The 72,089-nt window shown below is 45.6% G+C and overlaps 1 protein-coding gene across 1 annotated transcript; it reads right to left on the bottom strand.

Moving 5' to 3' along the window:
* Positions 1-13,275: 13,275 nt before the first annotated feature.
* Positions 13,276-45,826, bottom strand: LOC143766419 (uncharacterized). The gene is made up of 11 exons (XM_077254094.1): positions 45,802-45,826; positions 40,614-40,762; positions 40,305-40,484; positions 40,097-40,220; positions 39,916-40,013; positions 26,073-26,222; positions 25,764-25,943; positions 25,557-25,680; positions 25,380-25,477; positions 25,089-25,179; positions 13,276-21,190 (listed from the first exon to the last, which is right to left on the bottom strand). Exons 2-11 carry the CDS (start codon positions 40,689-40,691, stop codon positions 18,990-18,992), a joined length of 3,324 nt encoding a protein of 1,107 aa, XP_077110209.1. The 5' UTR covers positions 40,692-40,762; positions 45,802-45,826; the 3' UTR covers positions 13,276-18,989.
* Between the last annotated feature and the right edge of the window lie 26,263 nt (positions 45,827-72,089).

Raw genomic sequence — 72,089 nt, 5'->3', positions numbered from 1 at the left:
CGGCGCCCTTGGTCTTCGGTAAGGCTGGTTTCACATTTGCGGTTGTGTCCGCAGCGTTTCTACCGCATATATCCGCATGCGTTGTGTATTCCCATATTTAACATTAGGGACGCATGCGTTTTTGATTGTTCGCGTTTTGCCGCGTTTGACGACGCATGCGTCGTTTGCAGCTTGGCGCGGAAATGCAACATGTAGTAATTTTTAGAGGCGTCAATTTGCCGCCTGGAAACGCATGCGGTCGATTGCGCAAGGTTTGCGGCTAAAAAAACGCATTGCTGTCTATATGAACCCATGCGTTCACAAGCACATGCGTTTGCTTGCGTTCGTGAACGCATGCGTTTCAAAAGAGAAAAACATGTCTAGACACTGATAAGCCACCCCCACATACAAGGTGATAAAGGGAGGGAGTGGACATTTGCAGGTCACTACTCAGCAGACACTGAAGCAGACGAGACACAGGCTACATCTTGGAGGAAAACAAGACACTGAACAATGTGAGTATATCCTAGCCAATGCCTTTATTTTCTATTTTCTGTCTCTACATGTCCTAATTTCTTGCATTTCTTTTTTTCTACATGCATCAGAATGTCTTCTTCTGATGAGGAGTTTCGTCCTGGGCCGTCGGACGTCGAGCATGTCAGTGAGGTCAGTACTTGCCTCGTCAGATTGGCAAGTATTCACTGTCACATCTACAAGTGACAATTTGAATTTTTCATTTTTTTAGAGCTCTTCTTCAACTGCGGCAGAGACAGGGCAGGAGCAGCGGACTCAAGGTCGGGTGGAAAGACGGCAGCGGGTACGTATACAAGGCTGACTGTTTACTGTATCCTCAGTGTAATATTCTTGAATCTTCTTTTCTTTTCATTCCTATTTCTTAATTTTTTTATTTTGGAATCCTTTTGTATGTTGACTTTCCTATTCATGCCATTTCTCAGCCTCTCATCCCCTTTTTTCTTTATGTTAATTCACTAAACTTTAATGACTTTATTTAATTTTTAGGTTTCACAACGGGAGGATGACTTAATTGAAAATGACCTCCTCATCTCCCTGGTCCAGGAGTGAGTCTCGTTGTGGGACACCCGGGATCCACTGCACTCAAACAACGTCACATTCCGGCGCCTATGGAATGAGGTGACCAGAGATGTGGGATGGCTGGGACAACGCCCCGACTCGGGTCCGAAATGCATTTGGTAAGTATTGCACTGCAGTGTGAAGCAGCAGAGACCTTGGCCGTGCTCACTCGACTGTGTGTGATGAAAGAAACTCTCAGGAGTTTCTGTCATCACACACAGTTGTGTGAGCACGGCCAAAAGTCCTTTTTCTGACCATAATTTTTTTTTTTTTTTAACAGTGGCCAAAGTCAAAACACGTTGGCGTTCGATGAAGGAATGCTTCAACAAGGACCTGCATCAAGAGAGCAGTGTTCCCAGTGGTTCAGGAGCAAGGATCAGAAGATACAAATACTATCGAGTTCTGGCATTTTTAAGACCGGTCCTTGCCCAGAGAACGTAAGTATTTATCACGTGCATTAGTTTGTATTATATTGCCATAATCTGTATTTTCCTATTCCACAGGATTTTGCGTCTGGTTAATTTTTGGTATTAATTTTCTTTTTCCTTTTTTCACAGCACATGGAGCACAACTGTTGGCCCAGGTTCTGGAGCGGTCCTTCATCTGACAGCCACGGACCCATCCCAGCCATCCAGCAGCGCTACAGCAAGTGGGCCTTCCACACTAACTGGAGACCAGGGAACTGGTCCATCAGGTCTTCCTCTTTCGCAGTCCTCTTCCACTGCCCCTTTTTTTTGGGCTCCTCCCGACAGCGGCAGAGGGCATCGGACAGGTCACACATGCCTGAGTTTTTGCACTTGAGCTCGGTTTTACATGAAGCAATCAAGGCTTTGGGTGACCGAATGGATATTTCACATAACCTCTTGAATGCACGTATCCAGCTCGTCACCAAAAGCCTTGACCAAGTGAAAGCCGACCTCCAGAGGCCAGCACATCATCTTTTTAACCAAATTGAGCAGGGCATGTCGGAACACCTTACTCCTGATCCCCAGCTGAGTGTCATGTAGGCCTGCAATGCTGCTTACGTGCAGGCTATGCAGCAGAGTCGGTATTTCCAGCAGACAGTGTCGACATATCCACCTGTGCCTTCACTGTCACGATTAACCTCAATGCCGACCTCTGCTGCATACCACTGCACGGCCACCTCAATTCCTAGCACTGCCGGACACCACTACAGCACCACCACCATACCGAGTGCAGTTGGACATCCCACCGCCACCACCATGACAACCGCTGCTCCTGCTTGGACCTCCTCCACTGACACCACGATGCAGCAGGACCCTGGCATGGCCTTTAGTACCGCCGCCACCACCACCACCACGATGCAGCAGGACCCTGGCATGGCCTTGCGTACCGCCACCACCACGATGCAGCAGGACCCTGGCATGGCCTTCCGTACCGCCACGATGCAGAAGGACCCTGGCATGGCCTTCCGTACCGCCACCACCACGATGCAGCAGGACCCTGGCATGGCCTTCCGTACCGCCATGATGCAGAAGGACCCTGGCATGGCCTTCCGTACCGCCACCACCACGATGCAGCAGGACCCTGGCATGGCCTTCCGTACTGCCACCACCACGATGCAGCAGGACCCTGGCATGGCCTTACGCTCTACAAGCACTATGGACTCTAGCATGGCTGCAAGTTCTATGAGCACTATGGACTCTGGCATGGCTGCACGCTATACGAGCACTATGGACTCTGGCATGGCTGCACACTCTACGAGCACTATGGACTCTAGCATGGCTTTATGCTCTACGAGCACTATGGACTCTGGCATGGCTGCACGCTCTACGAGCACTATGGACTCTGGCATGGCTGCATACTTTATGAGCACTATGGACTCTGGCATGGCTGCACGCTCTACGAGCACTATGGACTGTCATGGTGCAGCCGGACCCTGACAGGTCACCCACCACTACGCCACGCCATATGAACCCACTAAGGCTTCCCATAACCCGGCAAACCCCCCCAAAAAAACAAACAAAAAAAACCAGAGGACTCTAAGGGTATGTTTCCACGTTCAGGAAACGCTGCTTGTTTGACGCTGCGCAGCGCTGCAGCATCAAACAAGCAGCGTCCAGATGTTCCAGCATAGTGGAGAGGATTTGACAAAATCCCGTCTCCACTATGCGTGGAAACCCGCACGCGGCGGCCCTGCGACTACGGACATGCTGCGCGTCTTTTCAGATCGCAGCATGCCCGTACACCTTGCGGGGACGCAGCGTCCCCGCAAGGCATATCACAGGGCCCTATGGGAGAGCACGATCATCCCGGATGTGAAGAGTTAACACATCCGGTATGATCGCGTCCCATTAAGGGGGCGGGGCTTCGCCGCTGCGGCGATACCGCCGCCCATCCGTACCGTGGAGTCATACCCTTAGGGTATGTGTCCACGTTCAGGATTGCATCAGGATTTGGTCAGGATTTTCCATCAGTATTTGTAAGCCAAAACCAGGAGTGGAACAATTAGAGGAAAAGTATAATAGAAACACGTGCACCAATTCTGCATTTATCACCCACTCCTGGTTTTGGCTTACAAATACTGACGTAAATCCTGACCAAATCCTGATGCAATCCTGAACGTGGACACATACCCTTAGTATTCCACCCCTTTCACCTCCCAATGTGTCTGTAATGTCAGGTTTGTCTCACCCTTCCAGTGCGTCTCAAGCCTCTCATGTGTCAAGCCCCATCCCCGAACTTCCAGACCCTACTAGTTTCATTGCCCCTTCTCCTGCCACCTCTGCGTCGTCCACGGTTAGCCAGGCCTCAGTGCTTCACACCCCCCGTTTACATCACTCTACCCCAAGCCGGCGCAGTTAAATACATTTTTTGGTTGTTAAAAAATTAAAAAAAAATTGATTTGCCCCAATTATGTTTGGTTTATAGTGTCTTCCGCAACCGGCAACACACACCGTGCGCCGAATAAGAAACTTCGCCACACACTTAATTTTTTGGCCACATCATATCTCCAGTAGTTATATAAAAAAAAAAAGACTGTGTGTCTTAAGTATAGAGATATAAAGTGGGCCAAAAATGTATACTTGTATTATCTCCATAATCTCTTCTTTCTGCTTTGTCTGTGACTAGTGTTGCAGTCAGAAGAGAAAATGGCGGACATACAGTGCAGAACTCTACTGAACAGGTCAGGTGTCAAAAAACTCATTAGTTAGGACACCTGACCTGGTGAGTAGAGAACTGCCTTGTATAACCTCCATTTTCTCTTCTGTGTACATAATCTATTACACACAAAGGGACGATGGTGATAACACACGGCATATCTATGCTCACCTGCACAGGTAGATATATCTCAAGGCACGGTGCATATAGTAATTGTACATAGGGGGAAAAAATATATAACTATATCTATAACCACCAATGTGCACCAATGGAAGGTATATCGGACAATCGGAAACCATATAGAAAAAACAAAGAAAAAAAATGAAACAAAGTCCAAAATATAATATAAATTACAATATTTATTAAAATATATATAATATGATGTAACAGTGGGAAAAATACCATGAAAGGCACATCATCAGGGACATATAGATGGCAGCACTAAAATTAAATAAGTATATAACCTATTGTGAGGATAACATATACATGCATGCCTGTGTCAATAGGCCATAGAATATATAGCAGACAGATAGAAAATAAATAATGAATAATAATGATAATAAAGTGCATGTGCTTTAATCAATTCGTGGCTAAGAAAAGGACCACATAAAAATCCTAATGATACATATTAGTATTATTATCTTGGCGGTATATAATATGATAGTCATAGTGATATAGTCATAGTGACCATTGAGCCATAAATTGCCCAGCAAGAAGACAAAAATGGTACCCCAAGAAACAAAGAATAATTATCAAAGTGAAGGTCAAAAGGAAGCCACCTGGTATTACCTGCTGCTGAACCAAATAGACGGGATAAGTGTTCCTAGGATGTGCCAAGCCCCGACACGCGTTTCGGCGTCTGCCTTCGTCAGGGGGTCATTTTTGTCTTCTTGCTGGGCAATTTATGGCTCAATGGTCACTATGACTATATCACTATGATTATCATATTATATACCGCCAAGATCCAGTGTTAATAGTTTTCACCAATATGTATCATTAGGATTTATTATTCATTATTTATTTTCTATCTGTCTGCTATATATTCTATGGCCTATTGACACAGGCATGCATGTATATGTTATCCTCACATTAGGTTATATACTTATTTAATTTTAGTGCTGCCATCTATATGTCCCTGATGATGTGCCTTTCATGGTATTTTTCCCACTGTTACATCATATTATATATATTTTCTTTGTTTTTTTCACCTGCACAGGTGTCAGAAATAGTGAATTCATGAAGCTGTTAAATGTGCATCATGAATTTATTATTTCTGACACCTGACTTGATGAGTATAGATTTCTTTAGTGTGACAGTCATTGTCTCTTCAGTCTGTGTCCAATGGATACAGCAGAACAGAATCAGGACGCAATGACGTCAACAAGCTTACCAATAAAGCAACATGGCTGCTATACCACTAGCAGTATGTGGCCAGTGTTTTATATCAGTATTTGTAAGCCAAAACAAGGAGTGGAACAATTAGAGGTAAATTATGATATTAACATAATAACTAGCACCTCTGCCTTTATCACCCACTCCTGGTTTTGGATTACAAATACTGATATTAAATACAGACCAAATACTGCTAGTTGTAGGACAGCCTTGGTTTGTAGTGGAAAAACATAGGAGACACAGTCAACACAACCAAAACTAAAGTTTATTAATGAGAAATATTATCATTGCAGAAAATTACTGGTACAGATCGAATTACAACAGGACATTTACACAACATTGTCCTGTCATGACACACGTCTAAAATCTGAATCAAAAAAGGCAGCAAATTGGTCCCGCATGTGACCAACTGCTGCAGTTGACCGCAGCGGGTGATGCTGGAAATCGGGCAGTGGGTATGAAACTGCTTCATCCAGTTCAATGTTGGGTTGCTCCTTAGCCATTATATAATTGTGCAGAACCATACAGGCTTTGACCACCTCTTCGACTGTTTCCACTTTTAGATTTATGGCTGATGCAAGAATGCGCCATTTAGAGACCAGAATGCCAAAGGAACACTCTACTGTTCTTCGGGCCCTGGTCAGTCTGTAGTTAAAAATCCTTCTAGTGTGGTTCAAGTCCCGACTGGAATAGGGCTTCAGTAGGTTTTCACACATCTGAAAGGCCTCATCCCCAACCATAACAAATGGCATTGGTGGACCTTGAGTGTTGGGGAGAGGTTGTGGCGGGGGAAAATGTAAAATTTTTGCCATACCCAAGGCGGCCCATATCCGAGTTCTTGAAAGTCTGGGAATCGTTGCCACGGCCAAAAGCTCCAATGTCCACGTTGATGAAGCGACAGTTCACATCAGCTATTGCCATGAGCACAACAGAAAAATATTTTTTATAGTTAAAATACTCCGATCCTGTTCTGGCAGGTTTGATAATGCAGATGTGCTTTCCATCCACCGCTCCTAAACAGTTGGGGAAATCACACACACTCGGAGTACATTCCACAAAGCCCGACAGGTGTCCGCAACTATTCCAGACAGCGTGGATATTCCAAGCCGGTATTGGAAGTGGAGGGATGATAAACTCTCTCCGGTTGCCAGAAATCTGTAAGAAAAAGAAACCCCCCCAAAAATTACAAACTATTCTATTTATGGTGTGGTTACGCTAAAGAAAGGAAAATACCCAAAACATACATGTCAGAAAACACAAAATTTGGACTGTCATTGGTTTAGATTTGGAACGTACCTTAATGTAACCAGCAGACGTTCCTCCAGGGGAATCGCTCTACGGAGCTGGGTGTCCTGTCGCCGTATGGCTCCTTGGACATGAGCAAGCAAATCCTGGAACGAGTCTTGCGACATCCTTGTGTATTCCTAGAATTTCTCCGGGTTGGCATTAAGCTCGGCATACAGCGTGTGATAGGCTCCACGGCTCTACAGTAGTTCGATAATGGGGTGTCTCCAAAAACGCCTACGTTGTCTCCTTCTCCATCCCATAATACACGCCCTCTGTAGTCCCATTGACGGTGTCTGGTTATCTTGATTTTTCTCTTGTGAAATTTCTCATCATGCGCACCAAAAACGCAAACGCAGGAAAAAACACATATAAACGCGTACAAACGCGGCGTCTTTTTAACCGCATGCGTTACCGCATGCGTCTAAAAAAAGCCGCGTTTGTACGCGTTTATATGCGTTTTTTCCACCACTTGCGGATGCGGATTAAACGCTGCGGATTTAAATGCAAATGTGAAACTAGCCTTAGATGGACGCTGACAGTGCGCACATGCGCCTTGGACCTATTAGGTTTCCGGCTCCCAAGCGGTTATCAGTAATAGCCGTGTGCGCATGTCACATTGATGTCAATCGGTGGAATTCCGCCTCATGCGCGCATGGCTGTGACGGCCTAGGGGGAGGTGGTGCCTTGGTCCCGGGGGCGCGTGCGCCGACAGTCAACTATACTTCCGGTATGGGCACCAGTTAAAGCACACGAGATTGGTTAGTAATTAACCCCTTTTGAGAAAGCTAGACCGCGAAATGGGGTTGCTGGGTGAGTCAGGAGAACCATCTGTTTGGACATGGGTAAGCACCTGGGATTTACTATCTGAGTAGGAGTATCTATGGGGTATTGTACCTATATACCTATGTATGTTTCCTGGCTCTATTTGTAGCGTGGGATTGTTCAGTTTTTTGTTATTTATTTTACTTGTTTACTGTTTTTGCTCTGGATGTATCTTGTTTCCCCTGCATAACCCAGCATACCTACATGTCTCCTCTATTTGCTCTCTGCAAGTCCCATATGAGTATTTTATGGTGTAATTTAGTTGCAATATAATAAAACTTATTCTAATTATTACTATGATTCATTGGATGCTTATACTCCATCTTTTTGGTCTCTATATTCTCTGGAGTTGTCCTGTTGGTCCAGTGTGTCTGAACATTAATGTTGGGGGAATGACATTGATCCACTCTCAGCCACATTTCTGCTATATGCTTGATGATTTTTGTTTTGAACCAGAGTTGAGGCCAGAGACAAAATGTGAAGTGGTAGGCTGACGAAACAAGGTGTGGCCACGCTGCCGAAGTAACGAGGCACAAGGCAGAAGGTCTAAGCCAGAGGCAAAAAGCCACAATGCCAGAGGTACTATGAAGTACAGAGGCGCCACGATGCGCTATGAAGCAATATGATTCACAGAGGCACTATGAAGCACTATGATGCATAGAGGCACTATGAGGAACAGACAGACTATGGCCATTCTTGAAGGTATCAAACAAGAGACCAGGCCCAGTGTTACGGCTAGTGGAACGCACCGAGTAAATATAGCGGTTTATTATAATTGGTGCGTTTGCAGCCCGGGGTCCACCGTGCAGGAGGAACCTGCTGCTAGTGAATGGTGGCACTGTTTGGCGGTATAGACTAGCTCTGTTACTTCACAGAGTAGGCGTGAGAGGAAAGCACTGTGCCCTGTTAGCCTCACAGGAGCACAAGCTTGCTGCCAAACTGATAGCAGTCAGTGGTTATGCACACACGCACTCTCCTCACCGGAGGTGCCGGAATTCTAGGGGCTTATTTTAGCCAGGTCCCTGAATACGTTCATACAATCTCCTCACCGGAGGTGCCGGTATTCTAGGGGCTTATTTCAGCCGGGTCCCTGAATCCATTCATACATAACCACACTGGCGCAAAGCACATATTTGGATTGATACTAGCGCATGGCCATGCGAGCCTTTTATAGCTGCAGCAAGTACAAGACCTTCCTAGAAGGACCAATGAGAGGCTGCCACAGAGCCTGAGCACCTTCAGGACCTTCCTGGAGAACCAATGGACTTTGCTGCAGTATCCAAGCATGTGACCCTCGATCTCCAATGAGAGATCTTACCCTGGGCATGCTCAGAAGGAGAAAAGCAGGACTTAGTCCCAAAAGTGTCTGCTCGCTGCTGCCCAGCACTGGCTTCAATGGCAAAAGCTGGAAAAGCAGCAGTAACCCTTTGTACAGTCAGACTGAGCGAGACGCTGGGACCGACGTCTCCACTGAGCAGACTCCACTGTGGCAGGAGACAAATGGGAGACCGCAGTGGAGATGGCCCGAGATTCCCCCTGTGCAGAGGCGGGAACTCAACCCCTAACACCCAGTTACATTCTAGAGAGCAATCTATCAGAATTCAGGATAATCCTCCACTTGTCAGACTGGCCCCACCTGAAGGAGCTAAATAATGAGCTGCAGCTGGAGGGCAGTCTTCATGGAGACAATGTGCTGCATTAACACCATGTGTTCTGCTATGACTGGAGTAGTTATGTTTGAAAGAACAATGAAACACTTGTTTATTAAGCCAAAAATGGGAACCATGCTTTACAAAAGTCACTCTAAAGCCTGATCATAATGCCTTGTGCAGACATGACATGCAACTAACTGAAGTCAAATCATGAGATGTAGCCCGGACATATGGCCTTACGATAACCTAGAGGTCCAAGGCTTATCTGCATATATGTGAAATCAAATCTCAGCACATGAGGCTATAGGCCCAGCTTTGGCACAAAGGCATGAGACCAGCATTAGCCCAGAGGCTTAGGCCGTCAACACAACATTCCACTGTGCACTTATCAGTGCTGGCTCCGCACCCGCTAGAAAAACAGGGGGAGCTGATAGTGCCGAGAATCCACCATGGAGGGAAGCTGTGTCACATCAGGAATACTGCATTACTGCCAATGATGCACAGGCTGGCTGTTGGCTGAGGGACTTCTCTCAGAGATGTGTCGGCCACAGACCGCTTGACAGGGGGAAGGGAAGGACGAGACCCTATGATCCCCCCTCCCCCCGAGTCTATACTGGCACAGCTACTGATGGCTGAGGGACCTCCATTCAAAGAGGTGTCAGCCACGGACTGCTTGACAGGGGTAAGGAAGGCCGAGATCCCCATTAGCCTGTGGACGTTGTATGGACTATCTTCCCTCTATAGGCCCCGTCTCACATAGCGATTTACCAACGATCACGACCAGCGATACGACCTGGCCGTGATCGTTGGTAAGTCGCTGTGTGGTCGCTGGGGAGCTGTCACACAGACAGCTCTCTCCAGCGACCAACGATCAGGGGAACGACTTCGGCATCGTTGAAACTGTCTTCAACGATGCCGAAGTCCCCCTGCAGCACCCGGGTAACCAGGGTAAACATCGGGTTACTAAGCGCAGGGCCGCGCTTAGTAACCCGATGTTTACCCTGGTTACCAGCGTAAATGTAAAAAAAACAAACACTACATACTGACCATCTGATGTCCGTCAGGTCCCTTGCCGTCTGCTTCCTGCTCTGACTGAGCCGCCGTACAGCGAGAGCGCAGCGGTGACGTCACTGCTGTGCTGCGCTCTCGCTGTACGGCCGGATCTCAGTCAGAGCAGGAAGCAGACGGCAAGGGACCTGACGGACATCAGATGGTCAGTATGTAGTGTTTGTTTTTTTTTTACATTTACGCTGGTAACCACGGTAAACATCGGGTTACTAAGCGCGGCCCTGCGCTTAGTAACCCGATGTTTACCCTGGTTACCAGTGAAGACATCGCTGGATCGGTGTCACACACACCGATTCAGCGATGTCAGCGGGACCTCAGCGACCAAAAAAAGGTCCAGGCCATTCCGACACGACCAGCGATCTCACAGCAGGGGCCTGATCGCTGGTACGTGTCACACATAGCGAGATCGCTACTGAGGTCGCTGTTGCGTCACAAAACTTGTGACTCAGCAGCGATATCGCTAGCGATCTCGCTATGTGAGACGGGGGCTTAAGAGCAACCTCTCTCATACAACCACCCCCTGTAGGGACAGGGAAAACCACTGGAGGGTGAAGGGAGGGGCCTTTTAACCTCTGTGCAATCCTGTCCCGCTACAGGTCAAGGAAGGACATCTATGGTGCTGTCTGGAGGGACATAATGGAAAAGTGTGTCGTATAGTCCAAGAAATATTGTATGCTGTAATTTCCCTTTCTCAATCAATAAGGCTAGGTTCACATTGCGTTAAGTGCAGTCCATTCAACGCATACGTTAAAGGGACTGCGCCACACAAGTGCCTTTTAAAGATCGCGTTATGCAATCGCGCTAGCGCAGATGCTCCATCTGTGCTAGGGGTGACGGACCCCGAAAACGCTGTAGACCGCGTCCGAGGGTCCGTCACAGAATGACGGCACATCACTAACGCATGCCGATTTTTACATGCGTTAGCGGTGCGCTACATAATAGCAGTCAATGGGTGCGCTAACGCATCCGTTACATAGCGTTAATGCCGCTATGTAACGGATGCCGTCAGCGGATTGCCATTAACGCAATGTGAACCTATTCTAATACATCTGGCTGTTCTGTTTTTGTACAATTTTTCAATAAGGAATATTGTTTCTCCAAGTTACTTTTAATGGTCAACAAAATACAATTTTTCCAGTAATTCATATTTCACACTCTAGGTATTATAATGTCTTCTCCTCTGTGTGGGATTTTTACTTCTAATTCCTCATGTTTGGTCCTGTTAAAATAAAAAAACTTGTATAAACCTCCCATGCTGGCGCGGATCCAGCAGTGTTAGCACTTGCGTTTTGGGGGCTCAGGTTATTATGTCACGCAAGCCCTGCGTACAATTAGCGCTGGCTTCACTGTTCTCACCTTCAGACAAAATCGAACAATACGAGGAAGTCAAAGAGAAGTCGCAGACCTGGCTTCCAGTTGATGTTCAATACGTCTCAGGGCAGGGACAGTGAAGCTGGGGCTGATTGGGCACAGGGCTTGTGCTATGTAACAACCTCATAGAGCCCCAGGAACATGATTGCCGATTCCACTGGAAGAGCACTGACATGGAAGGTGAATATGATTTTTTTTATATTTTAACAAGGCCAAACATGATAACAACCCATTTAAGAAAATACCATTTCAGTTTAAAAGATTTTCCACATTAAGAACATACAAAAGCTTCTCCCCTGTGTGAATTCTCTGGCATTTAAGCAAATCTGATTTATGGTTAAAACATTTCCCACATTCTGAACAGGAAAAAGGCGTCTCCCTTCTGTGAGTTCTCTGGTGGCTATCCAGATGCGTTTTACGGTTAAAACATTTCCCACATTCGGAACAGGAAAAAGGCTTCTCCCCTGTGTGAGTTCTGTAGTGTATAACAAAATATGATTTCTGGCGAAAACATTTCCCACATTCTGAACAGGAAAAAGGCTTCTCCCCTGTGTGAGTTCTCTGGTGGTAATCAAGATCAGCTTTCTGGTTAAAACATTTCCCACATTCTGAACAGGAAAAAGGCTTCTCCCCTGTGTTAATTCTCTGGTGGCTAGCCAGGTTCGTTTTACGGTTAAAACATTTCCCACATTCTGAACAAGAAAAAGGCTTCTCCCCTGTTTGAATTCTCTGGTGCTTACACAAATCTGATTTCTGGTTAAAACATTTCCCACAGTCGGAACAGGAAAAAGACTACTCCCCTGTGTGAGTTCTGTAGTGTATAACAAAATCTGATTTCAGGTTAAAACATTTCCCACATTCTGAACAGGAAAAAGGCTTCTCCCCTGTGTGAGTTCTCTGGTGCTTACACAAACCTGATTTCTGGTTAAAACATTTCCCATAGTCGGAACAGGAAAAAGGCTTCTCCCCTGTGTGAGTTCTGTAGTGTATAACAAAATCTGATTTCTGGTTAAAACATTTCCCATAGTCGGAACAGGAAAAAGGCTTCTCCCCTGTGTGGGTTCTCTGGTGGTAATCAAGATCAGCTTTCTGGTTAAAACATTTCCCACATTCTGAACAAGAAAAAGGCTTCTCCCCTGTGTGAATTCTCTGGTGCTTACACAAACCTGATTTCTGGTTAAAACATTTCCCACATTCAGAACAGGAAAAATGATAATTACTTACGGGTAATTTGATTTTCCAGATCCATGACAGCACCGGTACGAGAGATGGTCCCGCCCCCAAGAACAGGAAACCTGCATAGGAGATAAAAGATGGGGGCGGCACCTCTCTCCTCAGTTTGTTTACAAAGAAAGTAAGGTAACCGCTATGTCAGTCTTAGCCATATATACATTATATTACAGTCTAAAGACTATATATTAAGTGGTTATTTTCCCATCTTATGTATATTATTTATTTATATATATATATATATATATATATATATATATTATTTATCGTGAGTCACACAACCATCACCAAGATAGGGCGGGAATTAGAGCGGTGCTGTCATGGATCTGGAAAATCAAATTACCCGTAAGTAATTATCATTTTTTCCCTTCCCCATGACAGCACCGGTACATGAGAGGAAGAAATAGAAAGAACCTCTAGGGTGGGATAACTGCAGATAGCACTTTTCTCCCAAAAGGCGAGATTTGATAGCCCCAGATTTAATCTATAATGTCGGAAGAAAGTAGAGGGTGAAGACCATACTGCTGCATTACAGATTTACTCTATGGACGCATTTGCCCTCTCTGCCCAACATGTGGAAATAGCCCTAGTTGAGTGGGCCGTAACCCCAGGTGGAGGGACCTGCCCCGAAGAGCAATAGGAAAGTGATATAGCCATACGGAGCCACCATGCAATGGTTGATTTTGAGGCCTTTTTTCCCCGTTTGCCCCCTGGAAGGAGACAAAAAGGGCTGAAGACTGTCGCCATGGATTTGTCACTTCTATATATTGAAGCAGGCAACGTCTGACGTCCAAGCAATGGAAGGTTTCTTCTCCCTGGGATTTTGGGTTAGCACAAAATGAGGGCAAAATAATCTCCTGGTCCCTGTGGAATTTTGAGTTGACCTTCGGTAAGAAGGCTGGATCAGACTTTATAATTACTCTGTCCTCCAGAAATATAGTGTAAGGAGGGTTAATAGATATAGCCTGGAGCTCACTAATGCGTCTGGCTGAGGTAAGGGCAATCAGGAGAACAGTCTTTAAAGTTAGTGCTTTTACCGATATGGAGGAAAGAGGCTCAAAGGGAGAGGCGGTTAAAGCATTTAAAAACTAAATTTAGATCCCAGGGAGTGACCTTTGGACGAGGTTTGAATGGTCTGACTGTAAAGGAGGCTCGAATGAACCTACACACCCAGGGGTGATCAGCCAACTTTTGGTCAAACAGGGCGCTAAGCGCCGAGATATGCACTTTTAGGGTGCTGGTAGATAATCCTCTCTCCAGACCCTTTTGGAGAAATTCCAAGATTTCTGATATAGGGACTTTTTGAACAGTATCTGTTATAACACGGCCCGAAAATTCTAAAAATTTTCCCCATACTTTTTGATATTTATCAGCTGTGATCTTCTTTCTACAGGACAGCAGAGTAGTAACTAACGGATCCTTTGCTAGCAGAAGTCCCCTCTCAAGTTCCAAGCAGTGAGGTGTAAACTGTGTACTTGAGGATGTGTCACTGGACCCTGGTGCAGAAGGTTTGGAACATCTGGAAGTATCCATGTGTCCGAGATGGACATACGTCTGAGCCAAGTGAACCAGGCTCTCTTTGGCCAGAAGGGTGCGATTAAGATTATGCACGCTTTCTCCTCCCGGATCTTTTTCAGGACCGTAGGGATTAATGGAATTGGGGGAAACGCGTAGGCTAGTTGGAATTTCCATTTGTGTAGCAACGCATCTACTCCCTCCGGGTTCTCTTTCGGGTTCAGAGAGTAGAATCTTTCCACCTTCCGATTGTTTTGTGGAAAAAAGATCCACTTGAGGAAGCCCCCAGATGGCACAGATTTCTCCAAAAAATGTTTGATTTAGAGACCACTCGCCCTGGTGCAGCACGTGACGACTGAGAAAGTCTGCAAGATGGTTGTCCGACCCCTTTAAGTGTGTACTTGTAAGAGATAAGAGATGATTTTCAGCCCAACGAAATAGCCTTCTTGCTTCTTCCATCAGGGGACTTGTGTTATGACCCCAATGGCAGAGGGTCTCAGAGGTTATTACCAAGTCTGCACACACAAAAAACCAGCTCATAGGGCAGTGGTAACTGGGCTAACCGTATACCTAATCCTAGCACAACAAATAGCACTAGCCGGGGAACGTACCTACGTTGGTTCTAGACGTCTCGCGCCAGCCGGAGAACTAACTAACCCTAGAAGGGAAACAATAGACCTTTCTTGCCTCCAGAGAAAAGACCCCAAAAGTTGGATACAAGCCCCCAACAAATAATAACGGTGAGGTAAGAAGAAAAGACAAACGTAAGAATGAACTAGGTTTTAGCAAAGAGAGGCCCACTGACTAATAGCAGAATATAGGAAGATGACTTATACGGTCAGCAAAAACACTATCAAAATTTCCACGCTGAATATTCAAGAACCCCCGAACCGTCTAACGGCACGGGGGGAGAATATCAGCCCCCTAGAGCTTCCAGCAATATCAGGAATCACATTTAGTACAAGCTGGACAAAAATAAGAGCAATGCAGATAACCAAAAAATAAGGAAGCAGGACTTAGCTTATTTTGCAAAGAACCAGGACCAGCAGACAGGAGCAAACAGAAAGGAACTGATTACAATGATGCCAGGCACCAGACTGAGAATCCAGGGAGTTTAAATAGCAACACCCCTGGACTAACGAACCAGGTGGGTACCAAGCTGGGGAAAGAAAATCAAAGTGTCATGTCGCTAGTGACCACAAGAGGGAGCCAAAAAGTTTAATTCACAACAGACTTGATCTTGTTCCACCCTGTCGATTTATATATACCGTCGTGCTGTTGTCGGACAGTACTACCAGATGTCTTCCTTTGATGTTCTCTTCTGTTTGAAGAATCGCTTGCCCTACTGCCGCTAGTTCCTTCAGGTTTGAGGCGGCTAATTGCATCTGTGGATCCCATAGACCCTGTAGGATCCGACCTGATAGGTGTGCCCCCCAACCTAACAGGCTCGCATCTGTGGTCAGTACCACCGGGTTTTGGATTGACCATGGGACCCCTTTCCTTAAATTTTCGGAATTTAGCCACCAGTCTAGAGTCCTGTACCTGTTGTAACAATACGATCTTTCGATTTAAGTTGTAGGGTTTTTCCCTTTGTTCTGACAGGATCTGCCACTGTAGGTCCCTTGAATGCAGTTGTGCCCACTGGACTGCCGGAATTGTTGCTGTTAGCATACCCAAGAGGGACATGGCTTCCCTCACCGAGATGGATTGGACCGCTTGTATTTGTTTTACTCGTTGTTTTATGGCCTCGATCTTCCTGTCTGGTAGGACACAGTCTTGTCTGATTGAATTTAACTGAATCCCCAGGAACTCCTGTATCTGGACCGGAATAATTTTTGATTTCTTTAAGTTTATTATCCACCCCAGCCTGGTCAGTAACTCTCGTACCTTCGTAACTGCTCTTGTGCAATCTTCTTGATTGTCTGCTATAAGGAGGAAATCGTCTAAATAGGGTATTAGTAGAATATTTTCTCTCCTTACGAAGGATGCTATTTCTGAAATTATTTTTGTAAAGATACGAGGGGCCACCGATACCCCGAAGGGGAGACATTGGTATTGTAGATGGGTGTAGACCTGTCCCAGCTGCACTACTAACCTTAGATATTGTTGATGCTCTATGCTGATTGGTACATGATAGTACGCATCCGTAAGGTCTAACACTGCCATGTAACATCCTGGATACAGTAATTTTACCGCAGTTTTCACAGTTTCCATCTTGAATTTTTCTACTCGGATGAACTTGTTTACCTCTTTTAGGTTGAAAATTGTTCTTAACGACCCATCCGGTTTTGGTGTGAAGAATAGGGTGCTGTAAAATCCCTTCCCTATTTCTTGAGGAGGCACTTTTACCAGGACTTTTTTGTCTAGAAGGAGATGAACTTCTTTTTCGAGTATGGTTTGGTTCTTTTTGGCTACACGAGTAACTTTTATTCGGTGAGGAGGCAGGGAGATAAAGTTTAATCGTAGGCCGTCGGATAACAGGTTGATTATCCATTGAGACGGCTGTAAGCTTACCCACTGATGGACAAAGAACCGAAGCCTCCCTCCCACCTGGAATATGGCGTCATTGTTTAGGATCTGGTTTTGGATGTTTATTGAAAAGGAATCCCCTCTCCCTTCTTTCGCCCCAGGTTTTCCCCTCGAGTGGCCCTATCCATTGGACGGCCTCGGCCTCCTTTACCTGATCCCCGAAAGGACCGACGATTGTCATACCAACGGCGTTTAAAGAAGGGAGGTGGGGGGAAGTGTTTTTTCCTATCCGCAGCCTTTTCTAAAATTTCATCCAAATGCCTTCCCAAATAAATATTGCCCCTCACAGGGTACAGCACAGAGCTTCACTTTTGATTGAAAATCAGCATTCCAGTTTTTTAACCATAATGCTCGTCTGCCCGAATTAGAGAGGGCACTTGCCCGGGCAGCAAACCGTACCGAATCAATGGCTGCGTCCGCCAGGAACCCTGCTGCATTTTGTAGTGAAGGGATAACTTCTAGAAGTCTGTCTCTTGGACACTTGTTTTTTATCTGGTTACTTAGTTCATCTAACCATGGCACGGGCAGTGCAGGTAGCCGCTACCCCTGATTTGAACACCCATGTTGAAGCTTCCCAGGCTGATTTTAGAAAGGCATCCGCTTTTTTATCTAGGGGGTCCTTTAGGGCACCCATATCCTCGAAAGGAAGCGCTATGCCCCTGGAGGTACTAGCGATAGCTGCATCCAACTTAGGTGCCTTTTCCCATTTCTCACAAATTTCGTCATCAAAGGGATATTTACGTTTTAGGGCCTGGGGAACCGAAATCTTTTTATTCGTTTTTTTCCATTCCTTTTTGATAAGATTTAATATATTATCATGAAACGGAAAAACTTTCCGCTTTTTCCCTTCCAGATTGCTGAACATGGAGTCCTGAACCGTTTTTCTTTTGGTGTCTCCACCCCCAATGTGGATGTGACCAGTTTTAGCAACTTCCCCACATCTTCTGACAACACATATGGGCGACCACACTCTTCATCCGAAGAGTCCAGGTCCGAGACTTCCTCAGCCGGAAGCTCTCCTGGCTCACCCTCAGATTCTATATCAGATGTTTGGGCAGGCGCAGAAGGCGGCTTTACGGAGCTCTGCAACTCATGATGCTTTAATTGCTCCTTTACTGTGCTCTGCACTTCGTTTCTTACAATAGCTTTTATATTCTGAAGAAATGATGATGACTCTTCAGTTATCGTTTTCTTTATACATGAGCGGCACATACGCTTCTCATATGTCTTGGGAAGGCTTTTATCACAGAGTGCACATACTTTATTCTTTTGTTTAGAGGTAACTTTCCTTCCCTGCATATACACACAGAAATACAGTGTTACTGATATGTTTTTTGCCTTACAAAAGGCACTCACCCACCGGACCCTCAGTACTACAACAGGCTGTGGTGTCTCTGCAGGGATCGCTGAATCCACAGGATCTGCCATCTTTGTAGGAGGCTGTTACCAGCGTCTCCTTGCCGCCATGCAGTTTAAATAAGTGTGGGCAGGAGACGGTGTGTGCGCCCCTGAACATCTTCCCCCCCGGGGAGTGTCAGCACACCGCTCCTTCGGAGTCTAGCGTCACTTCCGGTATACAAACCGGAAGTCCTCCCATTCACTTGGCGCCAGCGTCGTGATGGGTACGCTCTCTCTTCTTCCCCCCCGGCCCAGCCTCCGGCCAGGAGCGGACGCCGAGGAGTCCGTAGTGGGGAAGGACGCACATGCAGCCAGGTATGTGTGTGACGCGCGCACGCTGCCACCGCTGCTCCCACCGCGGACCTCGGTCAGTGACCGGTTAAACAAAGGAGATCCCCTCCTCTGCAGCATCGTAGGTTCCCCGCAAGAACAGGAAACCAAACTGAGGAGAGAGGTGCCGCCCCCATCTTTTATCTACTATGCAGGTTTCCTGTTCTTGGGGGCGGGACCATTTCTCATGTACCGATGCTGTCATGGGGAAGGGAAAAAAGGCTTCTCCCCTGTGTGAATTCTCTGGTGCTTACACAAACCTGATTTCTGGTTAAAACATTTCCCACATTCAGAACAGGAAAAAGGCTTCTCCCCTGTGTGAGTTCTGTGGTGTATAACAAAATCGGATTTCAGGTTAAAACATTTCCCACATTCTGAACAGGAAAAAGGCTTCTCCCCTGTGTGAATTCTCTGGTGCTTACACAAATCTGATTTCTGGTTAAAACATTTCCCACATTCGGAACAGGAAAAAGGCTTCTCCCCTGTGTGAGTTCTGTAGTGTATAACAAAATCTGATTTCTGGCGAAAACATTTCCCACATTCTGAACAGGAAAAAGGCTTCTCCCCTGTGTGAATTCTCTGGTGCTTACACAAATCTGATTTCTGGTTAAAACATTTCCCACATTCGGAACAGGAAAAAGGCTTCTCCCCTGTGTGAATTCTCTGGTGGATAGCCAGATTCGTTTTATGGTTAAAACATTTCCCACATTCTGAACAAGAAAAAGGCTTCTCCCCTGTGTGAATTCTCTGGTGCTTACACAAACCTGATATCTGTTTAAAACATTTCCCACATTCAGAACAGGAAAAAGGCTTCTCCCCTGTGTGAATTCTCTGGTGCTTACACAAACCTGATTTCTGGTTAAAACATTTCCCACAGTCGGAACAGGAAAAAGGCTTCTGCCCTGTGTGAGTTCTCTGGTGTCTAGCCAGATTCGTTTTACAGTTAAAACATTTCCCACATTCTGAACAAGAAAAAGGCTTCTCCCCTATGTGAATTCTATGGTGCTTACACAAACCTGATTTCTGGTTAAAACATTTCCCACATTCAGAACAGGAAAAAGGCTTCTCCCCTATGTGAATTCTCTGGTGCTTACACAAACCTGATTTCTGGTTAAAACATTTCCCACATTCTGAACAAGAAAAAGGCTTCTCCCCTGTGTGAATTCTCTGGTGCTTACACAAACCTGATTTCTGGTTAAAACATTTCCCACAGTCGGAACAGGAAAAAGGCTTCTCCCCTGTGTGGGTTCTCTGGTGCTTACGCAAATCTGGTTTCTGGTTAAAACATTTCCCACATTCGGAACAGGAAAAAGGCTTCTCTCCTGTGTGAATTCTCTGGTGCTTACACAAACCTGATTTCTGGTTAAAACATTTCCCACATTCTGAACAGGAAAAAGGCTTCTCCCCTGTGTGGGTTCTCTGGTGCTTACGCAAATCTGGTTTCTGGTTAAAACATTTCCCACATTCGGAACAGGAAAAAGGCTTCTCCCCTGTGTGAATTCTCTGGTGGCTAGCCAGATTCGCTTTACGGTTAAAACATTTCCCACATTCTGAACAAGAAAAAGGCTTCTCCCCTGTGTGAATTCTCTGGTGCTTACACAAACCTGATTTCTGTTTAAAACATTTCCCACATTCAGAACAGGAAAAAGGCTTCTCCCCTGTGTGAATTCTCTGGTGCTTACACAAACCTGATTTCTGGTTAAAACATTTCCCACAGTCGGAACAGGAAAAAGGCTTCTGCCCTGTGTGAGTTCTCTGGTGGCTAGCCAGATTCGTTTTACGGTTAAAACATTTCCCACAGTCGGAACAGGAAAAAGGCTTCTCCCCTGTGTGAGTTCTGTGGTGTATAACAAAATTTGATTTCTGGCGAAAACATTTCCCACATTCGGAACAGGAAAAAGGCTTCTCCCCTGTGTGAATTCTCTGGTGCTTAAGCAAATCTGATTTCTGGTTAAAACATTTCCCACATTCAGAACAGGAAAAAGGCTTCTCCCCTGTGTGAGTTCTGTGGTGTATAACAAAATCCAATTTCTGGTTAAAACATTTCCCACACTTGGAACAAGAAAATCTGTTCTCTGCTGTGTGAATTGTTTGATGTTTAAGAAAAGACTTTTCAAGGGGAAAGCTATTTACATATTCTGAAGGTGAAAACTGCTTCTTTGATTTAGGAGCAGTTCGGTTTTTAATGCTTATTTTACTAATTTGATTTTCCTTAGTAGTCGGTAATGGATCAGAAGACAGGACCAGTTTCAAAGGATCAGATGACAGACAGATGCTGTGAAGGGATGATGGTATATCTGGAATAATTGCATTCACTTCAATTGCATCCTGTGGGATCTCAAGATTATCGGATTTAAAAATTGAAGATGTCAGCTGTCCCTCTGATCTCCTGGTACAGTCATCTGCCAAAAAAAAACCCAATTATTTTTCAATTAAATATCCTCAAACTTAATATTTTGAACATTTCTATTTAAGCGGTCAATAAAAATGGCAAGTTATGTAAAAAATTTGAATTATTCACCAAGAAAATGACAGTTCTCAGTCTAATAGAAAACCTCATAGGATGAACCAGTAGAGCATGGTGTTCAACTGTTTGTTCATTTTGCCTTTCAAATATGGAATAAAAAGCCACCAAGCAATGTTTGTAGATCAGTTCTCATGCTTCACACGGACGAGGGCCAACAGCCCGAAACACCGTGTCTGCGAATTGAGATACTGATTTGGCTTTTATCCTAAGTCATATTGCACGACTCGTTAGAGGGTTGATTGTGAGTTGTAGGATCGCTACTTCCAACAGGTGGCGCTATAGAGTTAAGTCCTCTTTTTCTCAAAAGAGGCAATTTGCATATTTAAATTCCCAGAGGAGCATTGTACGCAAAATAAGCCTCCTTACCTTGACAAGCCAGAGATGGTATGTCACTCTCCATAAGGAGAAACGATACCCCTTAGACCCCAGTCCAGAGCCTCTCACCTAGCCAAATCAGTTCTCATGCTTCACACTGACGAGGGCCAACAGCCCGAAACACTGTGTCTGCGAATTGAGATACTGATTTGGCTTTTATCCTAAGTCATATTGCACGACTCGTTAGAGGGTTGATTGTGACTTGTAGGATCGCTACTTCCAACAGGTGGCGCTATAGAGTTAAGTCCTCTTTTTCTCAAAAGAGGCAATTTGCACATGTAGAAAAAAAAAATACTACCAATAAAAAGTTCTACTCATCTTACAAAAACAACAAGTCCCCACACAGGTCCATCATCTGTCAAAGGAAAAACAGAGGTTTCTACATTATTAGTGGCTCAAAGACTCATGAAAAGCAACATGGTGTCCATAAACCAATCCAGCAAAATCCGCTCTCCCAAAGTCAAATTTCCCCTTCACTTCTGAGTCTTGCAGTGTGCTCAAACCACATTTAGAACCAATGTATTTGGCATTTACAGTCAAGAAACGGGGTGCTCACTGTTGAATGGGTGCTCTGGAGTAAAAAGTCAATAGATCAAAATGGTAGAACTCCGGAAAACGATAAAAATTTAATGTTTTGTTGTTCTGAAACAAGAAAATCCACAATTTCAGATAATAGACCCATATGAATACAGAGTTGTTTAAATCATCAACATTTTCGGTGCGAATCTGCCTCTCTCAAGATACATCAGTTTTTACAGGTTCAGGGTCCCCGAGTGGTGGAGTAAGGTGTCCATGTGCATTGGTGTCCACGTGGCACATGAACACCTTATGCCATCACCTATACATCAACCAATTCTGGGATGTATTAACAGAAGCATACAGTCTAGATCACGTGAAGTCATTATTGCCCTCTACTCCTGTTTGGTAAGACCTCATGTGGAATTCTGTGTCCAGTTTTGGGCACCGCATTTTTAAAAAAACACATCAACAAACTGGAGCAAGTTCAGAGAAGAGCGACCAGAATGGTGACCGGCCTGCAATCCGTGTATAATGAGGAACGGTTGCAGGATTTGAGAATGTTTAGCTTGCAGAAAAGAAGACTGAGCGGAGACTTCATAGCGGTCAACAAATATCTCAAGGGCTATCACATTGTAGAAGGATCATCTTTATTCTCATTTGCACAAAGAAAGATTAGAAGCAATGGCATGAAACTGAATGGGGGGGAGACACATTAGATATTAGAAATTACTTTTGACAGTTAGGGTGAACAATGAGTGGAACAGGCTCCCACGAGAGGTGGGTGAGTTCTCCTTCCATGGAAGTTTTCAAACAGAGGCTGGACAGACATCTGTCTGGGCCGATTTAGTGAATCTTGCTTTGAGCTGCGTGTTGGACCAGATGACCCAGGAGGTCCTTTCCAACTATCATTCTATGATTCTTTAGTCTTTAGAAAGACAGATTTGCGCCAAAACGTTGAGGATTTAAACACATCTGTATTCATATGGGTCTATTATCCGAAATTGTGGATTTTCTTGTGTCAGCACAATAAATTGTTAAAAATGTATCTATCGTGTGCGAGAAGAACTCACTTAATTTAAAGGTGCATGTGTTTTCTGAAGAACAATCTGGGCACTATGTTTTGGTTAATAAAATGGTATATTTTCAATTTTTACTCTCCAACATCCACTGCACGCTAATTACCGGAAAGTGGCTGTGTAGTCAAAATTGTCACTACTCCTATAGATTAACTCACTGAGGGTTAGACTGTCCACAATGGAGTCTCTTATGGGGATTTCTACAGCTCTGGTTTTCTGACATTTTGTCATATTAGGACTTTTACAAATGCTGTGTCCCATCTCCTCTGGGATATGACGTCTGCTTATTCATTCTGCAGGCGGCGCTGCTAATGGAGGAGACCTCAGACCCATAAGCTCTGGGGGCACAGACTCTGTCCAACCACTAAGATTAAGGAGCCTGCGAACCGTGGTACCATGTATTCTGGCAGTTTAGGTGTGTACACTGTCTATTTAAAGTAATCTGCGCCCTACTTCAAGCAATTGGAAAGCACCACACCATACCAAAGCTCGAATCATATTGCTGGAAGCTGAGAGATACAGTCTTGTTCTCCTCTGGTTCAGTCCTATGTACTCAGCCTCCAGCTTGTGCATTTGTGTTTATATATATATGTAACTAATGGTAAAACCATTTCAGGGTCATTAGAGTGTGGGTCTCAGTAGCTCTTGGCAATATAAGCTGTCGTAAAGGCCAATATTTTCTATCACATGAGTTTCAACAAGAAATATACTTTTAAATAGAACTATTTATAATAGTGCAGAGCTGACGTGTGATAAATTTAGAAGAGGCAATGGAGACCTTGTTAAAGGACTACCACGGAGTAAAAGACTCAGATAACTGAGGCAGGGTGATCCCACCACAATCAAACTATCATACAAATGAACATGTAAAGAAAATACATTTTCTTATTCTAATACATCCCCAACAGCAATGTGGGTATGAGGGGAGAGCTCCAACACTAAACCAGAGTTGCATTCATTTGTGGTGGACCATTGGAGCTACTATGAGTCCTGAACAGAAGAGTAGAGAAATTATTAGTGCTTCCCATTTCAGGAGAGATTGTGCTGTAATCTGAATTCCTTAGGATCGAAAACATAATGGAATTAATGATGTGGAGTGAACCCTTGAAACCAGGGCTCGAGCCATGCCAACACATCTCCTACAGGGGTGAATAAATGTATATTACAGCCATCAGCCACACACAGCTCAGAGATATATCATGGCACAGGTGTAATGGATTTTATGTAGTTTATCACAATCCTTCTTGAAGTTAGTCGGTTTTAAAAGAAATTGAAAGTCAGGATAAAGGGAAACTCTGTTGTTATCATACAGAAATTCACATTTGCCCTCACTGCACATGTAATATTGTTGATTATAAAAGTGAAGTTTGGCCAGAAAGACTGGACCTGGTCTTGTAGGGACCATTTGATCACATTCAGCAGCACAGAAGGGAGAGTCATCCAATAAGATATCAGAGATCTAGGAAGCCAACAGCATCATTACCCTCCGCTTTCTCTTACAGGACCATCATAATCATTTTCTTCAAGTGATTTTCTAACTTGTCAGCACATTCTACGTACACTGTCATTTGGCTTTGTAGTTTACAGATTTACTGGATCCTCCAGGCTGTACGTTCTATAGAAAAGGGCTTTTAATGCCCAAAGTCATTTGAGCAGTTTTGAGTGGAGGAGAATGTTGTGGTCTAGAGGCAAAATGGTGATCACACGATTGTGATACTGCCAGACTACACCACCGATAAAGCAGCCACAGCCGGTGACTGAGAAGAATCTGTGACTTCTCTGCATTTAGTGGTTACTACTCACCTGGATAGTCATATGTGGGAATCTCCTCTTTACACCACTCATCACCCCTCACATATGTCTCTGTAGTATTAATATGGGTCAGATCTTCACCCTGAAACAAATATTGTAAAAGTCACAGACAGATGGAGAAGTCACATCTATGATCAGCTCTAATCCTGCCATCTCCACCGTTCTCATTACACAAGTATAAAACATATAATACTGGTGGATAGAACAAGACTGAGCACAAGACCTTCACAGCAGTCTACACATCACAGGGGAGAGATCTCATGATACCTTCTCTCCATCTACCTGATGATCCTGAGGAACATTGGGATCTTCTTGTTTACAGTCCTGTGGAAGAAGAGGACAGGGACATCTCTCTGGTGTTGTCATCTTACTGGATAGATCTGGAGGAAACACATACAGGGACTGAATTCATTCTTCACATACAGATAATTATAGGCCGTGTGTATTTAGTCCTATTACCTGGTGATGTGAGGGGCTGGGGAACCTCCATCATGACATCCTTGTACAGTTCTTTGTGTCCTTCAAAATACTCCCACTCCTCCATGGAGAAATAGACGGCGACATCCTGGCACCTTATAGGAACCTGACACATACAATGATACCATCATCCCCCCGATCCCTTCATAGTGTTACTATATAATGTCCCAGTATTCCCAGCAGAGTCACCTCTCCAGTCAGCAGCTCAACCGTCTTGTCGGTGAGTTCTAGGATCTTCTGGTCATTGATGTCCTCATGTATCAGGGGGTGAGGTGGAGGCCCCGTGATTGGGCTCAGGGGTCTTCCCCATCCCTCAGACACAGGGTCCTGACAGCGCTCACTAGGGGTCTTCTTCACTACTGTGTAATCCTGGTTATGGAGAGACACATTAATAAATCTCACTACAGACATTTCCAGAGTCCTCACCTGCCCAGTTCTGTCCATCTGTTATTCCCATAGATAAGAATGATGTAATGTGACGTTATCAGAATCTCTTACCTCTCCAGTAAGCCGGAAGAGGATCTCTAGGGTGAGGTGTAATATCCTCTCCGCCATCTTGTCTCTGGCCATATCCATCATTGATGGGTAAATCAGGAAAATTCTCTTATATGGAAGATCTTCACTGAGAGGATCCGATATTGTAGAGACCTGAATGAGAAGATGAGCCGATGTAACATCATAAGAATCCTGTGTAATAATACAATTACTGGAGATAATAAGAGGAGATTTATTATTTTACAGTATTTAGTTTTCTTCTTTACAGAAGAAACAGGCAGAAATTATCTGATCCCAAGGGCTCCATGTACAGTGCTTTATGGGGTTTATTTCCGGCCTTTGACTTTCCTATATTACAAGAAAAACATCAGAAAAAGCAGATATTAAAATGTTTTAAAAGAAAATTGGCGCCTGTAAAAAGAAAAAAAAACAAAAAACAGGCAGAAGACACATTTTATTATTTTTTAACACCTTAAACGTGATTTTTAAAATAATTAAATCTTTGGGCACCAGAACATAGATGTACACCGCAGGGACGGCACAGGTGTCCTGTTATTTTGTCTCCCAAGATTTTAATCTACGCATGCCTTCAGATTATGAGAGGCGCCCCTCAAATTTGGGAGAAAATCGTGCATCTTATAATCCGAATAATACGGTACATCAGATAGCAGGCACAACACTTTATGAATGCTTCTTCTGCATTGTGCAGTCAGGAACTTTCCGGCTCCATGTGGCGGTACATAACTTTTGTTACAAGCTACAAAAGTCCAGCAAACTTTATGGGAAGGCCTATCATCCCATGAGGAGGCCATACGGGCTGAGATGTGCCACTACGGCTCCTCAGAGCTGCTCACAGCTCCCAGGTGATTTGTGAGGACTTCATAGTCCATTCGATGCTGTGGTACTGCATCTTCAGCTCTCAATAGGAGAACTTGTGTCCCAGTTTGATAACTGTGTCTCTTCCTCTCCAGTTTTTAATTAAGTAGAATATTAAAAAACTAGATGGTGGCCCGATTCTAACGCATCGGGTGTTCTAGAATATGTATGTAGTTTATTTATGAAGATTTCAGAATAATGCAATGAACACACAGGATTCGGCCGGCCGGGCGCGTCCAATTAGCGAATCGTGGTTCAAATCCCGCCCCAATTCGCGGCCGGACTGCACCTCTCGCTGATTGTTTGCAGCCGGCCACATAGTATATAGCACGGCTACGTAGTATATAGCACAGCCCACGCAGTATATAACACAGCCCACATAGTATATTGCACAGCCACGTAGTATACTGCAAAGCCACGTAGCATATAGCACAGCCCACGTAGTATATAGCACAGCCATGTAGTATGTAGCACAGCCATGTAGTATGTAGCACAGCCCATGTAGTATAGAGCACAGCCCACGTAGTATATAGCACAGCCCACACAGTATATACCACAGCCCACGTAGTATATAACACAGCCCATGTAGTATATAGCACAGCCCATGCAGTATATAACAGCCCACGTAGTATATAACAGCCCACGTAGTATATAGCAATGCGGGCACCATATCCCTGTTAAAATAAAAATTAGTTATATACTCACCTTCCTGCAGCCCCCGGATCCAGCCCAGGCCTTTAGCGATGCTCCTCGCGACGCTCCGTTCCCAGTAATGCCTTGCGGCAATAACCCACGAGACCGCTACGTCATCTGGGGTCATTGCCGCAATGCATTCTTGGGACCGAAGCGTCGCGAGCAGCGGGAAACGCTAGCGCGGACGCCAGAAGATGTTTGTTTTTTTTATTATTATTTTTAACATTATATGTTTTTACTATTGATAATGCATAGGCAGCATCAATAGTAAAAAGTTGGTCACACTTACAGGGTTAATGGCACCGTTAACGGACTGCTGAAACGCTATGTGGGGGGGGCACTGACTGGAGGGGAGTAGGGAGGGGCCAATTCGTGGCCAAACTGTGCCTGTAGCTGATTGGTCACGGCCGGCTGGGCGCGACCAATCAGCTACGTGGGATGTCCGTGACTAATAGACAAACAGACGGAAGTGGACCTTAGACAATTATATATATAGATAATTTAAGGTTTGGTATTTCCACTTTTGAACACTAGGGGGAGCAGCTGCTGAAATTTGCCATGAAAACCTAGTCTACAACTAGCTCACATTACAACTGCAGTAAATGTGGGCTGGGTCTGATCACATGTGTTTGATGTCACTCCTCTCCTCCCCTTCTGGGTGTAATAGGACAAGAGAGGATGAGGTTTAGGATCCCAGTGAGGAGCCATTTTGTTGGTGACTGCCAGCGAAACTGACAAGTATACAGTGTCAACGAGGACGACCAGCAGCACCGATTCTGTTAATTGGTGCTGCTCGCTGTATCATAAGCTGGGGTTAGATACATGGAGCGTATCACGTGCTGTGATTAGATACGCTTATAGTTACACACGCTAAGATTAGGACTAGATATTGAGCTCAGCAGAGCATATCACACAGCATGGGATTAGATATGTGCTATCTAATGTATGTAATGTGCGACCCGTCCACTTTTATGGGAGCAGTGGTGTAATGTGTGACTCCGGTCCGTCCACTTGAATGAGCGCAGTGGTGTAATGTGTGACCCCTCTTCGTCCACTTCCATGGGAGCAGTGGTGTAATGTGTGACCCTGCTCCGTCCACTTCTATGGGAGCAGTGATGTAACGTGTGACCATGCTCCATCCACTTCTATGGAAGCAGTGGTGTAATGTGTGACCCCTGCTCCATCCACTTCTATGGGAGCAGTGGTGTAATGTGTGACCCCGCTCCGTCTATTACTACTCCCATAGAAGTAGATAGAGCAGGACCACACCTTACACCACTACTCCTATAGCACACATTACATCACTGCTCCCATAGAAGTGGACAAAGTGGGGGTCACACATTACATCTCTCCTACCATAGAAGTGGACGGACAGGGGTCACACATTACACTATTACTCTCATAGAAGTGCAAGGAACTGGGTCACACATTACACCACTACTCACATAGAAGTGGACGGAACAGGGTCACACATTACACCACTGCTCCCATAGAAGTGGACAAAGTGGGGGTCACACATTACATCTCTCCTACCATAGAAGTGGACGGACAGGGGTCACACATTACACTATTACTCTCATAGAAGTGCAAGGAACTGGGTCACACATTACACCACTACTCACATAGAAGTGGACGGAGCAGGGGTCATGCTGCAGTAACGGGGAGTCGACTGGTGCCCAAGTCTGCTAGCCAAAACCGTATGGACCAGGAATCGACCCGCCTAATACCCGCTCTCCCATTAAACGTGAGCATAACGCCACTCAAACAACACAGGGTTAGGGTAAAACAGTGTGGCAATACTTTATTGAACCACAACACACAATAGCAAACAGAACAGTCCCAGCAGTTACCCCCAAGATGGTGCACATTACAGGGTCCCACACTTCCGTTGGCTCGCAGGGATTATACTAGATGTAACGTCATAGCTCCCAGGGTCGCTATTCCACCTGTGATACACACACACAGAGAAGAGATATCGACAAGCATAGGGAGATGACCGAGAACAGTCCATATAAAGTCCAAAGCCAGTTGACACGAGAGTCACCACCTGGCTTATCCGATCATCTCCATTGGACCAGGCAACCAGCGGGTCCCAAACCTGGCTTTCTCCAAACATATCCATGGTTCAGATATGGTCACTGGATCAGATCTGTGTCCTTTCAACTGGAGCCGAAAACCTCTAGGTTGTTTCCTATAGAATAATAGATCAGTGTCCCTCGTGATGGTGCCATGATGAATTGGCTGCAGTCCTGTCTCTCGTCCGTTGGGTGGTTTGAAGAATGTCCGGCTGGAAGCTCTGCGTGATGAGATCTGCTCTCTGAGGGTATGTGTCCACGGGCCGGATTACATCCGGAATAGCTGCGGATTGAACGCTGTGTACAACCGCAGCGTTCAACCCGCAGCGTCCAGATGTTACAGCATAGTGGAGGGGATTTTATGAAATCCCGTCTCCACTATGTGTGCGAACACGTACCTGGCGGGCCTGCGTTTACGGATATATGGCGCGTCTTATTAGAACGCAGCATGTCTGTTTAACTTGTGGCGACGCTCCGTCGCCACAAGGTAAATCACAGGGCCCTATGAATGGGGTGCGGAGATTCCAGATGTGTGCAATGAACACATTCGGAATCACCGCGCGTACAGAAGGTGGCGGCGCTTTGGGCACAGCGAGTTTTCCGCTCCGTCCAAAGCGCCGTCATTACGGATGGTGGAAACATACCCTAAGTCTTTTTACACCCGAGGCATGTAATTTTTAGAATTACCCAGTGTCCTTCAGTCCCCTTCACAGCCTTTCCCCATCTACCTTCAAAGTCAACAAACTGGTTATAGAATACAATACATAATTAGCATATCAGCACACAGAAAACAAAGATAAACACACACCATGTACAAGTCACTATTACAGACTTACACAGTATGTTAAATAGTATATCAGTTTGCCAATCTGTCTTCTTGACCCACCTGACATAGGCACTTAAATCCACAAGCCAATATACAGATAAAAACTCAATTCTTCTTGGTTTGCAAAAACATAGTCGTCTATGGAAATTAAGATACAATCTGGTTTCTTCACAGTAAAGCAGACAGCTGAGGGCTGATATTGTCAGGCTGCGAAGGTCTCTTGTGATTGGGACCTTGCCAGACTAAAAATACCAGCCCACAGAACTCCAGAATTGGTGCATAACATTTGATGCACCAATTTTGGCACATAGCCTTGGCTCTTCTCGATTGTCCTGGTGCGGTGGCAATCGGGGTAATGGTACTTGTGATTGAGGACAGCTGTGCTTTGTCAAAAATAACATCTGGCATCAAGACCCATGGTTAATAATGAGGGGATGTCTATCAGACACCCCCCTCTACTAACCCAGTAATGGGAGAAAAAAAAAACCACGGACAGAAAAATAAATTTTATTTGAATAAAGACTCCCCGACATTCCCCGGTTCACCACAAATGGAAACCTGAAAAAAAATAAAACAAGAGAAATAAAAACAAGACACTGTCTCTCGTTCTACAATTTATTAGACAAAGTTCCCAAGCAGGTCCGATGTAGTCTATGGCATTCCCACAACGATCCTCGAATCTGACATCTAAAGGGTATTTGGCCTCATTAAGAGAACAAATCTCTATAGGCTGTAGCAGCAGCCACTTTGGGTCCCGCTGCGCTTCACAAATCCAGGCGGCTGTGATAAGCGGCAACGTCAGTAACTACACTGCTCAATAGAGTCACCGAGCCCTCTGTATAATGGTCCCATATAGTGCCCCGCAGTGTAATGGCCCCATATAGTGCTCCACAGTATAATGGCGCCATATAGTGCCCCACAGTATAACGGTCCAATATAGTACACTACAATATAATGGTTCCATATAGTAACCTGAGTAAAAGGCCCCATATAGTGCTCCACAATATAATGTCCCATATAGTGTTCCACAGTATAACAGTCTCATATAGTACGCCATGGCATAATAGCCCCATGTGAAGAAACCAGATTATATCTTAATTACCCAGATGACTATTTTTAGCAAACCAAGAAGAATATGCTGTTATCTACACTTTTGCTTTTAATCCTGTAAAATGGACTTGTAAGCTGATATTTCATATAACATAGTGTGCTCTTATTTTTGATGACTAGTGATGTTTGCTGATATCCTAATGATGCATCCTGCTGAGAAGTCAGTTTGTTGACTTCGAAAGCAGAGAGGGAAAAACTATGCAAATAGATTAAATAATCAAGTAATGCTACTTGATTTCATCAGCATTGTTCCCGTTATCTGTGAGGCTGGACTGAAGGACACTTGTTAGGTCTAAAATTAGGTTACATGCCTCTGTATAAAAGAGACTCAGAGACAGCCAGAGATTCTGCCAATACATATACATCCAAAGGACCAGAGACAGAACAGCAGTCAATATCATGGCACCATCACGAGGGACACGGATCTGTCATTCTACAGGAAACAACTTAAGGGATTTCGGCTCCGGTTGGAAGAATACAGATCAGCTCCACTGACCATTGCTGAACCATGGATACATTTGGGGAAAGCCACGATTGGGACCCACTGGTCGTCTGACTCCATGGAGACGTTTGGAGAAGCCAGGTTGTGATTCTCGGATCAATTGGCCTTGTACTTGATATGGACTGAATGGGCTGTCCTCTTCCTATGCTTATCGTTAACTTCTCTCTGTGTACGTGCCAAAGGTGTGGTAGTGACCCTGGAAGATCTGAAGTCACAGCTGTTATCCTGGCGAGTCAGCGGAAGGGTGAGACTCTGTAATGTGAACCATCTTGGGCACTGTGCTGGAATTGTTCTGTGTTATCTGCCTGCTTGTGGTTCAATCAAGCATTACCACACGGTTTTACCCACACCCTGTGTTGTCTGAGTAGCGTTATGCCCACGTTATAGGGAGAGCAGGCGTTAGGCGAGACGATCCCTGGTCCATGAGATTCCAGCTAGCGGACCCTGGGCGCCCACCGACCCCCGTGTCTCCATACCCCATATAGAGCTCCACAGTATAGTGGCCCCACATATTGCTTCACAGTATAATGGCCCCATATAAGTGCCCCAAAGTACACTGCTCAAAAAAATAAAGGGAACACTTAAACAACAGAATATAACTCCAAGTAAATCAAACTTCTGTGAAATCAAACTGTCCACTTAGGAAGCAACACTGTTTGACAATCAATTTCACATGCTGTTGTGCAAATGGAATAGACAACAGATGGAAATTATTGGCAAATATCAAGACACACTCAATAAAGGAGTGGTTCTGCAGGTGGGGACCACAGACCACATCTAAGTACCAATGCTTTCTGGCTGATATTTTGGTCACTTTTGAATGTTGGTTGTGCTTTCACGCTCGTGGTAGCACGAGACAGAATCTACAACACACACAAGTGGCTCCGGTAGTGCAGCTCATCCAGGATGGCACATCAATGCGAGCTGTGGCAAGAAGGTTTGCTGTGTATGTCAGCTAGTGTCCAGAGGCCGGAAGCGCTACCAGGAGATAGGCTAGTACACCGGGAGATGTGGAGGGGGCTGTAGGAGGGCAACAACTCAGCAGCAGGACCACTACCTGAGCCTTTGTGCAAGGAGGAACAGAAGGAGCACTGCCAGAGCCCTGTAAAATGACCTCCAGCAGGCCACAAATGTGCATGTGTCTGCACAATCAGTTAGAAACCAACTCCATGAGGATGGTCTGAGTGCCTTATGTCCACAGATGGGAGTTGTGCTCACAGCCCAACACCGTGCAGGACCCTTGGCATTTGCCACACAACACCAGGATTGTCAAATTCGCCCCATTGCCCTGTGCTCTTCACAGATGAAAGCAGGTTCACATTGAGCACATGTAACAGACGTGACAGAGTCTGGAGACACCGTGGATGGCGATCTGCAACATACTTCAGTATGACTGGTTTGGCAGTGGGTCAGTAATGATGTGGGGTGGCATTTCTTTGGAGGGCCACACAGCCCTCCATGTGCTCACCAAAGGTAGCCTGACTGCCATTAGGTACCAAGATGAGATCCTTCGACCCCTTGTAAGACCATATGCTGGTGCGGTTGGCCTTGAGTTCCTCCTAATGCAGGACAATGCCAGACCTCATGTGGCTGGAGTATGTCAGCAGTTCCTGCAAGATGGAGGTATTGAAGCTATGGACTGTCCCACCAGCTCCCCAGATCTGAATCAGATTGAACACATCTGGAACATCATGTCTCACACCATCCACCAACATTACATTGCACCACAGACTGTCCAGAAGTTGGCGGATGCTTTAGTCCAGGTCTGGGAGGAGATCCCTCAGGAGACCATCCGCCGCCTCATCAGGAGCATGCCCAGGTGTAATAGGGAGATCATACAGGCACGTGGAGGGCACACACACTACTGAGCATCATTTCCTTGGCTTGAGGCATTTCCACAGAAGTTGGATCAGCCTGTAACTTCATTTTCCACTTTGATTTTGAGCATCATTCCAACTCCAGACCTCCGTGGGATATTAGTTGTGATACGTTAATCATTTTTAGGTTATATTGTTCTCAACACATTCCACTATGTGATGAATAAAGATTTACAACTGGAATATTTCATTCAGTGATATCTAGGATGTGGGAATTTAGCGTTCCCTTTATTTTTTGAGCAGTGTATATTGGCCGGATATAGTGTTCCACGGTATAATGGCCCCATATAGTGCTCCACAGTATAATGGCCTCATATAGTGCTCCACAGTATAATGGCCTCATATAGTGCTCCACAGTATAGAGGTCTCATATAGTGTTCCACAGTATGATGGCCCCATATAATGCTCCACCATATATTGGCCCCATATAGTGCACCACAGTATAATGGCCTCATATAGACAACTACTGCAAGGAATTTGTATGTTCTCCCCATGTTTGTGTGGGTTTCCTCCAGGTTCTCCGGTTTCCTCCCACATTCCAATGACATACTGATAGGGAATTTAGTTTGTGAGCCCCATCGGGGACAGGGATGAAAATGTATGCAAAGCACTGCAGAATATGTTGGTGCTATAAAGAGACTATTATTATTATTATATAGTGCATCACAGTATAATGGCTCCATATAGTGCTCCATAGTATAATGGCAGCATATAATGCCCCACACTATAATAGCCTCTTATTGTACCCCGCAGTATAATTGCCCTATATACTGTTTCATGGTATACACAGCCTCTTATTCTACCCCACAGTATAATCGCCCCATATAATGCCCTAAAGTATAATGGCCTCATATAGTGCTCCACAGTATAAAGGCCTTATATAGTGCACCACAGTATAATGGCCCCATATAGTGCCCCTCAATGTAATGGCCCCATATAATGTTCCACAGTATATTATCCTCATGCAGTGTTCCACAGTATAATGGCCTCTTACAGTGCTTCTCAGTGTAATGGCTCCATATAGTGCCCAATAGTATAATGGCCCCATATAGTGCATCCTGGTATATGGCCGAATCTTGGCATATGTCCTTCAATCCTGGTATATGGCCCCTGGTATATGGCCCCATCTTGGCATATGGCATTTAATCCTGGTATATGGCCCCCATCCTGGTATATGACCCTCCATTCTTTTACATGGCTCGTCTATTCTGGTGTATGTCCCTCCATCCTGGTACACGGCCCCCATCCTCTTATATGGCCCCATATATTCCAATACATAGAAAAAACAAACACTTGTACTTACCTTCCCTGTGCTCCCACACAGCCCTGCATTCTGTTCATTGTGTTAGAGCACAGCAGATGAATGATCTCCCTGCTGTGCTCTGAACAGGTAGGCATTGAGCGGTGATCAGCAGCCTGTAATGTAATACTGATAACAGGCTGGGATCACCGCTCCCTGACACCTCTGCAGATACTCACCTCACACAGAACCGCCACTCCCCGGCAGCTCCAGTCATCGCACGCACTGAGGACTCTGTACGCTATGCCGGCAGCATACACTAAGAGCTACACAACTATGGCCGCAATCTCCTCCCACAGATGTGACCTGGACAGCCCATGGGGCGATCTCATGTCACAGCTAAGAGGCAGGAGAAGCAGCTTCAAAGCAAGAGATGTGATCAGACGGTGACCACAGCTTTTTATGCCCAAGAGTTGCTGTATTTGAGGCGTGTAAGTGTCATTCTCACACACACACACACACACACACACCCCAAAAAGCAAAAGGCAGCCCCAAGTGGCTGAAATAAAAAATAATTTAAAAGAAACTTAAAGTTGTACATTTAATTTTGTATTTAAACTAATTGATTATATAATAATTATTAAATATAACATTAAAAATCGAGGCACCTTCCATTTAATCAGGCCTACTGGCTTGAGCTAAGGACCTCGCTCTGCTGTTTATCTCCGCTGTGCTCCCTGCCTGGAATCCCACTGCCATTATGTCTCTGCTTTCCTTTAGAATGTACTAGCACAGTATGATGGCCCTCATAGACCCCACACAGGATTATGGCCCCCACAGCCCCTCATACAGTATTATGGCCACCGCAGTCTGTTACACAAAATAAGTACCCCCACTCAGTATGGAGACCCTAATAGTCCACCACATTCCTTTACTTGTTATAATGGCCCCCACAGCCCTCCACAATTTGATGCCCCCACAATTCCTGATATTTAAAAAAAACAACACACTACTCACCCAACCCTGTTCCCGAGGTGCGCTGCTCTGGTCTGTGCAGTGTGAGTACTGAGGCTCCATACTACAGGTGTGATGTAATGACGTCATTGTGCCTGCAGTGCACGGAGTCTCAGACTCACAGGCGAAGGTTGAATGGTGGATCAGGAGCCTTTGACTCCCTACTTCACTATTCTATTCAGCGGTATCACGGTCATGGGAGTGTGGATATCGCTGAAATTGTGATGATGGGGAAGGAGAGGGTGACCAGTGCCAAACCGCACAGAGTCCTCTCAATTCATGGACATTATAGCGGCCACATGGGCTGCCGCTATGGATGATACGCCCCTGACTATCCAAGTATTGTGTTTTAAATATCTTATTGGCTCTGGGTTCATTAGTATCTGCACCAAGAATGGGGCTAAGGGAGTATTTATTAATTAGCTGCGGGGTAGCTGGTGGAGTGGATGGTATCATATTGTGTGTGTAGTATTGCTTGGACATTAGAAAGCCATAGGATGTATTGAGGGAACATTATACTGTGTGGGGGGATGGCGGTACTGTAGGAACATGATACTGTTAGTGGGGGATGGCAGTCCTCTGGAAACATTTTACAGTGTGTGGTGGAATGGCAGTACTGTGGGAATATTATACTGTGTGGAGGGAATGACAGTACTGTGGGAGCATTATACTGTGTGTAGTGGAATGGCGGTACTGTGGGAACATTATACACTGTGTGGGGGATATCAGTACTGTGAGAACCTTATACTTTGTGGGGGGATATCAGTACTGTGGGAACATTATACTGTGTGGGGGGATATCAGTACTGTGGGAACATTATACACTGTGTGGGGGGATATCAGTACTGTGGGAACATTATACACTGTGTGGGGGGGAATGACAGTACTGTGGGAACATTATACTGTGTGTGGTTTAATGGTGGTACTGTGGTAACATTATACACTGTGTGGGGGGATATCAGTACTGTGGGAACATTATACACTGTGTGGGGGGGAATGACAGTACTGTGGGAACATTATACTGTGTGTGGTTTAATGGTGGTACTGTGGTAACATTATACACTGTGTGGGGGATATCAGTACTGTGGGAACCTTATACTGTGTGGAGGGAATGACAGTACTGTTGGAGCATTATACTGTGTGTGGTGGAATGGTGGTACTGTGGGAACATTATACACTGTGTGGGGGGATATCAGTACTGTGGGATCATTATACTGTGTGGAGGGAATGACAGTACTGTGGGAGCATTATCCTGTGTGGAGGGAATGACAGTACTGTGGGAGCATTATACACTGTGTGGGGGGATATCAGTACTGTGAGAACATTATACACTGTGTGGGGGGATATCAGTACTGTGGGAACCTTATACTGTGTGTAGTGGAATGGCGGTACTGTGGGAACATCATACATACTGCAGAAGTGGTGTAAGAGTGTGTGCTATTAGAAGTAAGAATCCTCAGCATGGTGCAGCATTTATACAAGATGACTGCCAACTGGAGTCCAGGCAAGACCCTGCGGAACCGATGGGAAGCGGGAGATTTTCAGAAAGGAAGAGTCTAGATAGTATCCCGGGAAAGGTGATTTTGATGACACAAGTACCTGACATAAAAGGCCAACCTGCCAAAGCAGGAGCAGATTTCGCATCAAGCAAAGGAACGGGCAGGATGTGTGCAGTGGAATAATGCGAGGTCAAGTGACTAGGCCATGGAAAGCACCCAAGGCAGCAGGTTGTGGCGCACCAGAACCAGAACCTGTGCGGCACCAGATAAGTCCCAGAGTCCAAGCTACGCCAGCCAAAGCCCGAGAACCAGACCGGAACCGGTCAAAACTCATAGGCCAGACTACACCAGGTAAGAGGCAGGTACCAGCCCTCACTACTTCGGATAAGAGAGACATATGCCGTTGGTCAAGCACCAACGATTCGTGAGGATATTCCACTTGGGAGTATATGCCTCCCAAGAAGAGCTGGTGTCTCGATTAAGCCGGGCCATTGCTTCTAGCACTGATGTACGGTACAGAGGTTGGTCCAGGATAGTACAACAGACAGGAAGGGGGCCAGTGAAGCAAAGGTGGACCAGCAAGTCTTGATAGCCTTTATCAGGAGGACTTGCAGCCTAGCGGGAAGAGCCGGAGACCTCCATTATGGCCTGTGTTCGCAGTAGAGCTAGTGGTGTGGCCTATATGTGTCGGGACTATCACCCTTGTCAGTAGCTAAAAAGTAACATACGGTTAAAGAAGGTTATTAAACTTAGAGTGAGCAGGAGAATTCATTGTATACACTGGCATGTAAAAAGTTTGGGCACCCCTGGTCAGAATAATTGTTATTGTGGACAGTTAAGCATGTTGATGATGAAATGATCGCTAAAAGGCCTAAAGTTAAAGATGACACATTCCCTTTGTATTTTAGGCAAAAAAATATATATATTTTACATTTAAAAAATTACAAAATAGAAAGTGGCCCGATGCAAAAGTTTGAGGACCCTGCATAGTTAGTACCTAGTAGCACCCCTTTCTGCAAATATCACAGCTTGTAAACACTTTTTGCAGCCAGCGTCTTTAAATTTTTGTTTGAGGAATTTTCATCCATTCTTACTTGGAAAATTCTTCCAGTTCTTTGAAATTCCTGGTGATCTTGCTTCCTCTGCTATTTTGAGGTCTTGCCACAGATTTTCAATGATGTTCAGATCAGGGGACTGTGAGCTATTGTAAAACCTTCAGCTTGCACCTTTTTGAGGTAGTCTATTGTGGATTTTGACATGTGTTTAGGATCATTATCTATCTGAAGAAGACATTCTTTTCTAACTTCAGCTGTTTTACAGATGATGTTTGCAACAAAAATGTGTTGAAATTTCATTGAATCCATTCTTCACTCTATCCGTGAAATGTGGCAACACAGCCCCAAAGAATGTTTGATCTACCCCCATGCGGCGGCGGTGGTGGTTTTGCCTCTCTAATAAATCTACAAGAAGCTCTCACAGAAATTTTGCTCGGTCTTCCAGACCTTATCTTGGCCTCCACTGTCCCTGTTAACTGCCATTTTTGTTACATTTTGATCTGAGGAAAGGGCAACTTGCATGCACTTTGCTAACTTCTTATAGCCTTCTCCTGCTTTGTGGGCCTCCACCATTTTCAGAGTGCTAGGAATCTGTTTAGAAGAATCCATGGCTGCTGTTTTTGGCACAAGGTTAGAGGAGGCTGGGTTTTTATAAAGATGGGAAATTCGCATCACCTGGCCTTTCCTAATGATGATAGTGAACAAGTCATAACCCTAACAGGTTAATTAAGGTCTGAAACCTTGGTAAAAGTTATCTGAGCACTCAAATCTTCAAGGGTGCCCAAACTTTTGCATCAGCATATTTTCCTTTTTTGAATTTTTAAAATGTGAAAGATGACAATTTTTTTGGCATAAATACAAAGGAAATGTGTCATCTTCACCTTTATATCTTTTAAAGATCATTTCATCTTCAATTTGCTTAACTGTCCACAACAACATTAATTTGACCAGGGGTGTCCAAACTTTTACATGCCACTGTATAAAACAGAACAATGGTGGCTAAAACAAGACTGAGCACAAGACCTTCACAGCCATCTACACATCATAGGGGAGATGTCTTGACACCTTCTCTCCATCTACCTGATGATCCTGAGGAACATTGGGATCTTCTTGTTTACAGTCCTGTGGGAGAAGAGGATGGGGACATCTCTCTGGTGTGGTCTTCTTAATGGATAGATCTGGAGGAAACATACAGGGACTGAATTCATTCTTTACATACAGATAATTATAGGCCGTGTGTATTTAGTCCTGTGTCCTGTACCTGGTGATGTGAGGGGCTCTGGAACCTGCATCATAACGTCCTTGTATACATCTTTGTGTCCTTCTAAATACTCCCACTCTTCCTTGGAGAAATAGACAGCGACATCCTGACACCTTATAGGAACCTGTCAACATACAATGATACCGTCATCCACCCGATCCCTTCATAGCATTACTGTATAATGTCCCAGCATTCCCAGCAGTGTCACCTCTCCAGTCAGCAGCTCAATCATCTTGTAGGCGAGTTCTAGGACCTTCTGGTCATTGATGTCCTCATGTATCAGGGGGTGAGGTGGAAGCCACGCGATTGGGCTCAGGGGTCTTCCCCATCCCTCAGACACAGGGTCCTGAAAGCACTCACTAGAGGTCTTCTTCACTACTTTGTAATCCTGGTAATGGATAGACACATTGATAAATCTCACTACAGACATTTCCAGAGTCCTCACCTCTCCAGTTCTGTCCATTTGTTATTCCCATAGATAAGAATGATGTCGTCTGAAGTCATCAGAATCTCTCACCTCTCCAGTAAGCCGGAAGAGGATCTCTAGGGTGAGGTGTATTATCCTCTCTGCCATCTTGTCTCTGTCCATATCCATCCTTGATGGGTAATTCAGGAAAATTCTCTTCTATAGAAGATCTTCACTGAGAGGATCAGATATTGTAGAGCCTTGAATGAGAAGAAGATGAAGCGATGTAACATCATAAAAATCCTGTGTAATAATACAATTACTAGCGATAATAAGGGAAACATATGAGGAGATTTATTATTTTACAGTATTTAGTTTTCTTCTTACATCTACTAATAAAACCTATATATTTAGGCCACAGACAACAAGCAGTTTCTTCCTTGGAGTCGGTAGCTGAATACGTTTCTCATAGACTCATCTTCCATAACGCTAATTCTCGTCTCATTTACCGACACTGGAATCGGCATTACCATGCGAGTGGTAAATGGGTCGACACTGCCCTCACAGATAACACACCAGACCATCCCTTTCACGCTGTCCATGTCGACATCTCATCAGGAGATTATATCTCTGCTCGTCATTCCTGAGGGAATTGACGAGGTCCTGTTAGGGATGCCTTGGCTACGGTACCATTCTCCTCATATTGAGTGGTCCACAGGCAGAATTTTGGGATGGGGTGAATCTTGTGGGGGTAGATGTCAGAGGGAATGCGTTCAGGTTGCTACTACAGAGGTACCCGCAGATCTCTCCTCTCTCCCCAAGCAATATTGGCCCTATGCGGACGTGTTCTCCAAAAAGGCTGCGGAGACTCTTCCGCCTCACCGCCCCTATGACTGTCCTATTAACCTCTTGCCTGGTGCTGAGCCTCCACGGGGTCGAGTCTATCCGTTATCTCTCCCAGAGATGGAGGCAATGTCACAGTACATCCAGGAAAATCTGGCAAGAGGATTCATTAGGAAGTCAGTGTCACCTGCAGGGGCTGGGTTCTTAGTCGTGCAGAAGAACGGGGAACTACGTCCATGCATAGATTACAGGAGTCTTAACGCCATCACCGTTAAGAATAAGTATCCTTTGCCCCTGATATCTGAGCTCTTTGATAGGCTTCGGGGAGCGAGGGTATTTACAAAATTTGATCTGCGGGGTGCTTACAATCTGATTCGCATCCGTGAGGGGGATGAATGGAAGACTGATTTTAACACCAGGGATGGGCACTATGAATATCTGGTGATGCCCTTCGGGCTCTGTAATGCCCCAGCCATTTTCCAAGACTTTGTGAACGACATCTTCCGGGATATGCTCACCACCTCGGTCATAGTCTATCAAGATGATATTCTCATCTACTCTCCAGATATTGACTCCCATCGGAGAGATGTTCGCAAAGTCTTCGACCTCTTACGGACAAATTCCCTCTACGCAAAGTTGGAGAAATGTGTGATTGAGCAGGAGTCCTTACCTTTTCTGGGCTATATCATCTCTGCCCAGGGATTGGATATGGATCCTGCCAAACTACAGGCTGTGATGGACTGGTAGGAACCCCATTCTCTTAAAGCGGTGCAGCGCTTTATGGGGTTCATTAATTACTATCGCCAGATCATTCCACACTTCTCAACTTTGGTAGCTTCCTTGGTTGCCCTCACCAAGAAGGGAGCAAATCCCAAATTGTGGTCTGAGGAGGTCTCCAAGGCCTTTCTCTCCATTAAGTCACACTTCGCTAGCGCTCCCATCCTACGTCGCCCCGATGTAGATAAGCCATTTATAATGGAGGTGGATGCCTCATCTGTTGGTGCTGGAGCAGTCCTTTTCCAAAAGGATGCTCAAGGTCGGAAGCATCCTAGCTTCTTCTTTCCTAAGACCTTCTCACCAGCAGAGAGGAATTATTCCATTGGGGACAGGGAGTTGCTAGCCATGAAGTTGGCCTTCTCGGAGTGGAGACATCTCTTGGAGGGAGCTCGTTTTCCCTTCCAAGTCTTCACAGATCACAAGAATTTGGTGTACCTGCAGACAGCCCAGTGGTTAAATTCTCGCCAGGCAAGATGGTCCTTGTTCTTCTCCCGGTTCCATTTCACCCTCCATTTTCTTTCCGTGGAGAAGAACATTCGTGCCGACGCTCTCTCTCACTCTGTTGTATCATCTGAGGAGGAGCCTCGGCTTATTGTCCCCACCGAGAGCCTCAGAACTGTGGCCCCGGTTTCGCTCAAGTCTGTGCCTCCGGGCAAGACTTTTGTACCATCCAATCTGCATCTGGAGGTTCTCTCTTGGGCTTACTCGTCCAGGGTGGCTGGACATTTTGGGCCCAAAAGGACATCTGAGCTATTGGCGAGGACATATTGGTGGCCGTATATGGCTCGTGACGTCGCAGACTATGTTCGGGCGTGTGTCTCTTGCGCCAAGAACAAGTCTCCTTGGCAACGGCCAGCTGGGTTGCTTTACCACAAGGCCGGTGGCGGACAGGCCCTGGGAGATGGTCGGGATGTACTTTATGGTGGGCTTACCCAAGTCTCGTAGCTGCACCATTATCTGGGTGATCACCGACCATTTTTCCAAAATGGTGCACTTGGTGCCTCTTCCATGGCTACCTTCTGCACGGGCTCTGGCAGCGTTGTTCATCAAGCATATCTTTCGCCTACACGGTATGCCGGACAAAATTGTCAGTGACTGGGGTCCCCAGTTTGCATCTTGATTCTGTTGAGAGCTTTGTCATCTACTCAGTATTGAGTTGAATCTCTCCTCGGCATATCATCCCGAGACGAATGGGTTGGTTGAGAGGGCCAACCAGACCTTGGTCACATATTTACGACATTTTGTTTCTGCCAGGCAGAATGACAGGGCATCCTTGCTACCGTGGGCAGAGTTTGCGCTTAACAACGCTGTAGCCGACTCCACCGGTCAGACTCCATTCCTCCTAAATTACGGCCAGCATCCGCGGGTGCCTGTGCCCATGCCAGTGTCTTCCGCTGACTCCAGGGTGGCAGACTGGGCTGTGGAAGCACGTGACATTTGGGACCACACTCAGGATGCCATTCGGGCCTCCAAGGAGAGAATGAGGACCTCCGCCGATGCTCATCGATGCCCCGCTCCGATCTTTGCTCCTGGCGACTGGGTGTGGCTCTCCGCCCGTAACATCAGGCTGTGAGTTGAGTCCACTAAGTTTGCACCTTGCTACTTGGGTCCCTTCAAGGTCCTCGAATAGGTTAACCCTGTGGTCTACCGTCTGGCCCTTCCTCCACGCCTGGGTATCACCGACACCTTTCATGTGTCCCTCTTGAAGCCCATATACATGTCCCAGTTTTCCAAGTCATCTGCCGGGACATCGGGTTCGTCTACGGACGATTACGAGGTGAACGCTATTTTGGGGTGCAAGGTGGTACGTGACAAAAAATTCTATTTGGTGGATTGGAAGGGTTATGGCCCAGAGGACAGGTCCTGGGAGCCTGCTGAACACATTCGGGCTCCACAGCTCTTTGCTGCCTTCGAGCGTAGCGAGGTCCATGGAGGGGGGGGGGGCCCTAGTAGGGGGGTAATGTTAGGTGTCGAGATCCTGCCTCTGCACAGGGGGAATTTCAAACCATCTCCCCTGCGGTCTCCCATTCTTCTCTAGCCGCAGTGGAGTCTGCTCAGTGGAGACGTCGGTCCCAGCATCTAGCACAGGCTGATACTGGACGACTGGTTACTGCTGCCTTTCCAGCTTCTGCCATTGTAGTCAGTACTGGGCAGCGGCGAGCAGACGTATTTGGGACGAAGTCCTGCTCTTCCCTTTCTTAGCATGCCCAGGGCAAGATCTCTCGTTGGAGATCAAGGATCACACACTTAGATACTGCAGCAAATCCCATTGGTAATTTAGGAAGTTCCTGAAGGTTTTCTTCTGTGGCTGACTCCCATTGGTCCTTCTGGGAAGGTCCTGTTCTTGCTGCAGCTATAAAAGGTTTGCATGGTCGCACGGCCATGCGCTAGTGTACATTTGGAATCGTGTGTGTGTTGATGAGTGTAAGTCGTTCTTTAAAATCCCCTCCCTTGTGTACGACTGTTCGCAAAAGGTGGATGCTTGCTGTCTAGCGCCCGACTAAGCTGTCAACACAAAGACACATGATACAGCGTCTATTGCTGTAACCGCCAGTGCGTCGCCGTGCGCTTATAGAGTGCTTTCCTATCCCAAGTCTGGGTGGTTAGTGGGTCCGCCAAAGCGGCACAGCACGCACTCTTGTGCTTTAAGTTATATTTTCTGTTACTTTGACACCCCAGTTGCGGTGTCGAGCGCAAGTGGTCTGAACGTACACTCTACTCCTGTGTCTTAGGATAGAGTCCTGAGACTCCTTGCTTGCGCTCTTGGTGCGGTACCGCGGCCCTGTGATGCAACAGAGTTTGCTTCATTCACACAGGGTGAAGTTAACCCGTGTGTGTATCCACATTGTACCGCCATATAGTCCGTCATTACTCAGCAGCAGGTTCCATCTCTGCATGGTGGACCGCGGGCTGCGAGTGCACCTTATACCATCTCTCTTATAATTTGGTGCGTTCCGCTAGCCCTAACACATTGTGATTCTTATAAGGAGACAACACAAAAGCCTGCTAAATACAACATTTTATAACAACCCCACAATCTGTGACTCTTCAGGGTAAATCGCTCTCTCACCATTGGATTAGAGCTGATACTATGAAGCTAAAGTGACTAAACAGACTTTCTGTCACCTCCATAAAGGGGCACTTTTCCGTGTTTGTCAGAACTGTCCGAGGATTATTAGAGGTGATAGTTCCCCCAATTAGAAGGGACACCTGTGGATATTGGGGTCTTTACCTGCTACAGTTTTGATGTGGAACCTCCCCCACATAGGGAATAATGAAGCCTCCAGCACCGACCTCCACCCGCAGAGCCGCACTCCACATAGAGAATAATGGAGCCTCCAGCACCGACCTCCACCCGCAGAGCCGCACTCCACATAGAGAATAATGGAGCCTCCAGCACCGACCTCCACCCGCAGAGCCGCACTCCACATAGAGAATAATGGAGCCTCCAGCACCGACCTCCACCCGCAGAGCCGCACTCCACATAGAGAATAATGGAGCCTCCAGCACCGACCTCCACCCGCAGAGCCGCACTCCACATAGAGAATAATGGAGCCTCCAGCACCGACCTCCACCCACAGAGCCGCACTCCACATAGAGAATAATGGAGCCTCCAGCACCGACCTCCACCCGCAGAGCCCCACTCCACAGAGAGAATAATGGAGCCTCCAGCACCTACCTCGCGAACACCACATATATGGCAGTTCTGTGTGCACAGGACCTGTGATGAGGTCACAGGAGGGGAGGAGTCAGGGGTCACATGATCAGGGGCCTCAGTGTATGCAGGACTCTGCTGTGCTGGTTGTCATGGTGCTGGATGAGGGGAAGTTTATGTGTGGGGTCAGGAGGGGTTTACACTGTGGATGTAGCAGAGCCGTGTGTGTATGAGGTGTACGGAGCGGAGCCATGTTCGTACGAGCTGTGTGGAGCTAAGCCGTATGTACGAGGTGTATGAGTTGTATATAGTGGAGCCGTGTGGTTACGAGGTGTATGTAGTGGCGCCGTGTGAGTACAGAGCGGAGCTTTTTCCATGTTTTGGTTCGTTTAATAAGTAGATTTTGTATAAAACAATGATTGGATCCATCTGAATATCACATATTTTGTTCCCCAATATTTCCTCTATTTTTCCCATCTGAGTATTATCGTCTTGTGTCTTTTTTCCTTCTTCCTAATATTATACTTTGCTCCGCACAGGGCGTCTTGCTAAAGACTAAGGACTACAAAGCCCAGGAACGTTCTTGGCTCGGTCACGTAAATCCAGTTTCCAATAACAAACCACCAACTGGCGGCTCTGGGGCTCGGAGTATGAAGGATTTTAACGTTTTGATAAAACAATCTACTCTTTATACGAACAAAAACCTGGAGGAACAAAGCTTTCCTGGAAATGATCTTCCCCAACAATTAATCCTGAGAGGATTGCGGACACGTGTGAGACCTTCTTCTCTTATTGAGGAAGTTCATCAATAACTGGGAAATATTTGCAATAACAGCTCAAAGAAATTCATAGAACTTTCATTCAGTTTTATAGCATTATCCCTGGTCAAAATTACTGTTATTGTGAACAGTTAGGCAAGTTGAAGATGAAAAGATCTCTAAATCTCTAAAAGGCCTAAAGTTAAAGATATCACATTTCCTTTGTCTTTTAATTAAAAAAAATATATATTGTCATTTTTTACATTTTAAACATTACAAAAAGGAAAATAGGGCAATGCCTATAGGGTGTGGGCACCCTTGAAGACTTGTCTGCTCAGATAACTATGATCAAGATTTCAGACCTTAATTAGCCTGTCAGGGTTATGGCTTGTTAACTCTCATTGATTAGGAAAGGCCAGGTGATGCAAATTTCCCAGCCTTATAAAACCCAGCCTCCTCCAACCTTGTGCCAAAAAACAGCAGTCATTGGTTCTTCTAAGCAGCTGTCTAGCGCTCTGAAAATATAAATGGTGGAGGCTCACAAAGCAGGAGAAGGCTGTAAGAAGATAGCAAAGCGTTTTCTTCAAGTTGCCATTTCCTCAGTTCGAAATGTAATTAAGAAATGGCATTTAACAGGAACAATGGAGGTCAAGGTACGGTCTGGAAGACCAAGCAAAATTTCAGTGAGAGCTGTTTGTAGGATTGCTACAAAAGCGAATCTGTACCTCACTTGACTGTAAGGGTAAGTGCATACATTGCGGATTTGGCTGCGGATCCGCAGTGGATTTGACTCTGCGGATTCACAGCAGTTTTCCATCCGGTTTACAGTACCATGTAAACCTATGGAAAACAAAATCCGCATGTGTACATGCTGTGGAAAATACAGCGCAGAAACGCTGCATTGTATTTTCCGCAGCATGTCAATTCTTTGTGCAGATTCTGCAGCGATTTACACCTGCTCCTCAATAGAAATTCGCAGGTGTAAAACCGCAGGTGAAATCCGCACAAAAAACACAGGAAATCTGCAGGCAAAACGCTGTGCGTTTTACCTGCAGATTTTTCAAAGACGGCTCAGAAAAATCCGCACACGAATCTGCAACGTGGGCACATAGCCTACAAGACCTCCAGAAACATTTAGCAGACTCTGAAGTTGTGGTACATTGTTCTACTGGTCAGAGACACCTGCACAAATATGTCCTTCATGGAAGAGCCATCAGAAAAAAAACCTCTTCTGTGTCTTCACCATAAAATTCAGCATCAGAAGTATGCAAAAGAACATATAAACAAGCCTGATGCATTTTGGATACAAGTTCTTTGGACCGATGAGGTTAAAATAGAACTATTTGGCCTCAATGGTTAAAGGTATGTGTGGAGAAAAAGGGCACAGAGTTTCAGGAAAAGAACATCTACCTATTATGCATGGGGGTGAATCAATCATGCTTTGGGTTGTGTTGCAGCCAATAGCATGAGGAACATTTCCTGGGTAGAGCAAAGAATGGATTCAAGAAAATTTCAACAAATCATTGATGCAAACATAACAGCATCTGTAAAAAAGCTGAAGGTGAAAAGAGGATGGCTTCTACAAATGGATAATGATCCTAAACACACGTCACAATCCACAATAGACAACCTCAAAAGGCACAAGCTGAAGTTTTTACAATGGCCCTCACAGTCCCCCGATCTGAACATCATTGAAAATTTGTGGCTAGACCTCAACTAGCTAGAAATTGAAAAGTTTTGAAAAGGAAGAATGGATGAAAGTACCTTAAAAACAGAGGAAGACTCTTGTCTGGCAACAAAATGCATTACAACCTGTGATTCTTGAAAAAGAGGGTGTTACCAGGGCTGTGGAGTCGGTAAGCCAAACTTCCGACTCCTCAATTCTCATGACACAGACTCCAACACCGACTCCGACTCCTTCATACATGGCTCATGTTTCAGTTTAAGTGATAAATTTACTGTAGTAAAATGGTAACATCAGGCTTTTAATCTTTATTATGATACAATAATCAAGCCATTTAGATAGAACATAAAATATGTTTATTATATTTATTATACACTCTGCAGTAAGTGGGAAAAAAACAGTTTTCAACAAAAACGCACTTGTACTAAACAACATTTTTGCAGTCTATGAATTTGTTCTGAGAAATAGTATCGCCTCCATCAGATCCTCCTTTATAGATTACCTCAAATCTGACTGTAACAACTCTGCTGGCATCACAACATGGCCTCATCTCTCACACTATCTTACCCACTGCTCCAGGTCATGTTGCGGTTTCTGTTTCTCGCCAGCTCCATATTCTGTGTCTCTGCTCTCTGCATGCTTCCTGGCTGTGTGCATAGGGGGGGGCGGCGCCTGAACTCTCTGTATATAGTGCAGCTCCACCCACTGGACTGGGCCTGTGCAATGTGTTAGCTCAGTTTGTGTTTTGCTTCTGAGTTTGCCAGGCCTTGCTCTGAGTTACTCCCTCTCTGGAGGCTTTTCTCTGTCTTATTGCCTTGATCTTGTTGTCCGCCCTCCAGGAGGCAGTATATCCTGGTCCCTGTGTCTTTGTCCTTGTTTCTTACCTTGTTCCATTTCCTTGTCTGAACTTAGTCTTATCTCGGTCTCCTTGTCTGTGGCTTCCTTCCCTGCTGTGTCTTTCCTCGTGTTCTCAGTCTGCTTACACTATGCACTCTTGTGGCGCTGCCTGCTCTGTACCTTTGTGGCTTTACCTCTGCTCCGCACTCCTGCGGTTCTGCTCCTTTCTACTCTGCTTATCTTCTGCTACTGCAGTAATCTCTTGCTGCAGCTCCTCTCCGCATTCCTTGCGGTTCTCTGCTTTGCTGCTGCAGAAACCTCTTGCTGCAGCTCCTCTCCACATTCCTTGTGGCTCCGCTCTGCTTAGCCTCTGCTGCTGCAGTAATCTCTTGCTGCAGCTCCTTTCTGCATTCCTTGCGGTTCTGCTCTGCTTTGCCGCTGCAGAAACCTCTTGCTGCAGCTCCTCTCCACATTCCTTGTGGCTCCGCTCTGCTTAGCTTCGGCTGCTGCAGTAATCTCTTGCTGCAGCTTCTCTCCATATTCCTTGTGGTTCTGCTCTGCTTAGCTTTTATTGCTGCACTAACTCTTGCTGCTCTACCGCTCCTATCCACAGCCTTCTGGTTCTTTTCCTGTGTGAACAGGTCCCAACCTGTTCCTTCATTCTCCTTTCCTTCTGGCTTGTTTCCATACCTGCATCTCCTGTGTGAACAGGTCCCAACCTGTTCCTCCATACTTCATATCCGTACCTGCACCTCCAGTGTGAACAGGCCCCTACCTGTTCCTTCATACTACATATCCGTATCTGCACCTCCTGTGTGAACAGGTCCCTACCTGTTCCTTCATACACACCAACCAGTCCTGTGTTCCTGCCATCCCTGCCAGTCCTGTGTTCCTGCCAGCCGTTTCTGCCGTGTCTGCCAGCCATGTGTTCTCTGCCACACCAACCAGCTCTGTGTTCTGTGCCGTGCCTGCCAGCCCTGTGTTCTGTGCCATGCCTGCCAGCCCTGTGTTCTTTGCCGTGCTTGCCAGCCCTGTGTTCTCTGCCGTGCCTGCCAGCCCTGTATTTTCTGCCGTGTCTCTGCCAGCCCTGTGTCTCAGCCGTGCTCTTCTGCCAGTCCTGCCTTATGCCCGCACCTGTCCTAGTGTTCCTGTCTCCCAAGTGGGATCAGCAGCCACAGCCAGACACCACCCTGGAGTAGCACCTGGCAGCTGCCTGCTGCACAAGCCTGACCTCACCATCAGAGGCTCCAGAGGCAGCTGTCATAGTTATGCCCCTTCCAGGGTAGTCTGGTTTGTTGCACAGTGGGGCCACAAACCCCCCGAGCTCACACCCACCAGTTAGGGCGTGAGCGTGACACTGACCTAATTATTTTAAGGCTAGAGAACAACCTCTCTACACTAACTTGGGTTGGTGGAAGAATTAACCACATGGGCGACATCTCTAACAATTTCAGGGTATAACGGAATTGCCTTGTGCAGAGTCAGTTTGGATGAATGATTGAACTCTTCCACTTCTTTGAGAGCAAGTGAAAAATTTTGCTGAAATATGGTCAATCTGTTTTCTATGGGAGTGGAAACTTTTTCCCTGCAGCAACGCTTTGCCTGCTCCTTGTTGCCCAAATACTTGTCAAAATCAAACTCCTCATCTAATGAGGATGAAGGAACGGCAACAGCAGCAGTGGCAGGACACGAGTCCTCTTGGTCATCCTGTAGCCCACTCATCCTAACTGCTACCTCAAAGCTTTTGCTTTAGTAGCTGTTGATCATCCAACAATATACAATATACAATGACTCTGGTCCACATAAACAGCTGCCAGAAGACCTTTATTTTCTAATAGCAGTGTCTCTTTCCATTTCATTGAAGCAGCAATGCCATCTGCGATTAAACCTCCTCTTTGGGACAGGCAAAACAACAAGTTCTTCCGCTCCTTTGTAAAAATGCCAAGAGTTAAATCCTCAGCTTGTAACTTTTTAGTCACTGTAAATGGGTGATGAAGCAATTCCTTCAATTCAGCCACCTGTGTCCATTGACCTACATATAGTGTTACCTGAGCTTGGCCATATCTACAAGGAAGTAGCAATTGCTCTTTCATTAAATAGGTGCTACCCCACTGAGTGGCTTGATCCACAATTGTCCCTTTTCCAGCCAGTCTCTTCAAAATTGAATCAATTTTAGGGGTTCTGGCAGCAATAGCCAATTTCTTCACTTTGATAATCAGAGTTCCAGCATGTCGCTCTGTAAAATATTAATATCAATAATAAAAATATAGAAGATTACTTAACGTGTACAGAGTCTAACTAGCGAGCAGAGACTTTGATTAGTTTTTGACTGAGTTATTGTGAGAACCTTGCTAGATACATCTGTGCTCTGTATGTCATAAAGGATACTTGTCAGAACTGCCAAAATGTGGCTATATCGAAATAATAAATGGTTCTTTTAAAGGTCACACAAGCTAAAGGCTTAAGCATTTTAAAATGAGGTAATGTACAGAACTAATATGCATATGGAGCGCCCCCACTCTCGCAGGGCCGAGGGGTACCCGGTACCAGGCCTCTCTGTCTCGATTCTGGGATTGTCACGGTGGCTACACCCGGTCCGTGACCCTAAGGGGCATCCAGTAAAAGTTGAGAGTGATGATGTGTGGTGCAGGGTGCGATGAATAACAAGGACACAGGGTTGCAGTCTCTTTACTGAAGGCTTCAGGATCCTCAATCCAGAGTACGGTTAACAGGGCTGTCTGAGACCGGCCGGTCCGATGGCACCTCCAGAGTTCCCTTTGCAGGTGGAAATCTGTGCCTTCCTTCTAGCGCTTGTGTGTTGTAGTCCTTCTCTGCTCAGCACCATGGGATAGTCCTCACAACTGTTGTGTCTGTTTCTGATGTTCCCTCACTACTGATTCTGATGTTCTTCTCCGTCCCCCAGATGATATGGCTAGGACGCACCCGTATGACGGGTAAGCCTGGAGTTCTTCCAGGACCCTAGAGTCGCCCCTCTCCCACAGTTGCCCCCTATGTCTGCTTAGGTGATTTAGGTGAGACAGCCCGCCTATAACTGACTGTCCTGCCGTTGGTTTGAAGTAAGGCTTGGAGCCAGTACTTCCGCGGCTACACGCTACACGCCTCAGTAGGATGTTGCCTCGATCTTACAGCACGACTCCTACTGGTGTTTTCTCCTTGTTGCTTTGATCTCGTTTCTCACTCTTCACAATAAACCTCGCTTCTTGTCCTTTCTTGGGGTACCGCCGCGATGAAGTGCAGGCGCGGTCCCGTAACGTTCTTTCTGTTCGCTAGGCCTCTGTCAGGATCCCACCCCTGACAGGGACCCCCCTGAAACTTCCCCCCGCAACACCCTCTGCCACAGGATGTTGCCTGGTTCCAACCCAGTCAGCTTTCTGTCTAACTTTCTATCTAACCCCCAGTTTTACCAGACTGTGAGGAGTGGCCTAATACATAGCACCCTTAGCTCCCCCTGGAGGCCAGACTGTGAAGTGTATTGGTGTCTGTGATACCTGGTCAGGTGAACTCCTTCAGTGCCATCAGACGTACCATCACTCCCCTTAGCGGCGGAGCGATGTTACTGCAACGACCAGGTCTCTGGGGCGCTGCACATATTCTGCAAGTTACTAGCTTTCTTCTAATATGGTAAAAGCTATGAACATAGCGATAGGTCACCATATGTGGTTATGAGATAGAAAAATAGAAACCAATGTAAGTGTAAGGGTCAAAAATGGTAAATAAAGCAGACCCGACTCTGTTCAGCAGATCCTCATACCTTGAGAATCTCCACACGGACCAAATCATATGTTAGATCGATGATTGCTTGATTTCTCTTCTATAATTTAATACTTAATTTTGTGTGCTATTTACTTATGAACTTACCGTATTTTTCGGACTATAGGACGCACCGGACTGTAAGGCGCACCCAGGTTTTAGAGGTGGAAAATAGGGGAAAAAATATTTGAAGCGAAAAAAATGTGGTAAAATATTTAATAACATAAATAACATACTATTATATGTGGTGTTATTATATATAATAGTATGTTATTATGTTGGAAGCTGCAGGACCAGTGTGGTGTCTGTGAAGTACGATATGAAGACGCTGGAGGGTGAGTATAAGGGCTCATTTCCACATGCGAGGCACACGTCCGTATCTCGCATGTGGAAACCAAGCTCTGGCGCCGGCACTTTGGAGCGGAGCAGTGCAGCTCCATGTGTTCCTATGCGGCCGCACTCTCCGCTCTGGAGTGCCGGCTCCACAGCTTGGTTTCCACATGCGAGATACGGACGTGTGCCTCGCATGTGGAAATGAGCCCTAAGAATGGGGGCACAGGGCTTATAGTGAAAGCACCACTCCAGCACTGCAAAATAACACTGGAGTGCTGCTTTAAAATCCCATGGGAGAACTATAACTCCCAGCATGTCCTGCAGATCCTATGACATGCTGGGAGTTATAGTTCACCAAAGGAGTGGCAGAGTGCTTTATTTTGTTTTGTAAAGACTGACCTCTTAATTGTGGCAGCCAGCCACACTCTGGTGAGGTAAAAGCTGGAGCATCCCATGGCTGCACACACACAGAGCCCTCCCTGTTGTTGTTGCCTTTCCACAGCGCAGGACATAAGAGGAAGCTGCAGATTCTAGGTGGGAGCCTCATGTAAATAGTATTAAACAGGAGCTTTACCCTGTTTGTAAAACATATATATGGTGGATCTCAGAATAATTAGAGAGGGATTTATGCAATAAATATAAATTTTTATTCAAATATAAATCATACAAAGACGAGACAAAAAATTTCCAGACAGAAAGTAATCGATGAAATACAGCTAAAAGATAGCCAGTACCAATAGGATACTAGCAGTAAGAGAAATAGGCATGTCCCAGTAGAGACAGCGGCACATAATATCAGAAGTAGTAAGCTGGAAGACCCGGTTGTAAGCTTGTCATATGTACTAGAATGATCTTGCTATAGACTTTAATAAATAGAACCGTCCACTATTATATTAGTTAGAAATCATTGCCCAGTGTGACCCAGCAACGGCTGTGGCATTATACTAACAATAGATTGAATACCAAATAAAATAGTCTCAGCTGAATAGAAAAGAGCCTTGCTGTTAACTGGGTAAGGGGAGCTATAATCCACCATAATAATAAATTACTGGTGCTCACTATTACACATAATCGCCAATTGTAACCCAGCAGCAGTGATTATGGTAGATAGACTGTTAAGTACATCCAGGGTCTAATAAGAAAGGTAGCAAATCATATCACTTTACCTTGGGACAGTGTATTCCCAGCGTGCTGCTGTATCCGTGGGACGTGCAGTGCCTCGACGCGCGTTTCACCGCCTACGGCTTTGTCAGGAGGCGTGGTTAAAACCTTAGAGTCATGGGTATATGTACCAGGAAGGTAAGACCTCATGAGCGAATCGGCGCCTTGCTGTGCATGATGCACCGCCCCGTGACGGGGCAGCCCGGCGCGTGGCAACAGCGATGGGAGGGAGGACTGACGTAATCTCCTCCCATCACCGAGGCAACGCACCCAAGCCTCCCCGACACCCGGCCGGTGCAGCGCATGCACAGAGTGCGTCTGCGCCTAAATGCATAGTTAGAAAAAAGGTGTCTAAACAGTAGGGATTAGTCTACGGGTCAGTATATCAGCCCATAATAAACATCACCATGTGAGGAGAAAGCCTGGCGAGCGCCGGTAAGGAGAACTAATGTGATCACCGCCTGTCGCTATAGTTACGTCTCCAAACTTACTCCAGTGTTAGGCAGGCACTGCGCATGCGCGATATGGGGCTGTATTTAGTCTATGATAGTATAGTGGGCTGTATAGCAGGGAGGCCGCATTAATATTGCAGCCTATCAAGATGAACATAGCAACAGATTCACATAACAATTGTTAGATTATATATGCTCTAAAGAAATACAATTTCAGCATTTGAGCGAAGCTCTATACATATAAGGAGGATGTAAGAGGGTTTTTATAAATTTAATGGAGCGCCCCCACTGCCGCAGGGCCGAGGGGCACCCGGTACCGGGCCTCTGAGTCTCTGTTCAGGGGTTGTCACGGTGGCTAGACCCGGTCCGTGACCCTGCTGAGGGGCGTCCAGTGAAAGGTGGTGGTAAATGGTGGTGATATTGTGGTGCAGTGTAGGTCGTAGTAAATAACGAGGACACCAGGTTGCAGTCTCTTCACCTCTTTACTGAAGGTTTTAGAGTCCTCAGTCCAGAGCGCTGTCAACAGGGCTGTTTGAGACCGGCCGGTCCAAAGGCACATCAGGAGTTCTCTTTACAGGTGGGAATCAGTGTCTACCTTCTAGCGCTGTGTGTTGTAGTCCTTCCCTGCTGAGCTCCCGGGATAGTCCTCACAACTGATTCTGTCTGTCTCTGATGTTCGTTCTCTCCACCCCCAGGTGATATGGTAGGACGTACCCATATGATGGGGTAGGCCTGGAGTTCTTCCGGGACCCTAGAGTCGCCCCTCTCCCACAGCTGCCTCCATTGTCTGCTTAGGTGATTTGTGTGAGACAGCCAACCTATAATTGGCTGTCCGGCCGTGGTTTGCAGTAGTACTTAGAGTCTCTTACTTGCTCGGCGTTCCGGCCACCGATTGTTTGCGCCTCAGAAGGATGTTGCCTCGGTCTAACAGCACGACTCCTTCTGGTCCTAATGCCTCTTTTCTGTATTCCCGTTGTTCACTCGTTAGTTCTGCTCTTAGGAGTCTGCCAGGATCCCATCCCTGACAGGTCCTCTCACTAGCTCTTCCCAGTTACTTCTCCCTCTGTCTTCCTGTCCAACCCCCAGTTTTACCAGAGTGTGAGGAGTGGCCTACTAGATAGAACCACCCCCCCTGGTGGCCGGAGTGTGAAGTGTAGTGTGAGTGTTACCTGGTCAGAGAAACTCCTTTAGTGCAATCAGACGTAACATCACTCCCCTTAGTGGCAGAGCGACATTACTGCAGCGACCAGGACTCTGGGGCGCTGCATTAACATCATATGATATATAACGTATATAAGAGGCATCATCTAAGTATCATTGCACCCCAATGACTATTATATGAGCACCACTTCTATAAAAGTTTTTGCCCATTAGAGGATCCTATTTAATAAAAGGCCTCCTATGAGAAATAAATAAATCCACCAATAGATCATTAAGGTGGATATGAATGGAGTTTAGTACTATTAATTAAATAGCCATTGGGGTGCTACCAGAAAAAACACATTAAATAATATAGGTAAATCACTATATCACATATATCACTTAAGAACTATGATGATGCAATCAGTCAAGTCCATAGTATTTGACACAATAGGTCCATAGTTCATGCGTTCTGCCTCCTTGTTGGTTTTTCCAAAGATTTTCTTATACAAAGTGTTGCATGTGACTAATCCTCACGGGGTAGGACATGATAAATGATATCATATCTAAAAGATGACTAGAAAATAGAGAACAGAAATAAGTAACAAAATAAAAAACATCACAGAAAACCATGACTCAATTAAAATGGCGCTTAGATGGAATATTAAAGAAAAGGCTTGAAACTGATGGCTTCATTAAGGCCGTAAGGTGTCATAGTGTTAAGTGTAACAATCCATCGTGTCTCCTTTTGCAGGAGCTTTTGTTTTATATTTCCACCGCGGATACCCATGTATACATGATCGATGCCTCGGGCTATCAAACCTTTGGGGTTGCATGCATGGACATCCAAAAAATGTTTTGGAATGGTTTTAAGGAGATGTGGTTCTAGACATTGTGCTGCATTTTTGATGTCTCTGACATGTTCTTGAATCCGAATTTTAAATGGCCTGGTAGTCATGCCAATATATATCAGCCCACAGGGGCAGCTGATATGGTAGACAATTGCCTCTGTGTTACACGTGATATGGTGTACGATTTTATAGGTCCTATCTCCTTTTGAGTTTGAAAATTCCTTTGTCCTTATAATGTTCCGGCATGCAGAGCAGTTTCCACAAGGGAAACATCCCCAAGGTGGTCCTTTACTATTACTAGAGAAGGGGTTAGTCTTAGGGGGTATATAGTGGCTCCTGCAGAGTGTGTCACCCAACGTTTGCGATTTCCGCCATGTAATGGAAGGATGAGGTGTCAGATGTTTATATAGGTCTCTGTCCGTTAATAGGACGGGCCAGTGTTTTATAAAGATTTGGTTGATCTCAGCCCAATTAGAGTTGAATTTTGTAATAAATCTTGGGCCTGTGTCTGCAATTGAGATCTTTTTACGAGGGGGTTTGGAGAGAAGATCAGATCTACTCTATTGTAAAGCACGGTGATAACCCTTCATTATATCCTTGATTGGGTACCCTCTATTTCTAAACCTGCGCTCTAGATCTTTGGCCTGTTTGTGGAAGGTCACATCATTTGAACAGATGCGACGAGCTCGTAAGAATTGTCCTACAGGGATGGAACTTTTAAGTTTAGGTGGATGTGATGAAGAATAATGTAGTAAGGCATTTGTAGCGGTAGATTTTCTGTAAATGTCTGTGCAGACCATGCCATTATTAAATTTTAATATTTGTAAATCAAGGAAATCAATTGCAGTTTGACTGTATTTCCAGGTTACTTTAATATTAAATTGATTAATATTAAGAAGGCCAAGAAATAGTTCGAGTTGCGACGTGGAGCCCTGCCAGATGAAAAATACATCGTCGATGTACCGCAGCCACGAGATGACCGAGCTGTGACCTGCTGTGTCAAGGACCGTATCCCTCTCCCACAGCCCCAGGAACAAATTTGCATATGAGGGCGCACAAGGTGCCCCCATTGCTGTTCCCTGGAGCTGTAGGAAGGGGTGGTCCTTGAACACAAAAAAAATTGTAGAGTATCAAGTTTACGGTAGTAGTCACGTTTACTAAGTTGTTTAAATACTTCTGTCTCGTACATCCCCACCGGCCAGATAACTACATTTCCCCCCTTGTCGGCACGTTTAATAACTACATCTTTCATGTCCTTCAGAGTTTTGATAGCCTTCCTTAATGGATAAGATAGGTTATCCTGAGTGACTTGTGAGTTCAACTTGTTTATATCTTCTCTGACCAGTTTAACAAAAATTTCAACTGGAGGACAAGCCGACAAGGGGGGAAAAACCTGTGAGCGTCGATGGAGATGCACTGGGACCATGAACGTTTCAGAATGTTCATTTTCTGCTGCAAGGGACTCAAGATCATGAAGTGTCTGTAAATCAATTGCAGACATCAAAGGGTCACATTTGGGCGAAAAATATTTTTTTAAAATCAGTTTTCGAGCAAATAATTCAAGATCTTTAAGAAGAGTAAAGCGATCAGAGCCCTCCACCGGTGAGAAAGAGAGGCCTCTAGAAAGCACCTCTATCTGCGATGATGACAGTGTGTGATTTGAAAGGTTAATTACCTTTAGAATCTCCTCCCCTTTTGATTCCTCATGTTGTATGAATGTTTTTTCTTTTTGATAGCTGGTGTATGCCCAAATGTGACCCTATGATGTCTGCAATTGATTTACAGATGTTTCTCTGCATGCCGAAACATTATAAGGACAAAGGAATTTTCAAACTCAAAAGGAGATAGGACCTATAAAATCGTACACCATATCACGTGTAACACAGAGGCAATTGTCTACCATATCAGCTGCCCCTGTGGGCTGATATATATTGGCATGACTACCAGGCCATTTAAAATTCGGATTCAAGAACATGTCAGAGACATCAAAAATGCAGCACAATGTCTAGAACCACATCTCCTTAAAACCATTCCAAAACATTTTTTGGATGTCCATGCATGCAACCCCAAAGGTTTGATAGCCCGAGGCATCGATCATGTATACATGGGTATCCGCGGTGGAAATTTAAAACAAAAGCTCCTGCAAAAGGAGACACGATGGATTGTTACAGTTAACACTATGACACCTTACGGCCTTAATGAAGCCATCAGTTTCAAGCCTTTTCTTTAATATTCCATCTAAGCACCATTTTAATTGAGTCATGGTTTTCTGTGATGTTTTTTATTTTGTTACTTATTTCTGTTCTCTATTTTCTAGTCATCTTTTAGATATGATATCATTTATCATGTCCTACCCCGTGAGGATTAGTCACATGCAACACTTTGTATTATTATTATTATTATTATTATTATTTATTGTTATAGCGCCATTTATTCCATGGCGCTTTACATGTGAGGAGGGGTATACATAATAAAAACAAGTACAATAGTCTTGAACAATACAAGTCATAACTGGTACAGGAGGAGAGATGACCCTGCCCGCGAAGGCTCACAATCTACAAGGGATGGGTGAGAATACAGTAGGTGAGGGTAGAGCTGGTCATGCAGCGGTTTGGTCGATCGGTGGTTACTGCAGGTTGTAGGCTTGTCGGAAGAGGTGGGTCTTCAGATTCTTTTTGAAGGTTTCGATGGTGGGCGAGAGTCTGATGTGTTGTGGTAGAGGGTTCCAGAGTAGGGGTGATACGCGAGAGAAATCTTGTATACGATTGTGGGAAGAGGAGATAAGAGGGGAGTAGAGAAGGAGATCTTGTGAGGATCGGAGGTTGCGTGTAGGAAAGTACCGGGAGATGAGGTCACAGATGTAAGGAGGAGACAGGTTGTGGATGGCTTTGTACGTCATGGTTAGGGTTTTGTACTGGAGTCTCTGGGCAATGGGGAGCCAGTGAAGGGATTGACAGAGGGGAGAGGCCGGAGAATAGCGGGGGGACAGGTGGATTAGTCGGGCAGCAGAGTTTAGAATAGATTGGAGGGGTGCGAGAGTGTTTGAGGGGAGGCCACAGAGCAGGAGGTTGCAGTAGTCAAGGCGAGAGATGATGAGGGCATGGACTAGGGTTTTTGCAGATTCTTGGTTGAGGAATGAACGGATTCGTGCAATATTTTTGAGTTGAAGTCGGCAGGAAGTGGAAAGGGCTTGGATATGTGGTTTGAAGGAGAGATCAGCGTCAAGGATAACCCCGAGGCAGCGAGCTTGTGGGACTGGGGAGAGTGGGCAGCCATTTACTGTAATGGATAGGCTCGTTGGGGGGGTCACGTGAGATGGGGGAAAGATGATGAATTCTGTTTTGTCCATGTTAAGTTTCAGAAATCTAGCGGAGAAGAAGGATGAAATAGTGGACAGACATTGAGGGATTCTGGTTAGTAGGGAGGTGATATCTGGTCCAGAGATGTAGATCTGTGTGTCATCAGCATAGAGGTGATACTGAAAGCCATGAGATTCTATGAGCTGTCCCAGGCCAAAGGTGTAAATGGAGAAGAGCAGGGGCCCAAGGACTGAACCTTGAGGGACTCCGACAGATAGGGGGCGAGGTGAGGAGGTGGTGTGTGAGTGGGAGACGCTGAATGTCCGGTCTATTAGGTATGATGAGATCCAGGATAGGGCCAAGTCTGTGATGCCATAAGATGTGATGTATAAGAAAATCTTTGGAAAAACCATCAAGGAGGCAGAACGCATGAACTATGGACCTATTGTGTCAAATACTATGGACTCGACTGATTGCATCATCATAGTTCTTAAGTGATATATGTGATATAGTGATTTACCTATATTATTTAATGTGTTTTTTCTGGTAGCACCCCAATGGCTATTTAATTAATAGTACTAAACTCCATTCATATCCACCTTAATGATCTATTGGTGGATTTATTTATTTATTTATTTCTCATAGGAGGCCTTTTATTAAATAGGATCCTCTAATGGGCAAAAACTTTTATAGAAGTGGTGCTCATATAACAGTCATTGGGGTGCAATGATACTTAGATGATGCCTCTTATATACGTTATATATCATATGATGTTAAATTTATAAAAACCCTCTTACATCCTCCTTATATGTATAGAGCTTCGCTCAAATGCTGAAATTGTATTTCTTTAGAGCATATATAACCTAACAATTGTTATGTGAATCTGTTGCTATGTTCATCTTGATAGGCTGCAATATTAATGCGGCCTCCCTGCTATACAGCCCACTATACTATCAAAGACTAAATACAGCCCCATATAGCGCATGCGCAGTGCCTGCCTAACACTGGAGTAAGTTTGGAGACGTAACTATAGCGACAGGCGGTGATCACATTAGTTCTCCAAAATAAAAATTAGTGGGAGATAAATATTGTCAAGTCTGCCTCCGTGCCATTGCTGTGTGTGGCATCTCTCTCTCATTGTGTGGCACCGAAAAAACCACTGTGTGATACTTGGCCATTTTTTTTTTTTTTGGCTAAATTCTCCCTTTTCCAAAATAAAAATTAGTGGGAGATAAATATAGGCAAGTCTGCCTCCGTGCCATTGCTGTGGGTGGCATCTCTCATTGTGTGCCACCGAAAACCACTGTGTGATACTTGGCCATTTTTTTTTTTTGGCTAAATTCTCCCTTTTCAAAAAAAATAAAAATTAGTGGGAGATAAATATTGGCAAGTCTGCCTCCGTGCCATTGCTGTGGGTGGCATCTCTCTCTCATTGTGTGCCACCGAAAACCACTGTGTAATACTTGGCCATTTTTTTTTTATTTTATAAATTCTCCCTTTTCAAAAAAAATAAATTAGTGGGAGATAAATATTGGCAAGTCTGCCTCCGTGCCATTGCTGTGGGTGGCATCTCTCTCTCATTGTGTGGCACCGAAAACCACTGTGTGATACTTGGCCATTTTTTTTTTGGGCTAAATTCTCCCTTTTCCAAAATAAAAATTAGTGGGAGATAAATATAGGCAAGTCTGCCTCCGTGCCATTGCTGTGGGTGGCATCTCTCTCTCATTGTGTGCCACCGAAAACCACTGTGTGATACTTGGCCATTTTTTTTTTTGGCTAAATTCTCCCTTTTCAAAAAAAAAAATTAGTGGGAGATAAATATTGGCAAGTCTGCCTCCGTGCCATTGCTGTGGGTGGCATCTCTCTCTCATTGTGTGCCACCGAAAAGCACAGTGTAATACTGGGCCTTTTTGTTTTTTTTTGGTAAATTCTCCCTTTTCAAAAAAAATAGTTAGTGGGAGATAAATATTGGCAAGTCTGCCTCCGTGCCATTGCTGTGGGTGGCATCTCTCTCTCATTGTGTGCCACCGAAAAGCACAGTGTAATACTGGGCCTTTTTGTTTGTTTTTGGTAAATTCTCCCTTTTCAAAAAAAAATAGTTAGTGGGAGATAAATATTGGCAAGTTTGCCTCCGTGCCAGTCCTGAGTGTGCCATCTGTCTCTCATTGTGTGCCACCGAAAAGCACTGTGTGATATTTGGTCATTTTGGGTTTTTTTGGTAAATTCTCCCTTTAAAAAAAAAATTATTAGTGGGAGATAAATATTGGCAAGTCTGCCTCCGTGCCAGTCCTGTGTGTGGCATCTGTCTCTCATTGTGTGCCACCGAAAAGCACTGTGTAATACTGGGCCTTTTTGTTTTTTGGGGGTAAATTCTCCCTTTTCAAAAAAAAATAGTTAGTGGGAGATAAATATTGGCACGTTTGCCTCCGTGCCAGTCCTGAGTGTGCCATCTGTCTCTCATTGTGTGCCACCGAAAAGCACTGTGTGATACTTGGCCATTTTGTTTTTTTTTGTAAATTCTCACTTTAAAAAAAAAAAATATTAGTGGGAGATAAATATTGGCAAGTCTGCCTCCGTGCCAGTCCTGTGTGTGGCATCTGTCTCTCATTGTGTGCCACCGAAAAGCACTGTGTAATACTGGGCCTTTTTGTTTTTTGGGGGGTAAATTCTCCCTTTTCAAAAAAAAATAGTTAGTGGGAGATAAATATTGGCAAGTCTGCCTCCGTGCCAGTCCTGTGTGTGCCATCTGTCTCTCATTGTGTGCCACCGAAAAGCACTGTGTAATACTGGGCCTTTCTGTTTTTTTGGGGTAAAATCTCCCTTTAAAAAAAAAATTATTAGTGGGAGATAAATATTGGCAAGTCTGCCTCCGTGCCAGTCCTGTGTGTGGCATCTGTCTCTCATTGTGTGCCACCGAAAAGCACTGTGTAATACTGGGCCTTTTTGGTTTTTTTTGGGTAAATTCTCCCTTTTCAAAAAAAAATAGTTAGTGGGAGATAAATATTGGCAAGTCTGCCTCCGTGCCAGTCCTGTGTGTGCCATCTGTCTCTCATTGTGTGCCACCGAAAAGCACTGTGTAATACTGGGCCTTTCTGTTTTTTTGGGGTAAAATCTCCCTTTAAAAAAAAAATTATTAGTGGGAGATAAATATTGGCAAGTCTGCCTTCGTGCCAGTCCTGTGTGTGACATCTGTCTCTCACTGTGTGCCACCGAAAAGCACTGTGTAATACTGGGCCTTTTTGTTTATTTTGGGTAAATTCTCCCTTTTCAAAAAAAAATAGTTAGTGGGAGATAAATATTGGCAAGTCTGCCTCCGTGCCAGTCCTGTGTGTGCCATCTGTCTCTCATTGTGTGCCACCGAAAAGCACTGTGTAATACTGGGCCTTTTTGTTTTTTGGGGGTAAATTCTCCCTTTTCAAAAAAAAATAGTTAGTGGGAGATAAATATTGGCACGTTTGCCTCCGTGCCAGTCCTGAGTGTGCCATCTGTCTCTCATTGTGTGCCACCGAAAAGCACTGTGTGATACTTGGCCATTTTGTTTTTTTTTGTAAATTCTCCCTTTAAAAAAAAAAATTATTAGTGGGAGATAAATATTGGCAAGTCTGCCTCCGTGCCAGTCCTGTGTGTGGCATCTGTCTCTCATTGTGTGCCACCGAAAAGCACTGTGTAATACTGGGCCTTTTTGTTTTTTGGGGGGTAAATTCTCCCTTTTCAAAAAAAAATAGTTAGTGGGAGATAAATATTGGCAAGTCTGCCTCCGTGCCAGTCCTGTGTGTGCCATCTGTCTCTCATTGTGTGCCACCGAAAAGCACTGTGTAATACTTGGCCATTTTGTTTTTTTGGGGTAAAATCTCCCTTTAAAAAAAAAATTATTAGTGGGAGATAAATATTGGCAAGTCTGCCTCCGTGCCAGTCCTGTGTGTGGCATCTGTCTCTCACTGTGTGCCACCGAAAAGCACTGTGTAATACTGGGCCTTTTTGGTTTTTTTGGGTAAATTCTCCCTTTTCAAAAAAAAATAGTTAGTGGGAGATAAATATTGGCAAGTCTGCCTCCGTGCCAGTCCTGTGTGTGCCATCTGTCTCTCATTGTGTGCCACCGAAAAGCACTGTGTAATACTGGGCCTTTTTGTTTTTTGGGGGTAAAATCTCCCTTTAAAAAAAAAAAATTAGTGGGAGATAAATATTGGCAAGTCTGCCTCCGTGCCAGTCCTGTGTGTGCCATCTGTCTCTCATTGTGTGCCACCGAAAAGCACTGTGTAATACTGGGCCTTTTTGTTTTTTTTGGGTAAATTATCCCTTTTCAAAAAAAATAGTTAGTGGGAGATAAATATTGGCAAGTTTGCCTCCGTGCCAGTCCTGTGTGTGCCATCTGTCTCTCATTGTGTGCCACCGAAAAGCACTGTGTGATACTTGGCCATTTTGTTTTTTTTTAGTAAATTCTCCCTTTTCAAAAAAAAAATAGTTAGTGGAAGATAAATATTGGCAAGTTTGCCTCCGTGCCAGTCCTGTGTGTGCCATCTGTCTCTCATTGTGTGCCACCGAAAACCAGTGTGTGATACTTGGCCATTTTTTTTGGTTTTGGGTACATTCTCCCTTTTAAAAAAAAAATAATTAGTGGGAGATAAATATTGGCAAGTCTGCTTGAGTGCTGCTCCTGTGTGTGCCATCTGTCTCAAATTATTGGGGCACAGAAAACCTAGTGGTGGTGGAGCATCAGGTGGTCGTGGTAAAAGCAGTACAGCACCTAAGTCTCGAGTTGTTGAGCCAGGTTCGTTGTCTGGCTACACAAGGCCTCGAACGCTCTCTTTTCTGGGAGTAGGAAAACCACTTTTGAAGCCGGAGCAGGAGGAACAAGTATTGGCTTTCATTGCTCACTCTGCCTCTAGCTCTTTCGCCTCCTCCTCGGAAAGTTCCAAATGTCAGAGCAGTGCATCATCAGTGGATGCTCCCGGTCAGGAAAAAGTCGCTTCCTTGTGTCCTTCACCCAGAACAACAGTGAAGGATGCGTCAGTCGACACAACAGGTTACTCCATGGAGCTCTTTACACATACCGTTCCTGGGTTAGACAGTGAAACAGTTAACAGGCCATGCCCATTAGAAGTTGAATCGGACATGGAGTGCACAGATGCACAGCCACAGCCAGATTACTATGCTGTTCCTTTGACTCAGACCAGAACATTGCCCTCGCAGTGTACTGAGGCAGAATCAAACCCAGCGGAGACTATGGTGCCCCGTCACAAACGCTATACCACCGGCTTACACGGTGACACAGACGAAGTTGCACACGACATAGAAGAGGAGGTCATAGATGACCCAGTTGTTGACCCCGATTGGCAGCCATTGGGGGAACAGGGTGCAGGCGGCAGTAGTTCAGAAGCGGAGGAGGAGGAGCCGCAGCAGGCATCAACATCACAACAGGTTCCATCTGCCGGGCCCGTATCTGGCCAAAAACGCGTGGCAAAACCAAAACCAGTTGGAGGACAGCGTGGCCATCCGGTTAAAGAAGCTCAGTCTGCAATGCCTTAAAAGTTATCCGATAGTAGAAAGAGTGCAGTCTGGCATTTTTTTAAACAACATCCAAATGATCAGCGCAAAGTCATCTGTCAAAAATGTTCAACTACCTTAAGCAGAGGTCAGAATCTTAAAAGTCTAAATACAAGTTGCATGCATAGACATTTATCCACCATGCATTTGCAAGCCTGGACTAACTACCAAACGTCCCTAAAGGTTGCAGCACCCTCGGCCAATGAAGCTAGTCAGCAGCGCTACATCCCTTCCCTCACTGTAAACCCACCATTTCCCGCACCACCTGCAGTATCTGTGCAGCTTTCGTCGCCAGGCCAAAGAAGTCAGGGAATCGCCAGGTTTGCAGTAGGAAACACTGCATGTAGGGCACCGGCAAGAATACCATCTCCAACCCTCTCTCACTCACCCATGTCCACCGGCACCACCGCTAGTTCCACGATCTCCAGCTCTCCAGTCCAACTCACCCTACATGAGACTCTTGTTAGGAAAAGGAAGTACTCATCCTCACATCCGCGTACACAGGGTTTGAACGCACACATTGCTAGACTAATCTCATTAGAGATGATGCCCTACCGGTTAGTTGAAAGCGAAGCTTTCAAAGGGCTGATGGACTACGCTGTACCACGCTACGAGCTACCCAGTCGGCACTTCTTTTCTAGAAAAGCCATCCCAGCCCTCCAACAGCATGTTAAAGACCACATCGTCCATGCACTCAGGTAGTCTGTGACTGCAAAGGTGCACCTGACAACAGATGCATGGACCAGTAGGCATGGCCAGGGACGTTACGTGTCCATCACGGCACACTGGGTGAATGTGGTGGATGCAGGGTCCACAGGGGACAGCAATATTGGGACAGTTTTGCCTAGCCCACGGTCAAGGAAAGAGTTGGCTGTAGGCGTTCGCCCCCCCTCCTCCTCTTCCTCGTCCTCCTGCAGAAGCGAGAGCTCGTCCACAGACCGCAGTCGCACATCCACTCCATCCGCAGCTGCCACTGTTGCACACCAGGTGTGCCATTATGGGACCGCTAGTGGCAAGCGTCAGCAGGCTGTATTGGCAATGAAGTGTTTGGGCGACAACAGACACACCGCGGAAGTTCTGTCCGAGTTCTTGCAGAATGAAACTCAGTCATGGCTGGGCACTGTACATCTTGAGGCAGGCAAGGTTGTGAGTGATAACGGAAGGAATTTCATGGCTGCCATAGCCCTTTCCCAACTGAAACACATTCCTTGCCTGGCTCACACCTTAAACCTGGTGGTGCAGTGCTTCCTGAAAAGTTACCCGGGGTTACCCGACCTGCTCCTCAAAGTGCGCAGACTTTGCTCGCATATCCGCCGTTCGCCCGTACACTCCAGCCGTATGCAGAACTATCAGCGGTCTTTGAACCTTCCCCAGCATCGCCTAATCATCGACATTGCAACAAGGTGGAACTCCACACTGCACATGCTTCAGAGACTGTGCGAACAGAGGCGTGCTGTTATGTTTTTGTGGGAGGATACACATACACGGGCAGGCAGTTGGATGGCAGACATGGAGTTGTCAGATGTGCAGTGGTCGAAGCTACAAGACCTGTGTCAAGTCCTTCAGTGTTTTGAGGAATGCACACAGCTGGTTAGTGCAGACAACGCCATAATAAGCATGAGCATCCCCCTAATGCGTCTGCAGATGCAAAGTTTGACGCACATAAAGGAGCAGGTGTCTGCAGCCGAGGAAGAGGAAAGCCTTGATGACAGTCAGCCATTGTTTGGTCAGGGACGTGTTGAGGACGCGGTAGCGGGCGAAGAGGAGGAGGAGGACAAGGAGGATGATGGGGATGAGTACTTTTTGAATGAGGAAGCTTCTCCTGGGCCAACAGAAATTAGTGGCGTTGCAAGGCCGGGTTCTGTTTTTTTAAGGGAGACAAGTGACGTAGATTTGCCTGTAACTGCCCCTCCAACCAGCACAACCGCAGATTTGACAACTGGAACTTTGGCCCACATGGCGGATTATGCCTTACGTATCCTCAAAAGGGACACACGCATTATTAAAATGATGAGCGATGATGATTACTGGTTGGCCTGCATCCTTGACCCTCGCTATAAAGGCAAATTGCAAAATATTATGCCACATGAGAACCTCGAACAAATATTAGCAACCAAACAAGCTACTCTTGTAGACCGTTTGATTCAGGCATTCCCAGCACACAGCGCCGGTGATGGTTCTCACACAAGCTGCAGGGGGGCTACATGGCAGAGGTGTTCGAGGTGCACAGATCAGAAGTGGCGTTTGACAGAGGGGTTTTCTGACCAGGTTGTGGAGTGATTTTGCAATGACCGCAGACAGGACAGGAACTGTAGCATCTATTCAAAGTGACAGGAGACAACATTTGTCCAGTATGGTTACTAACTATTTTTCATCCCTTATTGATGTTCTCCCTCAACCGTCATTCCCATTTGATTACTGGGCATCCAAATTAGACACCTGGCCTGAATTGGCAGAATATGCGTTGCAGGAGCTTGCTTGCCCAGCAGCTAGTGTGCTATCAGAAAGAGTATTCAGTGCTGCTGGTTCAATATTAACCGAAAAAAGGACTCGTCTGGCTACCCAAAATGTGGATGATCTCACCTTCATTAAAATGAACCACTCCTGGATTTCAAATTATTTTGCCCCACCTTTCCCGGCTGACACCTAGCTTTCCTATAAAAAGTGCTTGCTTGTGGACTGGTCTTACTGAGTGTTCCAATCTGTTAATTTGCAGCAGCTGTTTGTCCAGCAAACAACATGTTTACACCTCCCGCAATGTGAAAACTCCCCCCACGGGGCCGTGGTCTCGCCACTTGGCTCAAGCACCCGTTACAGTGATGTTTGTCTGAAGAGGTGGGTGTGCCCGCTTTTGGTCGATGGCACTGCCACTGGGTCCCTCATAGTACAATGTAGTGTCTCTGGCGGTGGTGATGCGCACCCAATGTCAGACACACCGTCGTAACATGAGGGGCCCTGGGGCGGTACCGCCGGCCACAAGAGAGTTGCCCCCCCCAGCTCAAACTGTGCTCTACCACGTGCAAAATTAGCTCGCACAGCTCCACCAATGTTTAGTCTATTCGCTGACATCATTCAATGTCTGGCACTGACAATACCAATTTGTAGACATCTATGATGCTACTTAAAAGTAGTCTGGGTCAGTGTCCTATATTGGCACCATTAAATATTTACTGCCAAATTACTATGTCAGAAACGCAGCAGATGAGCCCACCCCTGTACCTAAGTATGCCACCCTTTTTTTTTTTTGGGTTGTTTTGCGAGACATTAACATCTATTTATATTTTGGGAGTACTAACTGTGTCAGACACTCCTTGCAATACTCCTCCACTGACCACAATGCTGCCTGCCTGTGTATCCATGTAACCGATTTAAAACTGCCATGAGCCTATTGTTTGTTATTTTAGGCCTTTGATAGCCTGTCTGTGGTCCCTACTTGCATTACTCCTCCACTGACCACAATGCTGCCTGCCTGTGTATCCATGTAACCGATTTAAAACTGCCATGAGCCTATTGTTTGTTATTTTAGGCCTTTGTTAGCCTGTCTGCGGTCCCTCCTTGCAATACTCCTCCACTGACCACAATGCTGCCTGCCTGTGTATCCATGTAACCGATTTAAAACTGCCATGAGCCTATTGTTTGTTATTGTAGGCCTTTGTTAGCCTGTCTGCGGTCCCTCCTTGCAATACTCCTCCACTGACCACAATGCTGCCTGCCTGTGTATCCATGTAACCGATTTAAAACTGCCATGAGCCTATTGTTTGTTATTTTAGGCCTTTGTTAGCCTGTCTGCGGTCCCTCCTTGCAATACTCCTCCACTAACCACAATGCTGCCTGCCTGTGTATCCATGTAACCGATTTAAAACTGCCATGAGCCTATTGTTTGTTATTTTAGGCCTTTGATAGCCTGTCTGCGGTCCCTACTTGCATTACTCCTCCACTGACCACAATGCTGCCTGCCTGTGTATCCATGTAACCGATTTAAAACTGCCATGAGCCTATTGTTTGTTATTTTAGGCCTTTGTTAGCCTGTCTGCGGTGCCTCCTTGCAATCCTCCTCCACTGACCACACCAATGCTGCCCGTTTACCCCTGGAACCTATTTTACAGTGCATAGAGCCTATTTTTTTATTTAATATTAATAAAGCCATGATGGACTACGCTGTACCACTCTATGAGCTACCCAGTTGACAATTCTTTTGCGAGAAAAGCCATCCCACCCCTCCACCAGCATGTAAAAGACCGCATTGTCCATGCACTCTGTCAATCTGTGAGTCCAAAGGTACACCTGACAACAGACGCATGGACCTGTAGGCATGGCCACGGAAGGTTACGTGTCCTTTATGGCGCAACGGGTTAATGTATTGGATGCATGGTCCACACAGGGGACAGCCTGCTAAGTCTGTCTGCAGTCCCTAATTCAAGTTGTCCTCAAATGAATAAATCTGAGCTTCAACCTTCTGGCTTTCGGCCTATAAAATCAGATATTAAACTGCATTTGGCCTTCAACTTTGGTTACGGCCTACTAACGGTGTCTGCCCCTCCCTGTTGTTGACCTCAACTGAATACAGCTGAGCTTCAACCTTCTGGCTCTAATATATATATATATATATATATATATATATATATATATATATATATTTTTTTTTTTAAGTGCTAGTTGGGGCCTAATAGCTCTGTTTGCTGCTCCCTGGTGTTTGCCCTCAACTGAATACAGCTGAGCTTCAACCTTCTGGCTCTCATTAAGTGGGGATTCAAGCTTGAGGAGGATAATTTGCATATTCCAGGTGCCTTCTGGGAAAAGCGAAGAGTCTCCCTCAGCAAGAAGATCGTTGGGTACAGCCGGGACCAGCTGCTTGGAAAGCATCACCAAACCAGGGATTCAAGCTTGAGGAGGATAATTTGCATATTCCAGGTGCCTTCTGGGAAAAGCGAAGAGTCTCCCTCAGCAAGAAGATCGTTGGGTACAGCCGGGACCAGCTGCTTGGAAAGCATCACCAAACCAGGGATTCAAGCTTGAGGAGGATAATTTGCATATTCCAGGTGCCTTCTGGGAAAAGCGAAGAGTCTCCCTCAGCAAGAAGATCGTTGGGTACAGCCGGGACCAGCTGCTTGGAAAGCATCACCAAACCAGGGATTCAAGCTTGAGGATGATAATTTGCATATTCCAGGTGCCTTCTGGGAAAAGCGAAGAGTCTCCCTCAGCAAGAAGATCTTTGGGTACAGCCGGGACCAGCTGCTTGGAAAGCATCACCAAACCAGGGATTCAAGCTTGAGGAGGATAATTTGCATATTCCAGGTGCCTTCTGGGAAAAGCGTAGAGTATCCCTCAGCAAGAAGATCGTTGGGTACAGCCGGGACCAGCTGCTTGGAAAGCATCACCAAACCAGGGATTCAAGCTTGAGGACGATAATTTGCATATTCCAGGTGCCTTCTGGGAAAAGCGAATTTTTGCCTGTAGGACATTATTGCAAGAAAGCTTGGCTGAGTAGATTACACAAGAAGGAAAACACACAGCAAGTCAGCAGGATCTAGGAGCAACATGGCAGATGTGACAACCTACATGGTGAGCTGCAGCATGTGCTACATGTTCACAGATCGACCAGAAAAAGAATCCAATTTCACCTGTCAAAAGTGTAGACTAGTGGCCCTGTTAGAAGAAAAGGTGCGGGGTCTGGAAGAAAGAATAGCAACTTTGAAACTCATCAAAGAGAATGAAGACTTCCTAGACAGAACAGAAGCATCTCTACTGGTCACAGAAGGTGAAAAAAGTGTCAGAGAACCTCCAAAAGCAGATGAGTGGAAGCATGTGACCAAAAGAAGCAAGAAGACCATGGTGAAATCACCAACCACACAACTGAAGAACCAATATCAAATCTTTGTAGAGGATGAAGATGGCACACCTAAGGATGAAGCACTACCAGCAAGCAAAAAAGAAAAGGGTGCACAGCAACAAGTGACAGCAAAAAGTACAGCCAAGAAGCAACGACGAGTGGTGGTGGTGGGAGACTCACTACTGAGAGGCACAGAAGCAGCCATCTGCAGACCGGACATAACCGCAAGAGAAGTATGCTGCCTTCCAGGTGCGATGATCAAGGATGTGACCGATAGGATACCAAAGCTCCAAGGACGTCCACCCATTTCTTCTGATACATGTTGGCACCAATGACACTGCAAGGAAGGACCTACCGACAATCTGCAAGGACTTTGAAGAGTTGGGGAAGAAAGTAAAGGAACTGGATGCACAGGTAGTTTTTTCTTCTATCCTTCCAGTAGACGGGCATGGCACCAGGAGATGGAACAGGATTCTTGATGCGAACAACTGGCTAAGACGATGGTGCAGACAACAAGGATTTGGATTCCTGGACCACGGTGTGAATTACTTGTAAGATGGACTCCTCGCCAGAGACGGACTACACCTCAACAAACCTGGGAAACACACATTCGCCAGAAGACTCGCTACACTCATCAGGAGGGCGTTAAACT

This window comes from Ranitomeya variabilis, chromosome 4 (genome assembly GCF_051348905.1).
Source record: "Ranitomeya variabilis isolate aRanVar5 chromosome 4, aRanVar5.hap1, whole genome shotgun sequence".
Taxonomy (NCBI): domain Eukaryota; kingdom Metazoa; phylum Chordata; class Amphibia; order Anura; family Dendrobatidae; genus Ranitomeya; species Ranitomeya variabilis.
The sequence above is the reverse complement of the archived record's forward strand: the minus strand, read 5'-3'. Positions and strand labels throughout refer to the sequence as shown.

What these genes read in the sequence shown, in the direction of transcription:
- LOC143766419 (XM_077254094.1), bottom strand. Translation starts at nt 40,691, where the DNA reads ATGGATATGGACAGAGACAAGATGGCAGAGAGGATAATACACCTCACC. An exon ending in TCTTCCGGCTTACTGGAGAG is followed by an intron (nt 25,944 to 26,072) that starts GTAAGAGATTCT and finishes CTCCATAACCAG; the next exon opens with GATTACACAGTAGTGAAGAA. An exon ending in TTGAGCTGCTGACTGGAGAG is followed by an intron (nt 25,681 to 25,763) that starts GTGACTCTGCTG and finishes TGTATGTGTCAG; the next exon opens with GTTCCTATAAGGTGCCAGGA.